The sequence below is a fragment of the Abrus precatorius genome, unplaced genomic scaffold (assembly GCF_003935025.1).
Source record: "Abrus precatorius isolate BTA unplaced genomic scaffold, Abrus_2018 Scaffold8, whole genome shotgun sequence".
In the NCBI taxonomy this organism is placed as follows: Eukaryota; Viridiplantae; Streptophyta; class Magnoliopsida; order Fabales; family Fabaceae; genus Abrus; species Abrus precatorius.
In genome coordinates, this window is record NW_020874428.1 from 22,999,840 (window position 1) to 23,071,928 (window position 72,089).

Sequence of the window (72,089 nt, forward strand, 5' to 3'; positions counted from 1 at the left end):
AAATTTTAAAATTTTAATTATTAAAAAATATAAATTAAATTTAAACTATTCAATAATTAAATTAATAAATTATTTTAGAGTATATATATATTGATTTAAATTAAATCAAATCAAATTTTAATTTTAGAGTTAAACTAATTCAATAATAAAATATGAAAATTAATATAATACAATTAGAAATTAATTAATGTTTTTACTCAAAATCAATACAATTTACAATTATCTATAAAATATTTATAAAAAAAGAAAGAAATTAGAATGGAACCATCAACGATACATTTAAGCAAAATTATCACTTGGTGTGCATGAATTCAATATACAATAAATCCTCTCTTTTTTGCATTTATAAATATTTGTATCTTTTGTTATTTGGAAATGAATAATAATACCCTGGTCATGTTCCATTTCACTGCTGCTCAGAGGTGGGGAGTCTGAGAAACCAAGCGCAATGGCAATTATAATCGCAATTGCTTATAACACACACTCTACACTTCACACCACGAAACCCTAGCTACTGAGGTTTTTTCACAAATCTGATCTCTTCTTCAATTTCGCTCTTGCTGACCTTTATCTCACCACACAGAAGTGCCAATGTACTGAAGGTGAACAACAACAACCTCTCTTGGTTGATCTCATTTTTTCAAATAGTTATTTGTTTAATCCTGCATTTCGCATTGAGAATTCACAAATCATCGTATGCGGTTGAGCTTTTTTTTTTTCTTTTTACTTCAATTGTAATGCATGTCTTTTCTTTGGAACTTCATATCCATGCATTGAATTTCGTTATCATGATCTCTTGTTTTGCTTTTAGGAGGTTGGCCGCGGTATTAAGAGTCGAAGTCTCTCTCTCTCTCTCTCTCTCTCTCTCTCTCTCTCTCTCTCTCTCTCTCTCTCTTCTAAAGTATTCTATTCTATTGTTCAAGGCAAATTATAATTTATAGAATCTCATGTAATGAAGGATATTTGAAGATACAAGCTACTTCACTATGATATTTAATGGAAGTAATCTGTAAAACAGCACAACAATAGCTAGTACTAACAGTGTAACATTAATTTTTATCTTTCAGGTGCCATAATATTAAGCCTTGAAGAAACTGTAATGGCTCAATGCTCTAACAAGGATAACGGTACAAGTGCATCTCAATTAAGTTGGTGGTATGTAGATATATCTTATCAAGAACTCAAAAAGGGAAGTTACAAAGTGAAAAGCTCGGATGAGACATTCATTTGTCCATATTGCCCTGAGAGAAAACAGGATTATAAGTACAGGGAACTCCTTAATCATGCTTCTGGGGTTGGTCGCAGTAGTTCAGAAAAGAGAAGTGCTAAAGAGAAGGCTAATCATCTGGCTTTATTGAAATATCTGGAAAAGGATCTTATGTGTATGGATGGCCCATCAAAAACTGAAGATAAAGGTCCTCCTGTTATTGAAGTTACTGTAACAAAATTTCTGTTCAAAATTTTTTCCTTGTTACTTAATATGCAGAAACTTGCCAGTCCACAAAGATATTGAATGGAATAATGAAGATATCTGATAAAGTAACATGACAACAGTCACTGCTAACACTATTTTTTGTCATTCAGGTGCCAAATTATTAAGCCCAAGAGAAACTGTAATGCCTCACTGCTCTAACACTGATACTGGTATAAGTGCATCTCAAATAAGTTGGTGGTATATAGATACATCTTATGAAGAGCTCAAAAAGGGAAGTCACAATGTGAAAGCCTCAGATGTGACTTTCATCTGTCCTTACTGCCCAAGGAGAAAACAGGACTATGTATACAGGGAACTCCTAGAACATGCTTATATGGTGGGTCAGAGTAGTTCAGAAAAGAGAAGTGCTAGAGAGAGGGCCAATCATCTGGCTTTAGTGAAATATTTGGAAAAGGATCTTATTATTATGAATAGTCCATCCAAACCTGTAGATAAAGGTGATCCTCCAGTTAATGAAGTTGTGATATATCAGAATTTGAGTTCAAGTTTTTATTTTATTCCCAAATTACTAAACATGCAGAAACTTGCCAATTCACAAAGATATTTAATGGAACAATGAAGATATCTATAAAGCAACACAATAGTAGTCTGTTCTAACGCTGATTTTTTATCTTTCAGGCCCCAATATGTTAAGCCTAGGACAACCTGTAATGGCTCAATGCTCTAACAAGGATACTGGTATAAGTGCATCTCAAGTAAATTGGTGGTATGTAGATAAATTTTACAACGAACTCAGAAAAGGAAGTCTCATTGTGCAAATCTCAGATGAGACTTTCTCGTGTCCATACTGCCCTAAAAAGAGAAAGCAGGATTATTTCTACAGGGAACTCCTTGAACATGCTTCTGGGGTGGGTCAGAGTAGTTCCCAAAAGAGAAGTGTCCGAGAGAAGGCTACTCATCTGGCTTTAGCAAAATATTTGAAAAATGATCTTATGATTATGAATGCTCCATCAAAACCTGTAAGTGAAGGTGATCCCCCTGTTAATAGGGTGGGTCAGAGTAGTTCACAAGAGAGAAGTGTCAGAGAGGAGGCTACTCATTTGACTTCAGCAAAATACTTGAAAAGGGATCTAACAAATGTGAGTGGTCTATCAAAACCTGTAAATGAAGGTGATCCCTCTGTTAGTGAAGCAATCATTACAGCATTTTTTGTTCAAGTTTTCCTAGTTATTAATTAAGCTAAGACTAGCTAATTCAATTCACAATGTGTTGAGAATATCTCCTAATTATTAAGATGTAATTATTGTCATTATCTCTATGGTTATTAGAAAATCCTAGGATCTGTGCTTCCACACACCCAAACCCTTTGGCACACTTCTGCACATTAAACCCTAGCCACCTTTATCTCGGCCACCCAAACCCTAGTAATTGTCTTCATTTCATTACTACTTACATTTGTTCCTTCATTGTGCATTAGGTGCTCAAACTCTAGCTTCCTTTATAGCAGCACCTAAACCCTATTAGCCATCTTCATACCTTCATTGTGCATTAGGTGTTTCAACCCTTTTGTTGGCTACCCAAACCCTAACTGCCTTTATTGCAGCAGTCTTCATTATGGCACACGTCTACACCTTCATTGCGCTTAAGTGTTTAATAAGATAACATCCTAGATTATCTTTTAATAATCATAGAGATAATGATAAATAATTATAAAGATAATGACAGTAACTAAATCCTAATTATTAAAAGATATTCTCAATACAATGATATTTAATGGAAGTAATACGTGAGGTTACACTTTTTATCAAAATTAAAAACCTGCAAAGTAATATGTATACAGTCAGTACTAACACTGATTTTTGTCTTTCAGGAACCACAATATTAAGCCCAGGAGAAATTGTGATGGGTCACTGCTCTAACCAAGATACCGATGTATGTTCATATCAAATTGGGTGGTATGTAGATAAATCTTATGAAGAACTCAAAAAGGGAAGTAACAATGTGAAAACCTCTGATGAGACTTTCACATGCCCTTACTGCCCTAATAAAAAGATAAAACGGGATTATGTGTACAGGGAAATCCTTGAACATGCTTCTGGGGTGGGTCGGAGTAGATCACAAAAAAGAAGTGTCATTGAAAAAGCTAATCATCTGGCTTTAGTGAAATATTTGAAAAAGGATCTTATGAATGTGGGTGGTCCATCAAACCCTATCGATCAAGGTGATCCCCCTATTAATGAAACAATTATAACAAAATTTCTCTTTCTTTTATCCATTTACTGAACATGCAGAAATCTGCCAATTCACATTGATATCCGATGGAGCTAATCTATAAAGCAGCATTGCAGTTGTGGCTAACACTAATTTTTATCTTTCAGGCACCATAACAAAAAGTCCAACAGAAACTGTAATGGGTCACTGCTCCCACACGGATACTAATACAAGGACATCTCAAATAAGTGGGTGGTATCTATATAAATCCTATGAAGAACTCAAAAAGGGATTTCATAATGTGAAAACCTCAGAAGAGACTTTTGCATGTCCATACTGTCCTAATAAAAAGAGAAAACGGGATTATGCATACAGGGAAATCCTTGAACATGCTTCTGGGGTAGGTCGGAGTAGATCACAAAAGAGAAGTACCATTGAAAAGGCTAATCATCTGGCTTTAATGAAATATTTGGAGAAGGATCTTATGAATGTGGATGATCCACCAAAAGCTGCACTTGAAGGTACTCCTCCTTTCAATTCTGAGAAACAGTTTGTGTGGCCATGGACTGGGATTGTGGTTAATATTCCCACTAGCCAGACAGAAGATGGACGATATGTTGGAGAGAGTGGTTCCAAGCTGAGGGATGAATACCTAAGCAGGGGATTTAATCTGTGTAAAGTTCGCACTCTTTCAAATATCTGGGGTCACTCTGGAACTGCAGTAGTGGAATTCAATAAAAATTGGTCAGGCTTAGATAATGCTCTGGCATTTGAAAGAGCATATGAATTAGATCATCATGGGAAAAAAGACTGGTTTGCTAATACTGACCAGAAGTATGGTGTTTTTGCATGGGTTGCCCGAGCTGATGACTACAAGATGAACAATATCATTGGAGAACAACTGCAGAAGATGGGAGATATCAAAACGATACCTGAACTTATGGAAGAAGAAGCTCGAAAGCAAGATAAACTTGTGTGCAGTTTAAATAATATTCTTCAGGTCAAGAAGAAGCAATTAAAGGAGATTGAAGCAAAATACAACAATACTTCACTTCGCATGGACAATGTAATGGGGGAAATAAATAAGCTCACTCAAAATCACAATCAGGGTACCTATTATTATTGAACCTAAGTTGCTTTTTTTCCTCTAATTTGAATTATGAATCTTTGGTTGTTGTTGTAAATGTTTTATGTTTCTGAATTTTTTTTTCAGTTGTAGAAGGCCCTAGTCTATGGTGAAATACTAATTTGTTTATATTGGCACAACTGCCAGTGTGGTAGACCACTGGATTCAATTGAATTTTAACATTTTTTATTGGCAGAATCAACTTCCAGAAACTGCAACCTGCTGGTTGCATCATCATAGTGGTTACGTTATAGAATTTATCTACGTAAAAATAATGGTTTGCAAATGTTCTGCTACGTCTTCTACAATAGATTTGTGACATTTCATTGTTTTTAAAATATCCTGAACCATTTTAACACTGTTGTATTATGCCATGATTGCTTGTATTCAGAGATGAAGAAAACACAGTCAAGTGCAATTCAACACTTTCAGAGTATTTTTAATGGTCATGAAAGGCTTAAGTTGCAACTGGAATCTCAGAAGAGAGAGCTTGAGTTGCGGAGAATTGAATTGGAAAAACGTGAGGCGCATAATGAAAGTGAAAGAAAAAAGTTGGAAAAAGAGATTAAGGAGGTGTAGTGTTTTTCATATTTTTGTTGCATGTCTTCTATCATGCTGATTGAGATTCCTGTGAAATGAAGATCGAAGGAAAACTATATTTTGTTTATGGATGGTTAATTAACAAGATCAATACTTAGATGTTTCTGTGATTTTCAAAGGAGTTGGCAAACATGGTTAATAAAATTTTCCACTTTTACTCATCAGGGTTGATGATAACCTAATGGTTGGAACACTTTTCAGTTGATTGTGCAGAGAATTGAGTCCAAGCATATCAGGAATATAATCAAATTGGTTTCTATTTTAGTAGTATGTAATTGGAGGCTATGCATTTTCTTTGTTCTTTGAAAATTCTTCTTTTTTTTGCCAGTCATAAATGCACTGCATGAGACTATTTCTGTCCATGAATATTTTTTCTTGAGTCAAATGTGTGCCTCTATACTTATTTTTTGGGAGGGGAGCAGGGGGAGGAGTGGGATTTACTCTAGCCTTGGTGTTGTGTTCTAAAATGGATTTTAATAATGATAAAAATATGAACTCCATTGAGTTGTCATATGCTAAGGACTTTATTAGATGAAATTTAGGGAAAAGAGGGTGAAATAAAAGGCATCAGTTTAGGGTGCGAAAGAAGTTCTCCAGAGTTTTCTATTTCTGCTTTATTTTTTCCCTCCTTGTAAGGATCTTGTTATGGAACCTATAAACAAAAAGTTTGGCATTATTTCTGTCTTTGAAATCTTTTAATAATGATGATGTGGCTAATTTTGTAGAATGTTATGTTTAGCAATGCCGATCTCTATTGTCTTTTCAGAATGCAATGAAAAATAGCTCTCTTGAAATGGCTGTTCAGGAGCAACAGAAAGCTGGTGAATATGTCTTGAAAATGGCTGCAGATCAAAAGGTTTGTGTAGCCTATTTTTATGTTTTTTAATGACGAAGTGTGCCAATGTCCACATCAGAATAGCAGGTTGTTCATACTATTTTACTATATTTTTTCCAGTGGCAAAAAGAACAACTCCATGCTAAAATCATCCAGCTTGAAAAACAACTGGATGTGAAACAAAAAGTAGAATTAGAGATTCAACAACTAAAAGGAAAATTAAATGTCATGAAGCGCATGAAAGAGGATGGAGACTCAGAAGTTCTGAATAAGGTGGATGTTCTACATAAGGATTTAAGAGAAAAAGAACTGTCACTACGAGACTTGGATGCGCTGAATCAAACACTGATTATTAAAGAGCGTAAGAGCAATGATGAGCTACAAGAAGCTCGAAAAGAATTGATTAATGTAAGTGTTTTTTTTTTTTTTTGTCATCAAATTTATCTTCCATTCCCGTAGTACTGATTTTATAATGTTAGTGCATTATTTGAATTCTCATATTTCATTTATTGGCTATCTGTAGTATATGGCCCTGGTCATGTTTTAATTGATGAATTTTCTTGTCCATTTAAATTGTATGAACTAAATATGATATTCACTTATTGAGGAAGCTGCCCTGCATAATCCTTAATGCCAGAAAAAGAAAATTGCTCTGATGTACACAGGCAGTGTTATAAATTTTAATTTTTTGCATACTATTTTCCTTCTTTTGGCCTTCTTTTTATGTTGTAATCTTTATTTACTTTTTGTTTAGAGCAAGGTAGCATAGTGATTCAAGTAATATATAAACCTCATCATGGTTTCTTTGCCGTCTAAGTGACATATATTACCCAAAAAATCTTTGATGTGAGTCAATCTGATTGTGCTTATGCAGAAGAGACCTATAAATGTGAGAAATGGAGTCTTTTAAACTGTAATATAGCGTGGGGATATTCAATGCTTATTTGTCACATGACTTATAGCTCTTGGATTTTTTAATTTTTGGAAACTTTCTTACATTTTGTGAACTTTATTGGATTTTCATCTGCTGCAGGGCATTAAAGAGATATCTTGTCATGCTAATATTGGTGTGAAGAGAATGGGGGAACTTGATATTAGACCATTCCTCGAAGCTATGAAAAAAATTTATAATGAGGAGGATGCAGAAGATAGAGCTTCAGAACTGTGTTCATTGTGGGAAGAGTATATCAAAGACCCAGACTGGCATCCATTTAAAATTACCATAATTGAAGGGCAACATCAGGTATTCCTTATTTAAGCTCATAGATATCACTAATAAGTCTTAATTAAATTTGGCTTGTTATAGAAGAAGAGATGTTTTGGACTGATTGATATTACCTGCCTTCATCCATTTACGAACATTTGATGGCCACAAAATTAGAAGAAAAATAATACTGAATGTCATTGGTATTTTAACTATTCTGATCAGCATGTAGATCTTTTAATGATGTTAGATGATTAAGTTTAGGACTAAGATAAACGGTGCCTATATTTAGGAAAGTTATTAGGATATCTACTAAATGTGGTTGGATCACAGGGTTTGGTTAAAACACGAGCAACAGGGCTTCTCCAACTTTTATTCATTTCTGCATGACCAACTTGTTTGGCTCATTCTACTACTTCAGGACAATATTTTTTCAACATAGCAATATCATATAAATAATGGTTTTCAGATTCATTTTATTCTACAATTCGTTGCATTATTTCTCTAATATGTATGTTTTCCTGGTGAAACTTATCTAGCTTCTTGCTTTTTTCATCTCAGGAAATCATAGACAACGAAGATGAAAAACTCAAAGGACTGAAAAACGAGATGGGTGAAGAAGTCTACAAAGCTGTAGTGACAGCTTTGACGGAGATCAATACATATAATCCAAGTGGGCGGTACATAACCTCAGAATTATGGAATTATGAAGAGGGAAAGAGAGCTACTTTGCAAGGAGGAGTAAATTTTTTATTGATGCAATGGAAACTACATAAACAAAAAAGGGGATTGATGTGAAGACTGATATATAAGTAATTAAAATAAGATACCGCATTTTTCTCTTGAACTATATATGTTGAAAGAAAAGATCTTACTAATATGCAATTTAATCGCTGATAAAGACTAAGCACCCAGGATGAAGGCTGCATCTTTTCTCGAGAGTATTGCTAGCTGATTTATGGTATTTGATTACTGTTTCAACTTAACCACCGAATATAACGCTTCAGCGTTGATTTGGTTACAGGACTACACGTTGCTTTCCAAGAGCTCAATTTGCTTTGAAGCCCGTATTCAAGGACTTGAATATTTTTAAGGAATGCAGAATGTATTTAAACTAATTTAGTTTCAAATGACGTTCCATGTATCCAATTCCATGGAGGTTCTTCTGATAACCAAGCTGTATTCCTAACAATTATGCTTACTATTTAGGTCAACTTCCACCTTAGACCTAAACCAAATTCAGGTCCCTAAATTTGTGAAGCGATTCAATGTAATTACATTATTGATAGCATTTTTTCTCCTTTCAGTATATTTGATAAACAGCGTTTTTAATAAATTTTTCTTTCATTAAGTTGCACTTATTCTTGATGATGAGGTGAGTTATCTTCAATCTGGCGTCGTGTATTTAAGTCCTTACTTCACATGTCTTTGATTATAGAAAGATTTTAAAATTTTTAGGCACGGTAGAGTAGTATTATCTATTGACTATGCTCCTCTTTTTTACCTGTTTTAAACGATTGTTGTCATTTTATATATGATTCTGTTGCCTTGAGAAAAACAATCAGTAATACCGCTATGTCCTTAGAATGTACCTGTTTTAAAAAATATTCAGTAATAGTACTAATATATAATAAAATTTAAATCAATTTTTGACATTATTTTTATTTTGTTAATTAGTTAAAAAAAAGGTTTCGTAAACTTAATAGTATTCAATACAATTATCCTGAGGAGCAATTAATAATCTAAATAAATGAGGCATAAAAAGTATTATTATTAAACACGCAAGGCATGGGTGGTATTAACAAATAATATGAAATTAATTTTGAACATCCTTTTTGTTTATATTTGAAGAATTATTATTAGAACAAAGTTTAGTAAACTTTTTGTACAATTGTTAAAAATAACCGACCTATTAATGGAGGCATCGATATGAGCAGTCTTCTCACACGAAAGGTATAGTCCACTTTGGCACCAATTTATGAAGAGACAAATACAATTAGTCAATTAACATTCATTTGCCTAATTATCTTTTTCTCCTTTTCGCTTTTCGGCGCGAGCAAGCGTGCTTAAGAAAATGCATGCATCAAACACTTGTCCAATTTCAATTAGCTTATCACTTTAACGAATTATAGTCGAGGATAGAAGAACAAATCATGACTCAATCAACCCGTAATAACAACTTAATTAATTGAACAAAATCCACATCAAACCTCGGCTTAACAAAAGTGAACAAGAAAAATTATAAAGAAGAGGAAGATAAACTTACTTAATCTTCTTGTACTATAAATTATATAGATATATATAAGAAGCACAGCTGCGGGCTCATGAATTTGAAGCCACTTCAGCCCCTTACAAGTTTCACATTGGCGTAATGTTCCCTCCATTTTCTAGAATTCTATAAAACTTAAAACCCATATAACAAGAAAGTGACAATGTCGTACCCCCCCCACTTTCACAATCAAAGACGAAAAAAAAGTCAAAAAGTTTCCCTAATCACTACCACAAACGTACTTTACTTACTTTTCTCTCCATTTTCTTTTTCTTCTCGCCGTTTCCCTTCTATCCACACCCCAAGGTAAATTCAAAACTACATAGAGATGAAAATTTCCATTTTGTTTCAAAAAGAAACAAAATTAGACCCTAAAGTTTTTGCCAGAGAAGGTTTGGCCAAATTGCCAATTGGAGGGAACAATGTTCCATGAGGTGGAGGTGCGTCGGTCACTGGCTGTGACCCTGAAAGACAATGACTGACCAACCAAAACAGCGTTTGACTGCCAATTTTGACCCCAGTTGCGGCTCATGCTCATCCACCCAGTCCTCGACCCTTTAACGCTCGTCCTCACGATATCCCCTGCGCCCGCGACGTTGGTGATCAAAACCAAGTTGAAGTAACGGAAACCGTTGATTGTGAACCTCATCCCTCCCTGCTTCCGACAAGGCACCCTGCACATTACCACACCCAATCACGTTCACCATTGGCATCCATCGTAATAAAACACAGCCACAGGGGCACATACAAATACAACACACAGGAAGTAGAAAAGATGATTCTACTAAATTTTTGGTCGGTTTCGGGAATCGTGCAAATACGCGGCAAAAGGTGCGGGCTTGTCAAAATCCTGAACCGGTTTCAGATAAACGGTTCAGGTTTGTTCTCTCTCTCGCCGATGGGCCCCCCCAAAATGCTTCATTTCTCGCGCTCATGACCCATCGACGGTTCTCATCAGATTTCACTTTTTCCAATTACGAATCAACCACTGACTACTGTCTAGTCTCCGCCACAGAGAATCTAAGTACATTTTGTCGCTCAAAACGACGTCGTATTTCTTATTATGTACTTCGAGAAGGCCAAAAAACCAAGCGCGCTTGGTTGGTTTGCCTTTTATTTTTAATTCATTTATTTCATAAAAAAATGTAATTTTCTATAGTAAAATAAAACCCTCTAAGTATCCAATATGCGAGTGCTCTTTAATCATAATTTTTTTAGTGATTACACGAATCAGTCCTAAAGTGACATTTTATTTATTAAATGTGTATAATTTATTTCTGAATATGCAAGTTTTGCTCATGATTTATTCACATTTTATTTATATTTTTAAAAAAATATTATCACCTTCACATGTTTTTATTGTCTCTTATGTAAAATACTTCTGTTATCTTATTCATATAATTAAAGTAAAAAAAAATTAGTTAAAAGTGACAACAAGCACTAAAATATTAAATATATTCATTTTTATATAAAAATAATAATTTAAATATAAAAAATTAACAGAATGTCAACACGGGGAGTGTACAAAAACAATTCATCTAAGAGAGAGAGAAAAAAAAACCAGAATGTCAACTTTCAGGGTAAATTATAAATCTACTTTCTTTCGTTCGCACAAAATTTTTCAACAAATAACAATTCATTTTTAAAATATTTTATTAAAAAAAGACTTAAAAAGTAAAGACAGAGAAGAGAGAAAAGTTACCGGCGGAAAGAGACGGGAACGATGCCGGCACGGTACTCAGCGATTTTGAGGAACATGGGCATGGCGAGGTCGAAGTGTGGGCGTGGAGGGTTACACCAACCCCCATTGTCGCTGGGAAGAGCGTAGTTTGGGGGACAGAAGTTGGTGGCGGTTATGAAGATTGATGGGCTGCCGGCGTGGCACCAGTTGGGGTCATCGGCACACTTAATCTCGAAGCAAGCTCCACAACTTAACCCTTTGTTGAAAAGCGCGGTGCTCAGTGCCGCTGTGTTTACGCCGTAGCCTTGGCTGTATAAGTTGCCATAGCCACACGCGCCGCCCATTGTGCCGGAGGCGTCGCTCCCACCGTAGAATGTGGCATGGGCACTTTGCCACGCGCCGCCCGTGTACGCGCCTGGGATTCTGGCTTGGGTGGAAGTGAAGAGGGTTATGATGGAGACAATGGCGATGATTTTGTTGACCAAAGGCATGGTTGTTGCTGTGAGGAGAGGAAGTGAAAGGGTTTTGTGTTGTGAGTGAGGTGTGAGGTGTGAGGTGTGAGGAAGGAAGAAAGCATGGAGTGTTGGTATTTATGGAGAGAGAGGGGCATCAATGTGGGCCTCAAGAAGGGGCTCAAAAGTGAAGATTAGTTAAATGACTCTTGCTTTTCCATGTTAATCAATTTTATTACGGTGGAGTGAACTCAGATTTTCATTTTTAAATTTGTAAATATTAACAAATATATTTTTTTATTTTTAAGTTTATTTGTTATCATTATTTCATATAATAAATACACCTCTAAGGGTTTAACATAAATTCCAACAATGACACCGATTAACAAGAAGTGTTCTTGGAAGAAATACTATACGAAGAAAGGATAGTGGTTACATTGTACGTTAAGTAGTGTATTTAATATGGTGGACGTATTATAATCTTTGAAGCATTACTTAACGTCACTGCCCTTCCAAGTGACAATAATTAGCAATTAGCAGTAAATGAGGAATGCAAAACAGTAGTAATGGGGATGAGTGTAGGGGACAAAAGAGGCCTCAGGTTGATATCAAATCTCTTTGCTTCATTTGCAAGTTGTGCCATCAAATGGAACTATTGAAACTATTTTTATCTTTGGAATTTTGGGTTCTTCTTTGTGTTACTCTTCACTGTTTCAACTTTCATGTTTATTGCTTGGACTAGTTAGTCTTCTCTGCTGGGGTGCGTCGTACGGTACGGATATCATTTGCTTTTCCCTCCCCTATCTATGACTAATGCTTGCTGGGTGAAAATTGCTCTCTCCATGCCATAATATTTATTTTTTTATTTTAAAAATAAAAATATAAAAGAAAATGTGATAATGTTATAAAATAATGCAAAATTGTAACTAATAATATTAAAACAAATGTAAATTCGCCGATATTTTGTTAGTAAAAAAATAATTGTCCGAATATCATTTTTTTTCTTGTATGGGGTTTGAGGAGTCAGTGACGAAAGAGAATGAATCATCAAGAGAGTGTTGCGGCCCCAATATAAAACTTACCACCAAATATCTCAACCGAGTTAAGTTATCTAAAAATATGTATTAAAGAGTGTAATGTTATCATCATTGTTAATGTATACAAATAAATGAAGGTCAAATGTTAATAATTTTATTCTTTTTATCTTTTTTTAATATATCTTTTTAATTATTAAATAAAAAATTAGGAAATAATTGTTTATAATTTTAAAATAATAAATACATATAGTTTATCCTCAATACTTGTACTGTCAAAAAAAACATTATGAGGACATATTCTGAAACTTGTAGGACATGAGTAGATGTTTGTGTAAATTTTTAGACTATATGTAATGTTCGTGTCAGTTACAATACTTTTACGTAGTTCCAAATACACATATCCAAGCAATAAAGGAATGTAAAATGAATAGAAAAAGACATAAAAAAAATCATAAGAAAAGAAACTACAAAAAAATCAAAATATTTATCTTATACGTGTGGGTCATTTCTTTATATAGAAAAATGATAAAATTACCATGTTTTGAAAAAAATTATAAAAATATGAGAACTTTTCAAAATTTGTCAGTAACGTTTTTTGGACACTTTAAATTATTATTTTTTTTTTAAAAAATTGTTATCGGTAGTTTTCTAATTTTAAAAAATTTTATTATTTGTTAAAAAATTATCATTTATAAGTTTAGAATTTTTAATTTTTTAATATTTTATTTGATTATTGATTATTGATTTTTGAATTTTAATAAATTTGTGCTGTTCTATTAATATCTACACTAAAAATTGTTAATGACAAATTTTGAACTCATTTTTTCATAAATTTTTTAAAATATATTATATTTTAATATAATATATATATATATATAATCTATTTATTTTATTATGTTCATATGCATATGAACAAGATAATAGATAAAAATATAACTTATTAAATTAATGTGGAAGTAGTTACTATACTAAAATTTCAGAAGCATTATTATTTTTTTATTTTAACAATTAAGACGAGAAACAAATACCTTAGAGACACATGTTAACACAATATTATTTTAATAATGTATTTACATAAATATGTGTCACATTTAATCAAAATTATGTTAAATAAGAAAATAAGAAACTTTAGTCAGAGTCACCCATCACGGCTACTGCGCCTGGATATGCCGTTACTTTTCTTTTTCTCTATTGCTAAAATGGAAAAGACCCATTAAACTTGATCGTTGATTTTTTAGTACCATAAACAGAAAAAGTCGGAGACACTAATAAAAGAAGATCTTCATCATAAAGATCCAGTGGAAATTTTGAGTCACCCAGAAAATTAATTTTTTTACATTTAAAAATCTGTTAACCACTTTATAATTTGAAAATTAAGAAAAAGAGATAGAGACAGTAGCCAATTTTGCAAGCCTTCACATTGAATCTTAATGTCAGGTATGTGTCTGAGTTCACACATGAAAGTAGTAACTCATTTGGAGTGTTTTGAAATAATATGAAGCTTTTTTATTTGTGTGGTGAGAAGTGCTAATCTGGTTTTCAATTGTGAATGACTGAAAAAGATTATACATCAATTACACTTTTTGAAACAAATGTGCTGACTATCGTTTTAACGACAATTATTAATTTAGTCAAACAAATTGATGTTCTTTTTTTAAATAAATGTCATCTCCAAATCTGTTCCCATTAAAACACACAATTCAAGAGGTTATATAACATAATATTTTTTTTTATCTGTATATATTTTTTTAAAATAATGCTGTACTAATTCAAACTTGAATGCTAAAAAAAAATTCCGCTTACTAAGTTATGAAACCAACCAATTTGAAATATAATTTAAAAAAAATCATGTTTTTAGACAGAGTCATCATTTTGATTTTGATTTTTTTGCTTTTTTTTAATTTGATTCTTACTTAACATTATTGTAAAATATTTGAATATTTACAATTAAAATTACACATTCTTTATTTTGAAACTTCATGTTGGTCTTTAGTCATTTGTTACCATAGTTTGTAAGCATATACTTAATTAAACTGTAATGGGGTTTTCGTTATTTAGAATAGTTAGCTTATTACAAGTATTGGCCATGGTAAAAAAATTATGGTTTAAATGTATTTTTAGTCTTTAATATATTATGTCAAAATTTTCTTCTTACATTTTGAAAATGTAGTCGTCGATCATGATGGTTTCATTTTGTTTAGGTTTAAATTTTAATATTTATAATTTATTGGACGTTGACATTGATTATCATCTCCAAAAAATATGTATTAATATATGACCGATAACAAAGATTAAAATCAAAACAAAATAAAAACTATAAAAATGAAAAAGTTAAAATTTCAAATTAGTATAATAATAAAAATTAAAAGTAAAACAAATTCTAAGAACTAAAGATATAATTAAGTCATTTTTTTATCATATAAATATAGTTGCATATAATTAATTTTGGCTAGCCCATTTTCATGCAATTAATTTTAACTGCGGTTGGATAAACTTTTGTAGTATATATATCAAAGTGATAGAATGAGCTGTTAAGCGAATTATTAAGAACGGGTGCGAATTGAATTTGGTTATAGTCATGATCTTAGAGTTAGAGCTTCTCTTTAGTTTGATTTAACTCGAGAAATTAGAGTCTTTTACTTAACCTTTAAGTTATCTTTCTATAATTGAATATTTAATTTTGGACATAACTCATCCTTATTATGAAAATAAATATATATATTTATATAGAAAAAAGCATCTTCGATATGTGAAGATGACATAAGAAGGAGAATATTACACAGTGATAAACACATAATTTGCCTAATTGTTTTTATTATTTGATTATTCGATTTAACAAGAGTTGAAACTTTAGAAAAGTGATGTCTCAACGAAGATGCAAAGTGACTAGTAAGTGAAAGAAATTCAACGGACGTAGATGTAGCTAAGTGGGTCCCACCCCATGCGTTCAAAGCCTCCACCGCATTTAACGCTCCACGTATCACGCCGTGCATTTGCCGTACATTTTGGGACGGCGTTGAGTCTTTCCGCATTCTAACGTCACAGCCACGTACTCGTAAACGGAACGGAGACCGTCCTTTTTCAACTTGCATAAAAAAGCGATAGAAGGTTTGACCCTACCGTATAATCCCGTACTTTAACTTTTATTATTATTATTAAAAAAATTTACATTAAATTTATACTTAAAATCAAAATAAAATTTTTTAATACGTGTCTGAAGATACACATTAAAGCTTTTAAAATGTTTATCATTCTAAAATTATATAAAATATTTAATGTTTTTATAATAATTTAAAGTGTTTAATATGACATAAAAATGTAATGACAAAGACTCAAACTAGACTAAAATTAATAACAATTAAATAACCGTTTTCATTGTTGCATACAATATCATACTACACTGTCTAAATTAATAACAAGATTAATTCAAAGTTAGAAAAACCATAAAAATGTAATGACAAAGACGAGTACATTATTAATTAGTTTGACACGTACTAAAATAAAGCATTAATTAACATAAGAATGATCTTTAAATCTGTTTGCTCTTGTGACTCGTGTGTTACCTTCCTTTAAAGAGTTTGAGGCGTGACTTGGTTAATTATCCGATCGTATTATCTACCAAATCAACCAGATCTGCCACGTAGAGGATATAATCAAATCGTAGTTCAACAACTACGTAGGTATACACATTACAAATTGACTTAACCAGCCAAATGCTAATGTACATTGCGATTCATAATGGTATTATCTAGTATTTGACTTAAGCATCTCAAATTCTCAATTGCTTTTAAAACCACTAATTAGTTAATAGCTCTTGCATTAGACTAATGTTTTAGGATTAGAGACTTGTTTGTTGCCACAAGTAATGGACGTGGAAAACGAAGAAAAAGGAAGGGGCAAGTGAAATGCGTGTTAGTGTTCTTCCTACTACTACCTACCAAATTAACAAAGCATCTTAGTCACATTCTTTTTCTTCTCAGGTAGGGATGTTAACATTGTGCACCTGTGAAGCTGTTTATTATTTCACCTAATATCAGTAATGGCTTTTCAATGCCCAATGCAATTTTCACCACTTTTTTTAAAGAGATTTTATTCAATTATGATTCGGGTACCAGCAAACAAAAATAATAATAAATTTGGCTTTTCATAAAATAACATGGTTTGAACTTAGAATACACGGCTCTGCCTTACAGCTATAACATGCATGCTGGACATAGATTTTGGGGACCAAGTCCACACTCTCACATACCTTTTTCACTTCTTTCTTTTTTGGCAGTGATTAAGCGAACTATGAACAAAATGATAGTCTCGATTATTAAACATCTCTATACAAATCTACATCAAGCATCGAAGGCTTTAGGAACTGAGACGCTTCATTACTCTTAAGCCCACACAGAATTAATTAAACTAGTTTAAATTAGCTGGAATGTAGCATAATAAATGGTTTAGTAATCTATAACCAGTTTTTTTAATGTATGATTAAGAATATATTATATTTTTTAATTGAAAATTATATAATATCATATAAATTTTATTTATTAATTTTTTATTATATATCATTTAACACATTGAAAAAATAGATACATAATCTCAAAGACATCATTATACTAAAATCTTTCCTTTCGTGAAAAGTCACGATCATATGGTGGTAGGTAATTCAGTTGGCACTGACGATTAACTGATGCCAAAGTAAATGAATTATTAAAAGACATTTTTTGCCCATTTTGTGAGAGAGACCAAAACCGATCCTTAAAATTTAGATGTTGCCAATTGCATTAATTTCCGAATTTTTTTTATATTGATCCCCTGAATTGATTACAAGTACCCTCTTCACTCGATCCATGAGACATCCTGCAATGCACTAGGTAATAAAGCTATGAGTTGAAGTTTGGTTTCCAAGTTACCAAATCCAAATCTTCTAGTAAATGAAACAACCAAAGAAGTTAACTTCGATATGATTCAAATTAAGTCAATTATTAGTACCCGTTTTTTTTAATCAATCATTAGTACCAGATTTGATTTCCTCTGCTAATACATATGGACATGAAGAACGATTAAAAATCTATATGGGTACTATTGTCGTTAACTCTTTGAAATGACAATAGAATCAAAATGCTCAAGATTGAAGATGACTAGATGAGAAGGAAATTTCTGTAAAATGAAGACTGTGCTATAATAAGATAATTACTTGTGAGAGTATTGTGTAGCTTATCCTTGGATGGGCTAGGAAGTGGTATTTATATAGGATATTGGAAGAGGAATAAGTTATTAGAGAATATTAGAACACATTTTTTAAAACTCATTTCATTCCATTAATTGAGTATTATGAGGATGAAATTTTAGTTTTCTACCGAACTCTATAAGATTTCATAATTCCTGAATTTGATCTTTAGTGAGATAAGAGTTGGTTAATGTAGTATTAAAGAGTATATTGAACAATGTATTTAACATAATTTTATATATTTCAATAACACAAACAACCATTCAAAACTTCAAACAAATTAAATGTATAATTAGAGAAATAACTTAAAGTAAACTTCTATTATTACATCATTAATCTAAAAAGGTATCATAGCAAACAAGATGGTGGGCACAGTAGAGAAGGGGTAGTGGAGAGGAGAGGTGGAAGTAAAATTAGGAATTAGTTGATGTCCAATGACGACAAAGGGAACAATTCGGAATTAAAAAAAGAATGAGTGGCATATACACTTGAGAATATTTATTGTGGTATTTAGTATGATTTAATGCATTCCATTTGTCTATGCAAGCTCTTAATGAAAACTTTGCCTAATCTTTATAGGACAAAGCTGGACCATTTGGACCATTTACCATGTCATGTCTCCTCTTTAAATGAATCACTAGCTCAATTTCAGCATGCTCTATTAAGCTTTACGCAATCCCTATAAAAATCCCAAGTTTCCCCTGTAAGCAAGCAAGTAGAGTGCGAATCATATCTTTAACTTTTGTACTTCTCCCATGCATTGCCACAACCACCAACTTTTCTTTGTGCTCTTTTTGAACTCAAGCTTTGTTTTAATCATTCATGGGGTCCCAAGCCACACTACTCTCAGTAAGCATAGCTTGATGAAGACAAACTACCCGTTTAACTACCTAGCCAAATGGGCCATGGAATTTTCAGAACACCAACTACCTATTTTGTTCTTCTTATTCTTTTATGGTCTTTTTCACGTGTTTTTAAAATATTAAGAACGTCCTTTAGGACTTCCTGCCCTTGGGATCTTCTATTATTTTAAGGATTTGTGTTTCTAGATTATAATTTGCTGAGGATTTAAGAAAGTGTTATATATATGTTGTAACTTTTTATTAAATTTTAAAATATATAATGCATTAATAATATTAAATATTATATTTTTTTAATAAAATTTTTATTGGGTGTCTTTAGAGACACGTTGAAATTTTTATTATATAAAATAGTAAAAAATTATAAAAAGGATAAGTAAGAGAATATAAACAAGCTCTGAGTAATTCTCAGTGGTGTTGAAGAAATCAACAAATGATTAAACATTTTTTGCTGTGAGAAAATAAAACTGTTAGTGTAGGGTAGGTACCATATGCATGAAATGATGATTGCGATTAAGAGTCACAAAAATTATGGTTTATTAAACTGCTGACAATTTACGAAGACCACAATTTCTGGCACTAGAAATCATTATCATTAACTACTGATTAGTTAGAGTCGGGGAAGATTATTAAAATTGATATTTTAGTCTAATGTATTTGTTACTGTATAATTAAGTTAATTAATGATGGCCTGTGGCTGCTTGTATCACACACCTTTCCCCGTCTGTAAAATGCAGAATTCTTATTCTCATCGAACTCTTTCAATTTTACTGAATTCATGTGCAAATAAGAAATCTTTACCATTATAAAAACATATATAATTTCTCCATTTACTTATATAGTTACGTCAAATTATCTCTGACGATAGAATTCTATCATCATTTATAATCATTTTAGTGTACAAGTGAAAATTTTATGAATCACACACACACACACTATTAGTTTGAAACTAATGAAAAAAATGTTAGTTGTTAAGATTGTTTTGTTTAATGAAAACTAAATCATTAATATAAATACTATGGAATTATACTAACAATCTGATGAATTTTATTAATATGTGATATATTAATATTATGATGAATTATATTAAATGCTCAGTCACTTTAATGCACATTGAATAATCACACATCAAGTTGAAGACATTCATTATTTTATGACGAGATTGTTGGCATAGAACCATGTATCTGTTTTTAATTATAAGAGGCAATTATATTTGAACAAGAAACATTTATAGTACATAAGATTTTTATTTTTTTTTCACTGGGAGAGCTTTATGACAATTTTAAATATTTTTAAGGATTATTAAATGAATTAAATTTGGGTAAGTATTAATTTAGCATGATGAGTACATTTAACATCTAATTAGGTGTGGATAAATAAAAAGACACAAGAGTCAGGTTAAAAAAATTCAAATATCTTATTTTTTGAGAAACAAACTTATGTTTATAGAAATTCGCTTACTAAACGAAATTAAATTAAGGAAATAATGTTGACGGTTCAAAATATTCAATTAGAAGAATTAACTAAAAAAAGCTGGTAAGAAAATTAATATTAAAATATATTTGAAAAAGGGGATAGGGATATAGTTTTTGTATACGACAGGACAATTTTATTTTTTTTTGTCATCATATACGATATGGATTGAATCATGTTTCTTACAATTTTTTTTTTTGTCAACAGTGTTCCTTACAGTCTATGTGACTATTTTTTTTCTAAAAGGGAGAATTGTAAGAGACTATGTGCAGCCCCATAAGAGATGAGGGCCAGGCCCATAGTGTTCTGAAATCTAGAACGGAACGGATCCAAACAAAGCCGACAAAAGGGTCGGGGCTAGGAGGATTGAAAAAAATATTATAAATTTTTGTTAACCTTTCTACTTTTAAAAATATAAATTTTTTTCATATTTATAAAAACATGAGACTATTACATCTAATATTGATGTTATATAATTGCTAATCAATAATTAATCGTTATTTTTTAAATTAGTAAAATAATATTTTCTAAGTGAAAATTTTTGATACATTAAGCAACTCTTATATTTTATAATTGTATGATAGTTAATTATCTTTTATTTTAATTTTTTTTAAGTTAAACAAATGTTAAAATGACATTAAATTAATATGAGAACAAATAAAAAAATTATTTATAATTTTATATTTTTATCTTTTCAAAATTAAGATAAATATTATTTATAATTATTGCACTAAAAACTTAATCATATAAATTATGGATATAGATTTTTTACAATTTTCGCACTAACTGCAGGACTTGGAGTGTATTTTTGTTTAAGAAAAGATACAATATAACATTTTATTCTTCTCTCTCCCATTTCTTCGGCTCCTTTCTTTCTTTCTATTCAGTCTCTTATTTTCTCTTCCACTCAGCTTTTACTCATTTCCTTCTCTCTTTCCTTCCCTCTCACCCAATCTTTCATCCTCTTCTTATCACTTAGCTGCTCTTTCCTTTTCTTTTAGTCCCTTTCTCTTTCTCACCTATCATTCTCCTTCTGGTTTTTTGAACTCCTTCACTTCTTCCTGTCCTTTCAATCCAGTCACTTTCTCACTTAATCCCTTTTTTTCTTTTTCTCACCCCACCCAACTCTCTTCACTCAGTTCCTCCCTTTCTCCCTCTCCTTTCAATCTAGTCATCCTCTTCCTTTTCATACTTAGTTTCTTTTATCCTTCTCTCCTATCCTACCCAACCAACCAGCTAACCTTAGCTCTCTTTTCCTCTACACTCTATTTTACTCATCTTTCACTCAAGCAAAATTTTTTATTTTTACTTAAGCAAATTTTAAGGCTTAAAATAAAAATTACTTTTTATTTATTTTACTTAAATAAATCTATTTTTATTTAAGCAAAAATATACTGCAAATTGCAGTTAGCGCTAAAACGGTAAAAAATCTGAACCCATAAATTAATATTATTATATACCAATAAAAGAGATTAAACTAAATATTATGTTTAAAGTGACGAGTGATGACAATAATTATAAAAGATTCATTTGTTATATTATTAATTTATTATTTAATTTTTTAAATTAAATTCATAAACCCAAAATTCATTCTCACATTAAAAAAAATAAATATAAAGAAAATATTAATTAACATTATATATATATAAATAAATAAAATAAAAAAAGTTATTATATTTAAATATAATAAATATTTTGTATTTTTTAAATAAAAATTTATTACAATATGGAGGGAGGTTTCTCAGCTCTGGCCAATGGGGGAGGTTGAAGGGGACGTGGCAATTCCAGTGAAACGCGAGAAGAATAAGAGGGCTCCACGTGAACCTGCTCCATCAAGGATATAAATGTCTTTTTAGGGTGGTGTTCGTTTGCGGTCAAAACTAAAAAGATAATAAAAAAAAGGGGTTTAAGATTAAGGTTTGAGGACACTGTTGCGTGGTTTTTGGTTGGTAGTTTATTGGTGTTGGTGGGTTTTTGTCCTTTCAAACTCTAACTCTATCTTCTTCTATCCAATCTTCTTCTTTCTCACAAAAATTAAAATTAAAATAAAAACGAAAACTTGAAAGTGCAAGAGAGAGAATGACAACACAATTTTTTTCTTGGGGGATCTACGATTTGAAGTTCCATTGATTTCTTTTCCATTCCTGTTCCTGCATTCTCCCGCGGAAATGTTTTTCCCTTCAAATTTCGTTATTTGATTGCAATTCAGGTGAGTTTCATATTAAGGATTCTGAATTTCGCTTCTGTTTCTCTTGTTGTCCCTGCGATCTCGTGGTTTTTGTGATAATTCTGCATAGTACTCGTTGAAGATGCAGGATTGTGATATTTCTGATTATTTTTTTTTAAATTTGGGTTTTTGAGTCATGAAAGTTTTGAGATTATGAGGTTGAGATCCGATCATGGAAGTTATGCCATGTTTCATGTTCAACTGGGTTTTCATTCATTTCAATTCTAAAGTTTTGATTTTTTTTTTGGGGGGACATTTTTTGGAGGGGTGGTTGAATTTTGGAGAGTCTTCTTCATGTTGTTGATTTGGCCTGAATCTCTGCTAAAGGGTGCATAAGATTAAATTTGAGAATCATAGTTGGAATGTTTAGTATTGATCTGGCAAAGTTAATGTTCACCCACTTTATGCAGCTTTATAACTCTTTCTGGTTTTGCATGTGTTGACTTTTATGTCATGGCCCCTCAACTATTTAAAGTTTGTGTGATTTTTCTTTTCTTTTAAATTTGTGGTTTTATCCATGAATAATTTAAATGCGATTCATTATGTACGTATCTTGGGCAACGGCCATGAAATCTAACTAGTTTTCGTGCAATTCATTAGCATTGTATTTCTGCGCGATGGTTTTTCCAAGTTATCTATTTGCTAAGATGTGGATTCATCTGCATTCGTGAATCTATAGGATGTTTACTCGAGTTGTTTTACTTCGTCTTAATTGCTGTTTGTGTTTTCATTAGAGGCAGATATGGTAATCAAACGATTGGATATGTTTCTTCTTTAGTTATTTTTTCACCGAGTTTGCTCATCTTTTATGCTAAATAATATTGTGGTTTGTGATTCTTCTTTTTGCCTTCCTGCTGCATCAAGAGAAAATCTTAATTGTCTCCTCGAAATATATATAGAGATAAAATTTTCCCCTAATAACGAAGCTTATGTTGTTCAAGTAGCATATCTTTAGTTTTTATTTTTATATATAAAATACCAATAAATGTTTGGTAAATAATTATTTTCGTTTTTTAAAAAGTGACTTTCCTTTGTAATTATTGCAAACATCTTAATACAACGGTAGTATGATACTTGAACATTTAGATTTCTGAAAATTTAGTTTTCGATTGAGCTTAGTGGCATCTATGTAGCTTACAGCTTACCTCACCTAGTGGGATAGACTTGGTGGTTGTTGTTGTACCCAATGTTTGGAAAAATTATGAAAATGAAGTTGATACATAGGTCTTGCTTTTATGACAGTGATGAGTATCTGGCATCCTGATGTTTCTGGTTAATTGATGAGTTACATATGTTCATGCTATGGTGTTGAAGAGAAGGCTTGATTATGGGTTCAGGGGCTTTCAAGTCCCCACTATACCTAGACATCCTAGATCTGCAAGAGTAAGTGAATGCTGCAATTAATGCAATTGTTTATTTGGTTTATGATACTGTGTTTTGAACTCTATTTTACTCAAGTTCAAAATTGTTCAGAGGAGGGTTGCTTTCAAAAAACCATTTGAGGATGGCCAAGCTTGTGCTTTTGATCTACTGGCATCTTTAGCTGGCAAGTTGTTGCAGGAGGGTGAAAGTTCTGCTTCCAGCAATGCATCTGAAGGAAATCATCAACCTGCCTTTAGCCAATGTATGGAGCATGAAAAGCACAATGAAGTAAAACTATCAACAGAAGAGGGTAACCATAATGGATGTTGTGCAGAGAGTATTTTTATGACAGAAGTGGGCTCACAAAATTGTAGTGAGAAACCTCTTGAGTGTGTTGAGGCTGATAGTGTGTCAGAATGTGTTTCAGCTAAAAATAGTTCAGACTGTTGGGAAGAAGTTGAAGCTGAAGCTGGTATGAAGTCTGAAATTTTAAAGTGGAAGAATAAGTTTGGACATTATTCTAATGGATTAGTAGAAGTACCTGAAGATCAGGAAGCTGGCAGTTCAGACTTCAAGCAATTATATATGAACAATAAAGTTATTTTGAAGGATCCATTGGAGTTGTGTATTAACTCTCCTGCACTAGTTGACTCAAACAGTGACATTAAATCTCCATTTTGTACAGAACTGTTTCCCAATGCTTCCTTTTCTGGGCATGGGACTGATATAAAGTTAGGTTTTACAGATGATGACGAAAACTTTACAAGGTGCAACAAAGTTTGCACCAAGTCAAAAGCTTTTAGACCTCCACAATGCATTGCTCATCGCATAATTAGGAAACGGTTGACTACCAAACCCTGGAAGGTTGCACCAAAGTTGAAGGACTGCGAACATTCTAGTTTTGGTAGGGTGGTTAACTAGTTGTCTGCTATCAAATTCTTCATTATCTGATGCATATTATGTCTATTGGTTTGGTTGATTTGTTTTTCACTGAATAGTATACAATTTGCAGATGAGCGAGTAAAAACTCTGAATCGTAAGAGGAAGACTTGTTACAGTTTTGAAAGATCTCAGCATTACACGCATTTCAGGAGAAGGAAATTTTTTGACAGGGGTTCAGTGATAACTTCTGATGGAGGACTCAGCAGTGAGAGTGTATCTGATTTACCTGAGAAAGGAACTGATGGAAATAACCCTAGCTCATCTGGAAAACCTCAAGTACCTAAGGATTCTCATGGTAATTAATCACTTGGCGTTCATTAGTTTTGGTTAGCTCAATTGTTCTTCACAGTTGCACCCTATAGGACTTGATGTTCTGTCCTTATGTACAGTGAAGTTTAGCATCAAGTCATTCAGGATACCAGCACTTTATGTTGAGGTTCCTGAAACTGCAACTGTTAGCTCATTAAAGGTATCAAATATATCTCTAATTTTATTTTATAAAGAATTGTTAATGTTGTCATTGAGCCTAATCCACTGATTGAAGTGGCTGCGAAACATCCTTTCTTGTTAATGTAATTTCATTTTTTACAAATTTTTTGTAGAGGGCAGTCATGGATGCAGTGAAGACTATACTTGGAGGTGGAGTGCATGTTGGTGTTCTTGTTAAGGGGAAAAAAATTAGAGATGACAACAGAACTCTTCTGCAGACTGGCGTATCTTGTAAAGAAAATCTGGATAAACTCGGTTTCATGTTGGAGCCTAGTTCCTTTCAAGCTCCTGCTGTTTGTGTTGGTGATGCTTCTAAATGTGAAACATCTCAGCCTTCAAGGTGAGCCAAAGTTAATAACCCAGTTTCTTTTCTTCACCATAGTTGATTTATGGTGTGACAATTGTGATTAATAGACACCCTTCGATTATTGGTAAGAAATAAACTTGTTTCTTTCTTTGTTCATATGATGAAATTTGATTATGGTTCTGCTCTAGTCAATTGAATGTGCCCTCTCATATAAAATTACTATTAACATAATTTAATTTTTTCTAGGTCCCCAGAAACTCCTGTCTTTGATTCAGGGGTTGCCAATGCCTTACAGGATTCCTCCTTGCTGACAAATACTGCCAACCTCATTGAAATTAACCATGAGTCCACTTTTCCCACCACTGACGCCATAGGTGATAAATTAACACCAGATTCCAGAGCGCTAGTTGTTGTTTCAGATAGGAGTCCAGAAGCATTAGCTGTGGTTCCTGTGAATCAGAAAACCAGGCGTTCTGAGCTTGTACAGCGTCGAATTAGGAGACCATTCTCTGTGGCTGAAGTAGAAGCACTTGTTCAGGCAGTTGAGGAACTCGGAACTGGAAGGTTTGTTCTTTATCAGGCTCACCTGCATATAGACAATTGACAATTAGACAGGGAAACTGGGTTGCTGACAGTGGATTCACCATGCAGGTGGCGTGATGTAAAGTTACAAGCTTTTGAAAGTGCAGACCATAGGACTTATGTTGACTTGAAGGTACTCCCTTTCATATATCAAAGTTTTCTTAAACTTAAAATTGATTACTTAAAATTACTAGGAAGACAACACAAACTAGGAATTGGAGTTGCTTGTGATTAATTTGCGAGTTGTTTCATTGCTTTACAGAATTAAATATTACCACTTATCACTATATTGGTTGGATTCATGTTTCCAGTTTGATTCTACAGCTCTCTTCCATTGGAACATAGGATACTGTGATTAATTTATTTAGTTCACCTCAATTTCTGTGTTAGAGGTTATAAATAAAAAAGATTCTCATTTGTATGGGTGATGGCTAATATCTTGTCCACAGCATTATACTTAGTTGCGTTATTACAAGATTGGTACATTTGCATTGAATATCTTTAAGAACATGACACTAAGGCATGTGTTATAATGCTAGCATTATTTAATAGCTAAAGATTTGACCTGTTGATGTGCGCAGGATAAATGGAAAACATTGGTGCACACTGCAAAAATCTCTCCTCAACAAAGGAGAGGAGAGCCAGTTCCCCAAGGGCTATTGAACAGAGTTTTAGCTGCACATGCTTACTGGTCTCACCACCAAGCCAACCAGCATGGCAAGCATCAAGCTGAAAGACAGTGTTGATGGTATCCAACAACCACTTGTGAATTGTGATGACATGGTGTAGAAAAAAGTTAACATTGTTGACTTGCAATTGTTGAAAACAAACTTGTACATATTGAATCAATTCCGTGTAATATATCCTCACCAAATTCATTGCTGGCCTTTAATTAATTGCAATCAGGTTGGCTTTTGTAAATGATCTGAAGGAATAAGATTTTTCTGACTGGAATTTAGCTGCTTTCTTTGTTTCTTTTAATTTAATTTCATGAATGTAAGTAGGAATGTCAAAAGAACATGACAGCACAACAATGGAAAATGTTTTCCTTGTAATTATATCTTATTCTGTTTCTGTTAATGCAGCGACTGCCTGGGTTCCACTTTGATGTTTACTTTCCATTTCCTGTTCTTTATTTTTTCCGCTTCTCTTTTGGATTTATATATTCATTTATGCCTGCTTGATAATGACTACCTTTAACTGAAGATTGATGATTTTTTTTCAAAATTTGATAACAAGGATGAACTTGAATCTGTATTTCGTTGGTGGTTGACTGCTACCAACCTAGCTATTTGCTTCTTTTTTTTTAAAATAATTATTTATTGATTTTTTAAAACTTTAAAGATTCATGAAAATTTAATAATAAATTTAATTAAAAGTTATAACATTTAATGTTTTTAATATATTAAATTAAGTGATATTATATAATTTTTAATAATAAAATTATCATGCATGTGTGATGTGCGTTGAAATAACTTCTGTTTAATTAAAACAATATAATAATCACTTGTCATGTGGCATAGTGATTATCTAGTATTATCTACTCATTTCTATTCACTCTTCAAGTTTTATTAAAAACTATATAATGTAATTCAATATATTAATAATATTAAATTATATAATTTTAACAATAAATTATTATAAATTATTTTTTATAATATTATACGGATATATAATTTCTAAAAATCTTGTTAATAAGTGTTTTAAAAATATAAGTTAAAAAATAATTTTGATTAAGATTTATGTCAAAGTGCGTTAAAAACTACGAGGTTAGTGTATTTATTATTATTTTTTTGACAAAAAAGCATTTTTAGTATTTGTGAATTTGTATAGTATAATTTTTTTAAAAAAGTAAAAAAGGCACGAGTGGTATTCTTAAACCTTAGGCTTGAACCCTTGGTCAGAGGCGTTAGGGAACGGAGAGATGGGTGTGAGTGGAGCACCAGATTTCTTCTACAAGGAGGCTCAACGGCTCGGCTACGTGGCTCGCTCAGCCTTCAAGCTGCTTCAGATACAGAAACAGCACAAGCTCATCAACCCCGGCTCTTCCGTTCTCGACCTGGGTTGCGCTCCCGGCGCGTGGCTTCAAGTGGCCTGTCAGAGCCTGGGCCCCATCCACAGCGGCGGCTCCGTCCTCGGCATCGATGTGAAGAAGCTGAAGCCTCCCCCTCTTCACTGCGATTCTAGGGTTCGAACCATCTCTGCAGACGTCATGAACCTCTCTCACAATCAACTCAGAGATCTCTCTCCTCACAAAAATGGCTTTTCTGTCATTCTCTCAGACATGTGTCCCTTGGTTTCTGGAATCACTACAAAAGACGCCGCTTTGTCTTTTGAGTTAGGGATGCGAGCGGTGGATTTGGCTCTTGGTAGCAGAGTTTGTCCAAGTGAAGAAGAGAATGGAGAAGGAGAAGAAGGAGTGTTGCAAGTTGGAGGGAACCTTATTATAAAGCTTTTGGAGAGTGAAGATGCCAAAGGTTCTTCCTTTTTCCTTAACTAATTGAATAATAATATTATTAATATGATTTGACTGATAATGTAATTGTTTTCTGCAGAAATCAGCCACATTTCTAAACCGTTCTTTAGGAAGTCTTCATGGCTCAGACCTAAAGCCACAAGACCTTCGTCCAGAGAGATCTATTTGATTTGTCAAGGTTTAAAGCCACACAACGCCAACATTTAGATTCTTCTAATTACTCTACTTGTCAAGTTCATGATTTTTCTAAGTCAGGGTGTAAGTAAATGTTTAACATTGTAATTGCTATTAATACATTTCAAAATTGCTCACATTTAATAAAATTTCAAAGCATTTCTTTGAGTCAGTTTTTATGATTCCATAACAAATCCTTACAACTTTGTTTTGGTGTAAGGATTTCAAACGGAAAAACGAACACATATTTAATCGGTTGATATTCAAGAAGTAGATGTTATTCACAAGACTGAATATTAGCAGTAGCATCGTGCTTTTGTTGACGTTCTGGTTCCAGCTTCAGCAAAGGCAAGGCAATTGGCTATACTACAGAAGAATGGTCGAAAATTCTATACTACACAATACTGTACAGTGGGATCAATTATAACGTATATTGCAGTTGATAACCGCGAAGCCAGTCTTCACCTTTTTCATAGTAGTCCAGTCTACTGAAAGTTTGCTTAAGGAACTGTGAGGCTGACGCGTAGGAAGCAGCCCCACGCCATGCATCCATGACTGGATCCAATGCTCTAACAATGTTTATAGGTGCACCACATGGTCTAATCATCCGAATTCGAGCTTCAAGGCGTTCAATTATACCAGGGAAAAGAGAACTTCCACCAGTAACAAGTATGGAACTAGTCAGTCTGTCTTCCAAGCCTTCATCCTTGCATGGTAGTCTCTTTAGTGAGACCCCAGCCATCTCGTCTAATCCTCCCTGATCAATCCCAATCCAATTTGGATTAAACAACAATTCAGGGCATCTGAATCTTTCAACCCCAAGAACAATCTGAAAATCTTCTTTGGTCAGAGGACGAAAACGTGGCACCTCAGCAGGTTGAAAGGTACCGACTTCCAAATTGGGTATAAATGTTGGATCCAAGTCCTAACAAAACAATTCAGAAAGGTTTTTCCGTGAATTGTCCGTTGAGACCCATATACAATTTGATCTTGTACAAGAATGCAAACATAGATAATCATAAAATTAATGTGAAATAACCTGGAGCCTGGAGGAGATGCGGGCCAGCTCTGCCTCATCCTCGTCGGGTCCATCATCATCATCATCAATATAATCTTTGTTCATCAATTTGTACAGTTGCCAATCTTCATCCGTGGCACCAAATGTATCCTCACCCATGTCACTATCAAAAGCTGCAGTCGACAAGAGGCGCATTCGTTCCCTCTGAGCAGCATTCGCTCTTTCTCCCCGCCCAACACCATCCCACCAATTACTTTCACTCGTATGTCCCCCATCTGTCTTAAGTCGTTTATGTTGGTCAACTTTTTCAGAAAGGTCTTTGTATCTTGCATGCAACTGTTCCAAGTAAAGCTCTGGGTTCTCTCTACAGTAAAGAGACCAAACAAAAAGTTTACATAATAATAATAATAATCATTCGCAGCCAAGTGAAGATTGCATTTGTCCTTTGGACAACAATCATATCCTGGACATAAGTTATTGCAGATAGTACAGCACAACTTTTCCGGTTATCCTTGCCTGCAAAATCCGTATTGGATTCAACATAGTGACCTTCGAACAGAATGTGAGGGAAAACACTTTTACTCACATAAGCAAGCCATAAACAACGTAGAATTTGAAACTTAATAAAGAAATTAAAGCATCAAACACACAGGCGTTTCTCCTCCTCTAATTGTTGTTTTCTCTCTCGTTCCAATTCCTCTTCATAGTGCTTCTTTTTTAATCGCTGTCTCCCGTCAGCCACAGATTTGAGTGACAACTGTTTCCTTTTTCCATTGAGCTGCCAGATACCAATATAGAAAATGCAATGAATATTGTCAACTTCAGAGCACAAAGAAAATCAATGCAAAGAAAATATTTGAAATTTTTAAATCATATTAAGATTGTACGCAAACATGGCTTCCAGGAGAATTTGCATAGGTACACTCATCACGTTTAAGAAAGCTTTATTTCCTCTAAAATCTCTTTTTTGTAAATTTATTTTTAAAAAAAAAAACTACTTTCAGAAAGCCGACAAAAGAAAAAAAATTGATTATTTTCCAAAATAAGTTGAAAGTGAGGCTGTGAGGGAATACAGAGCTCAATTTAGTGATGCATGTAATCGGCTATTTTAACACAATAACAGACCTGTTCTGGAGTCAACATGTCATCGGGAATGTTTATAAGAGAATACTTTTCATTTGCGTCAAGATCAGCCTTTTCAGTTTCATCTTGTTCATTGTTTGGTTCACCTTTTGCTTTCCGTAAAGATTGCGTAACTTGACTACATGCAGATTCTATATCCTGCCTAGAGACATAGCCAGTTTCTGCCAGGAAAGATGGAACATCAGTCTCATCCACTTGTTCAAGCTGATGCGAAAGAAACTCCAAACCATGCAATTCATTTTCCAGTTCATTTATCTTAGAAGACTTCTTTGCCTCGGCCATTTCTCGAAGCCTTTGACCTTGTTTCTCTTTTATTGCTGCCTTTCTTGCAACCTCTTCCTCAGAAGGAGGCTCCTCAGTTGGAGGTGGAACCCAGGGGAGCTGCCAATATTTGGTTATTTCTTCAGCCTCCTTGGCTCCTTCCTATTACATCATTTATGAAGTTTTAGAAACAGTAAAGGAACATGGTGTAAAAAGAAGAACAATTTATACCTGAAACAACCGAGCTTCAGAAACATAATCTGGTGCAATGTAACAATGCTCCATCTTCAGGTCTTCAACCTTTTCCAATGTAAATCTTGCCCTGCATTGAGCATTCAATAAAATTTAAAAATTCTTCCTATTTAGCATTCAGTTTTGGTATTAGCAGAACCCAGATGATTTGATACTTACGAATGATAAGGATATTTGAGTGAAAGAAGTTGCTTCAAATAATCAGTCACATGGAATCCACCAATATTAGTACGGCAGCATCCTTTGTAAACAGGCTCCCCATCTACAAACTGGAAATTACAAAAAAATAACATTTATTATCAATAATTATAAACACCAACACATTTGGCAAATTTTATCTCAATCGGGTTTAGCAACTCTAATGTTATACAGAAGAAAAGATAGCTAGAGAAGATATTGCATATCCATTTTAATATACTAGTCAGAAGTGATTACAACTTGCCACTGTTACATACAGGTCTCCCCCAACATGCACAATTACTTGTCTAGAAGATTTATTTTTACTTAGCAAAGGCATATGCATGGTGCATAACAAAAGAATTTCCCTCATCACATGATTCACATCAATAAACCTTTGCTCATAAAGACAACAGTCTGTCAAAGACTCAAAAGTTATCCGCAAGAAGATTAATAATATTAACTACTCTAATCAAAATTAGATAATAAATTGATAATATACAACGAGATCATATCTACAAATTTAACCATGTTCAGGTGGATGCTATTACAATAATCTGCAACAGAAATAACAAAATCATTTTCTTGACATATAAATCCTTTAATTCAGTAAATAACAAAAAGCATACCGGAATCACATGGGTTGCGGTGAATCCAGGACACAAAGCAAGACCATCTTTAGCACAAACTCCTTGTTGTTGATTATACTTGTAGCTGAATGCGATATCAACACCAAAGGCTGCCAAAACAGAGAAGCACAAGGCACAACCAACTTTCATAAACAAAGTTACACATATGGCATCTAGCACAAAATTCAGATGTTATGCATCTCCTAAGGGGGAAAACCACTGACAATCAAATGACAAAAACAGGGTACTTTAAGGGCTGTTTGGTTTCAAAAAATGCGTTTTGTTTTCATTTTGTTTCCTATTTTCAAAGATTTGTACAGGAAACACTTAAAACAACTTTTTCTATTTTCACTATTTCTTGTATAAATCTCAATTATTAGAAAACAAAATGAAAACAAGGTAACATTTTTATAATTAAAAATGAAAACAGAAAACGTTTCCATAAATCATATAGGTTCTAAGTTTCACATTGAAATCAGTTTTCTATTGAAGGTCACGAAGTTTTTTTTTTTTTTTTTTAGATTGCAAAGTATTAGTACCAATTGATGGAACTCCATAAGTCTCAAAAAGAAGTTCTGCCATTTTACAACGAGATTCAACTGGGTTGCATACACATTCTGTGATCAGGACAGGATGATCAATCTGCTCTGGCATTAAACATTAAAATTAAAAAGAGTGAGTCAACTACTCAAATCCCAAAAGCGTCAAAAAGGGAAGAATCTGTATTTACTAAACCAAAGAACTGTTCGGTGCCAAAACAAGGCCATTAAGTTCTACTTCTAGCACACCAAATTTATAGTATCAACAACACTAACTAAACCATAGAGGAAAGACCTTAAGCTGAACGCTAGGGGAGGAAGAGAAAAATGAAGCACTTTTCCACCTATTACCATACCTCAGATCCATTTGCACCCATCCGGTCAAATGCAAAATCAAGAATCTATACGTCATTAAATAAAATGTCAATAATGCTATCCTTAAGTTCATCTAAAATAATGAAATATACAAGTTAAATTCATGATGAGAGGTAGTTTACATATTCCATAGTTTCAAACTGGTAAACCACATTGTTGTCAAATGCTGAGCATGGCCCAGAGCGAGTGCAGTCAAAGTATTTCAGTAATGCCGGATCAGGGTCACCCACAACAGTGACAGTTTCCCCTGTGTTGCACAATGTGAAAGAACAAATATTCAATAGGCCACACAATTGTTAGCAAGCAAAAAGTACCAATGTCAGGACAGAAATTGTCCTAAATAATACAGATATTAATACAGAAATATCAAACATATATTAGACCTATTTTTTAGCAAATGAAAGAATATCCAAAACAAAAGATGCACATGAACAAAAGCAACAGAGAACTAATATAAATATTAACGCCAAGACACAAGTGCTAGCCTATGCCCTAGGAAAAACAAGGGTAAAAAGTATTTCTTGACAAAAATATATTTATTATACTGAAAGCACAATTTATTAGGAAAATATTAAATCAATCCTAAGTTTTTATTAGAAAAAATAATGTTACATTAAAAATACAAAAAAATATATATTTTTTTCTAATAAAAAGTAACTATTTTGTATCCTTAAATTTAGTACTCACTTTGACAAAACCGATTTATATTTTAGGATCTTGTAAAAGGACTCTGGTTAAAGAATTAAAAATATTAACTTTAAAAAAATGTTAGAATACTCTGAAAATTAGAAGAGAGATTTCTCAATTACATTTGTTTAACAAAATCTTGTTATTTTTAATTTTTTAACTATTGCCGGACACTAGTTAGCACTTGCCTATATTTTACTCAATTCTTGCTATTTTAAGTAATTAGAATTTAGAAGCCATATCATTAACCAGTGCTACGAGAGTCGATGGCAGGAATCGGTATTAAATAGGTGCATGTTTGCTTTACATCAAAACCAAGTAGATAGTGAATGATTGACAAATAGTATCTGACAGAGTGAAAAAGGAGGGAAAAGCACTCACCAGTTACTTTATGGCGTGGCCTGAGCACAATGTTGCGAAAAATAACGCGAGGTTCAGACTCACCCGCCCATCTAATAATTCACGAGAAACAGAACCAACCTTAACTAACTAGTAACTACCCTTGATTTCCGAAAACTGAATGGAAAAATAATAGTGAAAATTAGGGTTGGTGAGAAGAGAGTACCCAATGCGTAAATAGGAGGCGCCATTGTCGATAACGATAGGAGTTTGGGAACTAAAGTCGTTGAAATCCGATTGGCGATCGATTTTGGAAACGAACGGCATCGTTTCATGAACTGAGAGCGTACCTTCTTCTCTGTGCGTCGGCGATTGAAGAGTGTCAAACCGGTTGGTCTAAACCGAAGCGGTTTGGTTTGGTCGACGGAGAAAGGGTGATTGAGGTAAATCAGCGTCAAGGGACAGCATCAGCAGTTCACACTAGCAGCGTTTTTCTTCGACGTGCTTTCGCTCTCATCATTTTGTGTTTCTTGAATATCTCCGGGGTGGTAGAAGTAGAAAATAACGAGATTTTACTACGCGAGAAATGGTAAAAACGAAAATAAAATAACATTTACTAAAGTTTTCGATATTCTTTTTTATTTTCTGACTTTTCTTTTTATAATTTTAGGTAATTTTTTTGGACCTTTCTTTTTCTTAAAACGAAATGTTGGGTTAGTATATACGTTTAAAAGATTCTTAAAAATATAAAAAATAGTGAACATGGCTTACATAAAAGTTAAGTCAAATGTTAACTTTAAATATATATATATATATATATATATATATATATATAAACTCTTTTTTTTTCGCTACTTTGAACAATTTTAAAAAATAGTGCGATGAAAAACTAGTAAAAAATGAGTAATTCCTCAAAATCAATAGCTAAAGTATAGTTCTTAAATGTATTTTCATTTAGGTTGTTTTAAAATTTTATTCAGTTTGTTAGATAAACAAATGTCTATGTCCTAAGTTAGAAATTATCTTTTCTAAAACAAAAAAAAAAAAGATTATTAAAAAGTGAAAAATAGAAGCCTATTAATTATTAACTTAATGTTTATAAAATACTTAAATGCATATTAATGATAAATAGATATTTATTTTTCATCTTATACATCTTTTTATTTAAAAAGGAAATTCAATCATGTAATTTATATCAAATTATTATTATTAACTTGTAACTATTTCCTAATTGTTTTATGTTAATGTATCCTTAATATATAATTTTGTATAAAATATATATTTTTTACGCAATATTAAAAAATAATTATACTGATTTAACTATTGTTCTGTTACAATTGTGTCAGTAAGCTGAAAATCAATCACTTACTAATTCATGATGGATCCGAATTCATCACTAATCGTGATTCAACGGTATCCTTAATTCCGTAGATAATGAAAATTGTTTCATAATTTTAAGCGTGACATTAGCATGCAGTCTTTGACCATCACCAAAGAATGAACCACAGAAGAGGGAAAGTGCGAGGGTTCTCAAGGAAATAACGCCCATGTATTTTCATAACGACACGTGTATGTACACTTCACAGCATCAGCGTGTATTTTACTCTAACACACCAATACACTATCTTGTATTCATTATTATAGACTAACTGAAAACTAACCACACAACTAACCCAAATATTCAGTTACAACTGAATCTAACTGTACAGTTTCTGTTATGGAAGTTCTTAACAATCCCTTAGTCACGTTTCTTGCGACTTTCCATTTAATTTTATCGATCTCATTTAGATGGCAATCGTATTTAAGAAGACGGGACAGGGATCACGTATTATATGAAGAATAAGTACTTCTGAAAACAAAGTTTTGTTAATCTCAAATTTAATTTAAAAATTTAAAAAAAATATATTTTATATTAGAAATATAAAAATATCATATATTTTTAATATAAATTATTACTTTTAAATGTTTAAATCCCACTTTTTAAAGCTTTGGACAAATTCTAATGGTATTCAAGTGATAAGAAGCAGAGGAATTTGGAATATCACAATAGAATCAGATTCGAAGATTGCCATGCACTTTCTAGATGTTTGCATGCCATCTCATCGATGCTTTTGGCTGAGAAAATTTATGAAGAAAGTTTTTCAAAGTAGATGGACGCATACATTTAGATTGTAAGATCAAGCCTGTATGGTTTTTCAAAGGGGCAGAGGATTGTAATTTGTCATTCACTCCCTGGCCTTTTATCCCCTCTAATACATTAAAAAAAAAAAAAACTTCAATTCTAACATGGTTTGAATGTTATGTGAAATAGGGAGAAAAAAAAAATAAGAAAGTAAAAAATATATTATTTAGGTAGATTAAAATAGAAAAAAAGAAAATAAAATGAAAATTATATATCTTCATTCTTTTAAATAAGTAAAGTAAAAAGGTGAAAAAATAATTAAATTATATTAAAAACAAACACACAAAAATTACAAAATAACTCCAAAAATTATTATTATTATTTATTATCATATATATTCGTAATAAGAAAATATTTTAAAATTTTAATATTCTGTAAATATTTTTCAATGATATAGTTAATTAAAAACCCCAAAAATTCACGCGGATCCTACCCGTGGCATATTCCTCCCCCAGTCTCAACGTTCTCTCCCTCGTACTTCCTTCCAAAATGGAATTATTTTTGTGGGATTTAAAAAATATACTTTTTTCCTCTTTTTTTTTCTTTCTTATTTTCTCCTCTCTTTGTTATTTTTTCTACTTACAAACAAAGCGTAAAAGTTGAGATTGAAAATTCAATAAAAAAAATCGAGTAAATTACTCCATGCCTTCTTAAGATTTATGTATTGGGTTGACGTTGATGTAAGTCAAACAAATTTTATGATAAGTTTACCAGTAAAAATAATTTATTAAAACTACTATGCTTCTTAAAATGTATGAAAATATAACAGAAATTAAAATTTGGCTTATTTGTTTTAATAATAAAATTTATCTTAAAGTTAAAATTATAAACAAGAGAATTATATCTAAAACTAAAATTAATAAATAATTTTTTAAGAAGTTATACAAATTATACTTTCTTTTTTTCTTTGATCTTCTAAATTTTAAATATTTTAATTTGGTATTTACTTTTAAAAATGTTAACAACATTAATTTCGTTAAATTTTTTGTATTTTATACTACATATATTATTTATTTTATTTCTCATCACATTTATGTCTTTTTCTTTTTCTTCTACTTTTTTTCCTATTCTCTTTTGTCCTTTTGTTGCTATTATTGTGTTGGTCATTTTCTCTATTTCTTTAGCTATCACTGCAAAACTCCCATCTTTAATCGTCACTTCTCACTTGAACTATTGAGATATTTAAAAATATGTTCCAATTCCTTTTACCTACAAAGTAAATATTGTTATATTGTGTAACTTCATTTCACCTTTATCAACACTATGACTAAATTTTCTTCTAATATCATCACTACCTTCTTTTTTTTCTTCCATCACTATGACTAAAATTATGTGTACCTATAAATAAAAGAGTTAAAAGAACTAAGAAAGGAGAGAAAGACAAAATAATTATAAGATTATAAGTAAGTAATGGCTATTAACAAATTCTTACTGGCTTACCGGGCATATGGCTCCGTTCAGTGAGACGAGAAGCCTTTAACTTTAACTGCTCCTACACCGACAGGTCCAAGCTATTTTTCAAATTCCCAAGCTTGACAAACAAAAACAGTAGTTGAAAACATACCCCAAAATAAGGTAAACTTGAAAAACGATTCATACTTTATATATAAACAACACATTATAACTATTTAATACATCAAGTGATGTTGTACAAAAATTTTGCCCATTTATCATAACGTCTTCGTTTCTTATTAAAAAAGTAAGAAGCATTACCAGAAACATTAATAAACAATGAAAACATCCACGGCCTAGGTTGTGTTGGCGGTGGTGTGGAGCACAAAAGAAAAGGAGAGCAAGGTCATTTTACACGTGCACCGTCCTTCAACCACACCTTAACTCAACCGGGTCCATGACCCACCGACCCAAAATTCCCGCCAAAACCCAACATGTGGTACAAATTGAAACCTCCCAAACATTCTCGTACATTCCCCTTCACTAAGGAAACCACCACCCAGAATCCTATGCCACTTCCTCCGCGGGCCCCACAACCCACCCACATAAGCCCAAAAAGCCCCTCCTTTTTGCCACGTGGACTCGCTCTAGATTCCACCACACGCTTCCGCAACTCTATAAACAGAACCTTTTCTGTCTCCTTGCGGAGCAAGTTACTCAAGTTCCCCCAAACCTCTTCTTGGTGGTTGCAACTATAAATAACAACACGCGCGCTTCAAACACAAACATTCTTCGAAACATGCCCAAGGACATCGAAGAAGGTTGCCGGACCCCCAAACACAGCGCTTGTCGGATACCCCCTGCGAAGTTATGCCCGCCGGCACCCAAGAAGAAGCCGCCGATTTACCGGCCGAAGCAGAGGGTCCCACCCAAGAACGGTTACTTTATGCCTCCTGACCTTGAGCTCATTTTCAGAGTTGTTCCCACAAGGGAAACTCTTGCTTAGTTCCTCTAACTCTATACTCATGCAAAAACCTTAACCTTTCAGAATTTCACCAATTTAACATTTTAACCTAGTTAGCTTTTTCATTTTCTAGCTTGTAGAAGAAAATTTCAAGTAGCCACCTACATCGTGAGTTTTTCTTTTTTCTATTTATTTAATTTTAACTGGAAAAGTGCGGTACATATATGTTCGTTATTTCTTGTACATCTGGTTAAATCAGTGAACTTATGAGTTATATTTGAAATATCACCCCGAGCAATTATGAATCTCCGTCGTTTGTTTTGTAATATGATTTCTTATTCGTTGCACTTGCTTGAACTGTGGTGTTTGCAATCGCATATCAAATCTCGTACAAAAATTTGGAAGATGGCCAAATAATTTGTTAATTAGCTTTTGACGATGTTTCTATGATATCTGTAAAATAAGCACTAGAATAAACATATTTTAAAATCCGTACGCGCTTTTATGGATGACCCTTTGGTAAAACCCAGAAAGTAATTAACATAAAAAATTGGATAAAAAAAATGGACCTTGTTCTATGCTTTTGACCTTAAACTGTGGGACATACTTGGATTAATTGGCATTCAATGTAGGCACTCTTTCTTCAATTTTCTTTCTCCAGTCATCTCTATACACTGATACGAAAGTTGGTTGAAAGTTGTTGGGGATAAAAAGTTAGTATAAATTTCTGATCAGCGTTATTCATCTTGCTAAATGCTCATCAAAATTTATTTTTATATACACACACGGTACTGTATACATTTGAATAAACTATATGATTAAATAGTTATACTATCTTAATATCAAATTTTATAAATATTTAGTTTTATATTTGATGTTTATTTATATTTTAAAAATAAATTATACATTATAATGAGTTGGACGAATATTATATTATCCGTCAGGTATCTGTACATACATAAAATATACTTTTCTTATTTTAAAATATTATATTTTTATCATTGTGATAAGTTAAATTTTACTTTATAATAATATTGATGTTATAATATTATATGATACTTTTATTAATTATTTTAAAATTCTTAAAATATATAAATATTTATGAATATCCACTACGAATATGATACTAATTTTAATGTGTATGAATGTGGATAATATTATCCGCTCCTACTTCATCCTATTGACATTTTCTTAGTCCTGAGGCGATAATTTGACTTTCAGTTTTATAATTCATTTGAACTAAAAAAAAATTGGGTTTAGACTTTCTATTAAGTGCACTTTAGAGAGAATGTGAATTTAATGTAATGGTTCAACAATTAAATGTAAAGATCAAACAGAGAAGCCACTTTGTTGGGCCTTATGAGTATGAACCCAGTTACCTAGACCAAGAGGAGGGGAAAAGGATTTTGAACCAAGTATGGTGCTCGACATTAACTACCAAAGAATAGGTATAATATATTGGTCTAGAGTCATGACACATGAGAGTTAACTAGCAAAATGAAAAGTGGAGGGTGATTAGTGGGAGTTCAAACCTTAATTAAGATATTTCCATATGCCAATGTCAAGTCTTATTCAAAGTATTTTCTTGAATAAAAAAGACAATTTAAGAGCAATTTGTCCAACAAATTTGTGTTAAGCCAAATTGTCTTAAACGCTTTGTCAATTAATTTCCTTTTGATCTCCAATTGCACATGGGATACCTAGGGTTAAGAGACCAAATCCATTGACAACATTTAAAAGGCTAGTCTTGAGAAATAAGACTCATTTTGTCAATACATTCAGTCTCTACCACTTGAAGGAAAAATATTTTCTTCTCCTTTTCTCAGAAAATAAAAATAAAAAGACCACCTCTCCCTCTCAAGTTAGCAAGGCCTCACTCCATTTTTCTGCTTCATCAAAACATGACCTCAAAAAGGTAGGAAAAACATTCTCTTGTTAATGGGACTGGGGTAGTAGTAGAGTTCATGATTTTCCAGAGAAGCTCCCTCCTCCTATTTTGTCTTTGACTTTCATTATACTTACATGATAAATTGACCTAAAGCTATTACTATTGGTGTCTAGTAATGGATATGTTGCCCTTTTTGTTTTGATAAGTTGAGAAAGCTTGCTTGTAACACGGTTAGATAATGAATACGATTTTGCAGTATTTTGAGTTCAGAGCAAGTGAGATTTTAAGTTGGTAATAATAAAGTAATTTTGTTTCCCTTTTAGAAGGAGTGACTATTGGTTAACAGATGAGAAGGAAAGGAAGAGAACAATTTTACAAACTTTAATTAATAAATTACTTAAATAGAGATAGAGTTTTAATATGACAAAATTAAGCTCCTAAATATGGAGATAAACAAATGATTATGATAAGGTACTGTTAATTATACTTTTTTTTAAAATTTGAATCCGCATATTTGTTCTTGAGATAGTAATTATTGACCATTTTAATCTCTTAAATCTTAAAAATAAGCTCAGACCACATACAAATTAAAACAAAGTACAAAAATTCAACACACTAACCAATTCAATTAAGTCATGAAAAATACAACAATCACAAAGTTGTTACATAGGAAAATCACAAGGAAATGAAATTGAGAATGTTTCGACCTTAATGGACATTGGTTGGACATTGGTAGGGAAGTGAAATTTAATTAAAGTGAGAAAGAACTAAAACTTGAAAGGAAAAAGACCTACAAGAAATGAAATAGAGTTGTCAATTTTTATATAAGTTCAGTTATTGAGAAAATAAATAGTGCTGGTGAGGATAGATTTTAGTGATAAAGAATGAAGAAGAAAAATAACGATTTAAAAAAAATTAAGGAAGAAGGACTAAAATGTTTGTTATAACAATTTTAAGAATTAAGATGTTTGTTGATGGTAACTTGACCAAAATGTATGTCAATAACAATCTTAATGATTAAAATAAAATAAAAACATGTATTATATCACATAATTTATCATACATGTCACTTAATGTAACATATCACAATTTTGTTATTATGTATTAATAATGTATAAGTTAAGGAAATTAAAATGTTTGACGGAAATGAAAATAAAGAATTAATTAAAATTGGAATTGAGATGACATTCTCAAAATTAAGATTTTTTTTTTCTAGAAACTTGCTCATAATAAATTGTTTACTAATGTTGAAAGATGTCATCAAGGTATGTTTTCTTCTCCCTTTTGTGCCAAATGCATTGAGGATGAGGAATATGTTATACATGTGGTAAGAGACTGTAATTATGCTAAAGATGTTTAGGATTATTTTATTTTTTCTAAACAATGGGTTGCCTTCTTTAGCCAAGAAATTTCTGATTGGTTACTGCTCAATCTTTCCAACCAAAAGTTTAGTAAATTTCCTAATTAGATTAGCTTATTTATAATTATTGTTTAGAATCTATGAAAGGAGAGCAATAACTTTTTTTTTTGTCCAACTGTAGGTTCTTATTTAGCAAATTCTCTTTGATTTCCAAGCTTATTTTGGCTGCCTTGGTAACCTATATGTCTCCTTCATGAAGTAGGTCAAAGATTATGCCAGAATTAGATGGGTTCCTCCCCCTGCTCACCAATGGAAACTAAATGTTAATGGACTTGTATCTCGGATTAATAGGGTTGCTGCATGTAGGGGCCTAATCAGAGATGTTAAGGGCTATTTTATCCCAAGGTTTTGTAAAAATCTGGATCCTTGCTCCCTCGTAGAAGTTGAATTATGGAGCATTTTGCTAGGGCTTGAGCTTATCATTCAGCAAGGAATTCACATTGTTTGGATAGAAAGTGATGTCAAAAAGGCTTTGTCCCTCTTCTTGAATACTATAGGGAAAGTAACCAATGTACTGATCATTTAGCAAAACTAGGTCTAGACGGTTATCTGTCTTCTTATGTTGGGTCTCTGATTTTTTGTTTTTCTAAGCTTTTTACCTTTTTGTTTAACAGAAAAAAAAAGTGAAAATTTTAAAATTTTATGGACTAAAATTATCAACCATTACTAAGAACCGAAAAGAAGATTTTTAATTTAAAATGACCAACTAAGTCTAACTAGGTGAATTTGATAATAAGAAAAACCTAATATCAAGGTAACCAAAGATAAAAATTTTAAAACACTGAAAAAAAAATGTAGATAGATTTAGTTTGAGGAAAATGTAGTGATATTTTATTTTAGAATATATATATATATATATATATATATATAATTTAATAATTAAAAAATAAAATTTTATTTTTTGTAAATAATTATACATATAATAATAGAAAATATAAAAATTTATTATAGTTTTAAATTAATTCTTTTATGTGTAATGTTAAATTTTTATTAAATATTAATAATCAATATATATTAATAAGTATAAATTTAACCAACGGATATTGATACGAGTGGCAAGTGATTCGACATTCTTTAAATAAGGTTTCGAGTTCGAGTCTTTGTACGCGACCTGAGTCAGATTCAGATTAAATCGGATGGAAAACAAAAAGAAGAAGATAAATTTAAATTTAAAGGATAAGAATTTTAAAAGTAAACTTCAAATTAAAAAAATTAAGATAATTTTCATAAATATAAAATTTAATATAAGATAATAAAATAAAGTTATATAATAACTTTAATATCTAAATTTAAATTATAATTAATAAATACATAGATAAAAAAATAAAATTATTATAATAAAAATTATAATTCACATATTATTATAAAATAGTTTTATTCTTAAATTGTACATGTGATGAAGTGTAAAGGAAAATAACTGTACTGATGTTTCACTTTTTAAACATTAAACTTTTAAATAATATAAAGGTTAAATAAGGAAGCCAAGTTAAAAAAAAAATTATTGATAAAAAATAATATAAATTTAGGAGAAAATTAATTATATATCAAAGATACAAATAGTTTTTTTATATTGAGATTTTAGAAAACGATAACAATGTCAAATAAATATATATATTAAAAAGCATGACACAAGGCAGCCGTTCCCTCCCTTCTTTCCCTGTCTCCTTACCCTTAATGCTACTTTTGTTTACCCTCTCCCTCATTAGTGGGAAGCATGAAATTTATTTGTGCAAAGCAAAGAGAGATATACTGCAAAAGGTGATATTTATTTAAGTAAGTATCGTACCTTGCAATTCTAATAATGATAGTAGTTTAAAAATATATTTATTTAGTAAATGAGGCCACGTAAAATTTGTGGTCATGGCTACGCATCCTTGCGTCAGCACAGAGGGAGAGGGGATGAAAATGGGTACATTAAACAGCGATGAAATTGGGCCAACATGATGAGGCTTTCCATCAAAGCATTAAATGCATTGATATTGGTATCTGCGCCATGCAATTGCAAAATCAATCGACAGATTCATAGGCCCACTTCACTGCCTCACTGTCGTCATTTCTTTTCCTTTGCCCCGTTACTAAAACAACCAGCATTTCGTACCATGACAGAGCAGCTGGAGCACATTACGTAATCATTCCCTAACTTTATATCATTTTTCATTTCTTTTATATTGCCTAAATTAATGATTTTCAAATTTTACTTATTCCTTAACCTCAGTATTTTTCTAATGAGATGAAAACAAAGTGACTTGGTGTAATTTTGACATGAAAAATTTACGTACAAAGTGGCAGTGGTGGTTGGTTTAGCATATGTATGAATTTATTTCAGTGGACGAGTCCGAACCTAGCTGAAACGAAATGACAATTCCGGTTCGCTGAGGTGTACGAACCCATTCTCGACGAGTTAATGACTCAACTCCAGCTGCAATCTGACCAGCTGAGCCCACCCCTCACCAATGTCGTAAGTGATTTCTGATCAATTTTGAACCACTATCTATCTATGCCTTGTTTCTGATTTCTGATCAATTTCTCCATCTAAGTGATGCCTACAACTCCTCCATAATACAATTTAATTCTCTACGTTATTGTCATTTACTAACTTGTATTCATATTGCGACTTGTTTTCATTTCTAATGAAGTTGATCTGTTGAATATTATTTATGATGATTATTAAATTTGCTTCGAGTAACTTGTGCTTTAAATGTGATATATTATATATGTTTCTCTTATATAAGATTCCATTTTGTCTGCTATCGGTATAAAAACTTTTATACTTATAATTATTATTTTTCTTAATATAATAATTTATGATTGGCTAACAATATAATATTTTTTTACTATATCAACGTATTTAAATTAAATTATTTTATATTGTTAGATAATTAAAATAACAATAGATCTTTTATTTTGATAACACTTGTATACTTTTAATAGAGTAGCAGAAGAATTTACACTTCTAACAATAAAAAGGGCAGAATTGAAAAATATTTAAAAAGAGTATTTATAGATTATTCATATAGATTTTTAAAATAAAAAATTTATAAGTCTAAAATTATACATTATTCACAAGTAAAAAGGAAACTTAAAAATATTAACCTTTCAAATGTATATATATAACAGGATTAAGCTATTCTATTTAATAATTATTTATAAACATTAAATTTAATTAATTTAATAATCAAATTAAAAAATTTAAGCAAATATTTTTTAAAATATAAATAAATAGTAACTTTAATATTACATATTTATAAATATTTAGTTTGTTTAAAATTTAAAATATATAATTAACGTAAATATATAATTTCATTCAACAATTAAATTGATAAATTTTATTGTTTATAAAAAAATTATGAAGTAAAATAGTAATATATATATATATATATATTGGTTTAAGCGATTCAAAAAAAAAAACTTGGTTTCTCTTATAAGTAAGGTTAAGAATTCAAATTGTGCGCGTAAAAAATAATATAAAACTTACATTTTCTAAATGGATCTACTTAATTTGTTTGAATTAACCAGGGTTTAGAGTGATTTTTAGATACTGAAAATTGAAATGGAAAAAGAATCTAAAAATAGTTAATATTAATAACTAACTACTAAGAAAGGCTTTGAGACCTGTGTAACATTGATAATGGACCCTCTTTATCTTATCAATAAAACAAGGAAAACATTAATTAGTGTTATTAAATTACTAATTAAAACTTTTTTTAAAAAATATTATTAAAAGTTTAAAAATTATTATGATAAATTTAATAAATTTTATTATTTATTAATTTTTAACAAGTGTTTAAGATGTTGCTTAGCGAGACCTGTAAAATAATTATAAAACACTTACTTTAGTAAGAGAGATATTTTTACTCTCTAATTATTTTATTCAGAATTTTAATAGTTATTTTTTATTATCGTTTTATAAAATTGGTGAACAGTTATAATTTCTATAGTTTTATATTTAATACAAAATAATGAATAGAAAAATATTAATTAATAATATATTAAAAAATTCTTATCATTTTCAAAAACAGTGTCTAAACTTTTAGCTCACAGTATGAAATTTATTGTGTGGTTTTTCCTGATCTGTGGCTACAAGCACTAATAAAAATTTGATAAATTATATTTTCTATTTAAAATTGTAATGTTAATATTATTTATGTATTAAATATTTAAATAAAAATATTATATATTAATTATGATTATTTATAATAAAGCTTAACAGTTAAAATTTATTATATATTTAAATACATCACTTATTTAAGTGTTTACATATAATATTTTTAAATAATAATTTATATCTTAAATTTAATCATAAAATCTATTATAAAATTTCTATTTGATCTTTCAAATCAAGCAATATAGTTAATGTTTCTAAAATACACCTAAAAATAAAATAAAAAAGAATATTTTTTATTATCTATAATGTTAATGTTGACCAAAGATTTTCTGCTAACGAATCATTCTATTATTCACAAGTGGCAAGTACTGTGAAGTGGCTGACAACTGCAAGTTCTCAGTCTGAAGAACTGACTTTGTGCAGCATTCATGTTCAAGTCTTACATTTTAATTCGTTTTACAAACACTATATTTCAAATTATTTTTCATATCCCTGAAATGAGAATTATTTTAGCATTTCTTTTAATTGTGGTGATTATTTAAAAATATCAAAAATATTTTTTATAATATCATGCATAATATTATTGTATAGATATTTAAATAATAAAACTTAACTTTTTAAAGTTGATGAGGGAAATAACTTAAATTAAATGTGTTAAATGCTGTTCATTGTAATTTTATGACTATTTTTACACTATTTAAATGCGTTAACACCTGCTGGTGAAAAGAACAATAAATTGTGACGTTTTTCTTGAGTGACATCTAACTTTTTAAGTTACGGGTTTGCCTGAATAGATGCCTGTACATATGCTCTTCTTTTTTTTTAATTAAAATGGACTGATGCATGAAAAAATATTAAAAGCTAATTTTTAAAAATAATGCAATAGTGATGAAAAGATAATTTTTTCTTTAAATATATTTATACAATTTTTTAATTATTTAGTCTATCTCAAATAAAAAAATAATATATTAATCTCTTAGGTTCAAGTTTTATGTATGAAAAAATTTAAAAAATTAGTTTCATTTTATTTATAAATATTTTTCACTTTATATTATTTTAAATTCTACTAAGTGCATAAAATATTGATGGAATGCAAAACATATCAAAATGTTATCTAACGATTAATTTTTAATCTCATTTAACTTTGTCACATCTTATTTATTAAACAAGTCTTTAAAAAATGGTATAATTTATCTTCTTTTTTTTCTTCTCACATCACTTATCTTATTAGGGACAATGATATTTTCCTAAATTTAAGGATATTTGCGATAATTGCATTTGGCCCCAAGGTTGAGGTTTTTCTTCTTGTTGGTATAAGCCTAAAAACCTGAAGAGACAGACTCGAAGGTAGGAGCAAGAATCATACTCCCCATCAGTCGAAATTCTAATCCTTTTACAAAAATATTAATTATAATTTTTTTATTACTCTTATTGATTAGTTTTGTTTTTAGTTTTAAAATTAATTATGTTTATTTTTATTGATCTCAATAAAACAAAAACCATAAAATATTAGCCAAGCCATAAAATTTTTATAAGAGAAAAAATCAAACTATAAACTTCGAGATCGAGCTGAAGAATACTCTTTGATCTCTCTTTCAAGAAATTTTTGCATATTCAGAGATTATGATGTTATCGACCATTAATAACTTTACACATAAATATTATTAACATGTATAAATAAGAACGTGAGTAGCTGAGATTACATGATTCTTCTACACTAATTTTTCCAACCTTGCACATACCATTCTTATATCTCATCTCATATTTTTCTTTTGTCTTTCGATTTTTTTAAAAAAACATATAAAAAGTGTCGTGTAAATAGAATCTCTCACGGACAAAAAAGGGAGATACTTGATGTTAACATTTCGAGACGTGCATGTCTCCTTTTTTCTTTCTTTCTCATATTTATTTATGTGCAGTAACCAAAAAATAATGATACTTTGAAATGGAAAAAAAGAAAAAAGAAAAAAGGCAACTCAATGAACGGAACTCTACATACCATAATGGAGCAGTTCAAAATATTTTAATTGAGTTTGAGTAAAAATTTTTTTTTTTTTATTTCTTTGGCTTTTACAATTTTTAATTTATTTTTTCATCCGGCCAAACTTGGCCTCAATTTTCTGACCTATGAATTGTACCTTCCAAGGAAATTCCAAGACAATCTATTCTCGTGAAACCAAAATTATTGAAGAGTGCTCCTAGGAAAAACTATACGATGGATAAATAATGTACATGCTAAAATAGTGTTGAAACCTTTAGCTTTCCTATTATTTTAGTCAAACATACTTTGATAAATTTTATACATCTCCCTTACACTATTTTTGAATATAGGAGAGATGTCACGTTACATCTCAATGCATCTTCTCATTCTTATTAGCATTATATATGTGTGTAACAGGAAGGGTCGAACTTACCTGTCCTGACATAAGTTTAAATTGATGAAAGGAATGGAATCAAATAACACTTTTTTTTTAATTGACACACATTATGTTATTTAAATAAGATGAATGAAATGGAAAAATATTTTATTATATTTAGCCTCCATGTTTTTCTTTTTGTTTCAATTTGGTTGGAAGGCATGAACAACATTAGCTTATTATTTATTGCTTTTCTATTATGTTGTTAACTTATTAAACAATAAATGAAAAATATTAATTCATTCAATCATATGATATTTAAATAATGATATGATAATTGTATTCAATTCCATCTTATTCTTTCATTTTGGCCATAATTAGTTTTCAATCATTTTCAAGTTGATGGTGATAAAAATTACATTTACATCAAAATTAAAATATAAATATAGAAATCGATTGCACCTTTACTTACTACTATTCTTTAAAATATTCTCTTTTAAATGAAATATTATTAATTTAATAATTTTATGAATCTTCTTTAGAATCATGAAAATAGTTTATAATTTAATTCTAATAAAATTTATAATAATTTTGTTAACATCAACTTCTAAGATTGAGTTTAAGCACTTAAAAATAGTAAATTATTTTTAATGGGAAGGAATAAATTTATAAAATAATAAAAATGTGATAAATATTTATTTTCAAAAAATTTTATTATTTTACCTGCTTAAACCCAAAAAGTTAACATTAATATTTTTGTTTTACAATAAAATGTATAATATAAATAGTTACATGACAATTTTTCTTTGAAAATAAACATTTAATTAAGCATTTTACTCAAATCATTCAAAGTGAAGGCCATGTCCAGCCAATGATTTAACTCCCTGGAATACTTGTGTTAAGTTCTAAAGAACATGTTTTCACGTACTATTCTGTTCTTTAAACGAAAGACAGAATCTAAACCATTTCCCCAACATGACAAAAGGCCAAATGTAAAGTATCAAGTGTAACTGATGTACATGCTACTATATATGGATAGAAACCACCGAACCAGCACATGCACCATCTGGTTACCATATAAAATTTCATGTATTTGAAGGAGCAGCTATAATCTAGATTTTTCCTGCACAGAAGTATCAAAGTGACTGACAAAGCAATTTTATACATCATACAAAAGTTCAGAAGTGGCCCAATCTGATATGATAGCCAGTAAGAGATTTTCTTCACTAGAACAAAATGAAGATTGAAATCTAGATAACGAGGGAACAAGAAAGGAGAAAAGAAAAATAATGTTACCCCAAATATCCATGAAGTAAAAGCACTCAATGATTCATGATAGTACACAAAGTTCCATCACAGTACAGACATACCTGCTGAGCTTTACAGGGGTTGTTTTTCGGTACAAATGCCAGAAGGGTAGTGAAAGGACCCCAACTCCATCATTGCTGAATATTAAACCTCAAAATGGAACAAGATCAGGGATTACAGGACATTACCAGATAGGCTGGTAGGCCATTGGCATTGGAATAAAGTTAAATACAAATGTTAAGTGCAATGACATAAGTATTGTTGATATTGTTTTGTAATTAAGATTCGAGTTTCACTTCATCAATATATGTCAATTTTAATGTTAATTTTTATTACATAAATTGTAGAGGTAAATTTTTTTTAATTAAATAACAACATTTGTCCTAAAGTTAATCATATACTCCATATTTGAGATGCATGAAGTGTAAAGGGGTGAGAGAAATAAAATATATGATAGATTGACATTCTTGTCTAACTCAAAAACATGATTGAGCTGCAATATTTAACTATTCCGCAAGGGACTGAAATAGAATTACAATGTTCAATAATTAATTTAGCATCACCCGATGATAATCCAATTCATTTTGAGAACAAATTAAAGTAACTGGTAGCTTCACCTCTTTTGCTCCAAGTTGGTAGTGTGAATGTGAAGGGAAAAATCCTCCAAGAAGAACCTGGTATAGTATTAGTCATTTATTGCCGCTGCAGCATCATCAAGATTCCCATATCAAAGGGGCTAATAATTGATGTGGGAGCAATTAGGGAATACACCAAACAAAACAACCCCTTGAATCTTGTGAATCTTGATGATGCTGCATCAGCAATCAGCGACTGGTTTTATCTCTCTTGTTGATTATCATCATTAGTACTCAATCCCATGCAAAATGGAAGGAAAAGGCACAAAGAAAAGAAAAAGGATATGGGTAGAACAGCCCTAACCCTAGTCCTATATCTCTAAATCCAAATCCGATGAAGAAAACGTAAGCACACAGGGGGTAAATGAAAGAAGGGTCAAGTGAAAATATAAGAGCTCAAATATCTCACCAGTATATCTAGAATCTAGATTCTAGGCCAGCAAAAAAAAAAGACCAACTTGAGAGTGTTTTAGCTTAGCTATGGTAAAGTCTTCTCTATTCAAGAAAGTACTATATCTCTTCAGTAATTAATGTATAGAGAGCAAAGAAATGTTGAAAGGGTAAGCATAAAAAAGAGCTATGAGGGAAAAGGAAGAAAATCAGAGAAGTGAGGAGGGTTAGAGAAGTGAAGAACTGATATAGATATTTGAGACTGAGAGGGAAGAAGGTTCAATGGTGTATATATAGAGAGAGTGCTTGGGTAGAGAAACAAGATTGTGTGTTTGTGACTGTGTGTGGGCTCTTATAAGTAATAAATGAGGAAAGAGATTGGTTGGTGTTTATGATATGTCAGAGAGAGAGAGAAGTTATCCATCGTAATCCTAGGTACCAAATCAACCGAAATCTTAAAACCTCTCTGACCGGGTCCTCATTCCGCAGAAGGAAACAGAATAATAGCTGAGATTTGGAAAACGAAACATACCCTTTTGAGGATTGGAGGATGTATTGCGTCCTCAACAAGCGTTTTCAAACTTGGCAGATCCAAAGAATGTCCCTCTCTTCCCCTAGGGTTTCAAAATTTCATCTTCAACTTTCAATCTCGCTCCCTTATCGTCATCCCCTTACAACTCAACAATATATTATATATATTATTCACTTTGGTCTCTTAATCCATTTAATAATATATTCAATTGGGTTACCCTCTCTATGCTACCTCCTTAATTACTATTCTTGTCCTTAGTCCATACTTTGGAGCGTTTAATTAAAATTAAATTAAAGTGGGTCCATGAATTATTTGTTATGGGCTAAGTGATTAAAGCAAAACAAGGTTTGTTAGTCAGTTCTTCAAACGCTCAGCTGGTTATGGGCTACCAGAATATTCAAGTGGTGCAGGTGCTTACACGCAATCTAATATGTACGCTCTTCTCTTATTTTCAGATTCGATTATTTTCTTGTAAAAAACTATATACCTTTAGATATATTGACTGCCACTGTGTTTCATTTTTCTAAATTCATTTCTTGTTTGACTTTAAATATGGTTATGAGATAATATAAAGACAAAGTATATTAAAAAGTTGAAATGTTAGTTATTAATAAATTAAGGGATGACTTAAGATACTAATTAAAGAAAAAATTATATAAAATTACTTAATAATTTTCTAAGGCAATTATTAACAAGATCAAATCAAAGATACCCATCAGTGCCAAGTAAAAAACAACTAGCAAGTCTAAATCAGGTTCATCCTCAACTCAAGTGCTCAACCCCTTATTCCACCTTTAAAATTTATTGTGCATCAACTACAAAATAACACACAATATAAATGTTATACTGTGACGACTCGGCTACTTATACTACATTATAATTTCTTTTGTATGTCATGTTTCTCAGTATACATCATCGTGTTGTAAGGGATTCTATATTTGGGTAAGTGTTTATATATATATATATATATTATTAATACTCATGTAAAGAAAAATACTACAACTACAAACTCGTATTAGTAATGATTTAAAGATTTAAATATAAATTAAAAAAAAAGATTTATTTACATATTTCTTACTTTTGAATTATAATTACGTTTAAGATTTGCTTAGTAAAATTTTTATCAAACATTTATCATCGTCATTTTTATTATTATTATTTTTAACAAAAGAAGAAAAAAATTAACAGGTATGCAACATTCATCGATGCATTGATAAGTTATAATGCGAAACCTCAATCGTATCATTCTATGGTTCTCCCTATCTTTTTCGAACATGGACCCCCTACAGTCAACTTTTCATACAGTCTTAAATCTCCACCTTTCATTTTATTTTTAAAATTTAATAAAACTAATAATATATATAAACAAGAATTCTGACGGCAAATGATCCAGCTCCATGTTCTTCTCATATTTGATTAGATCAAAATTTAAAAGATACTAAGTATAATAATATTATTATTTTTAACATAAAAAATATATAAATAAATTAGTCAATTAATTACTTTAAAATGTCGCTTTTAGTTTTTCGGGGGTGTACAATACAAGCCAGAGAGGGCCACCATTTTTTTAATTTGTATATTGAAAATCATATGAAGGAAATTTAAACGCATTTCCTAGCCTGCTTCAAATCCAGTATTAATATATAGAAAATATCTTGAAGTCAATTTTAATATTCAAAATAGTATAACAACTAATTATTAGGTCAATAATCAAGAAAATTTCTGAGCGTGATATGGAAAATTTATTCAATATCATGCATCTAATAATGCTGTCACAATCAATCATAATCGAAAGTGTTTGCCCAAATAAATAGCGATTACAATCACTTCATTCATTTTCACAATAATATTGACTCACATACTTATTTTTACAGACATATACTTCTATAGTAGACAAATAATTTAATTTACTTCACAAAAATATCCTCTGCACTTTGGACCTCGTTATCTAGGCCAATAGTCTTAACCCTATATTGGCTGTCGCCTTAAAATGCTTGATCTTATAATTGGTCTCTTGAAAAATTGATCAGATTTACAAATTTAATATGCGAATTTCAGGAGTACCTAGATAACGGCAGATATCAATAATTTTCATAAATAGCCCATAATAGAATTCTTTAATTACCGCTCACTTAATACTACAAGTAATATCATATAAAAATCAAATTAGGGTATATATATATATATATATAACAGGATAAAGATAAAAAAAACAAAAAAAAAACCAGACATAGTCAGTTTTAAACTTCAACTTAGTGGAAAGGCCCATCAAGTAATATTATTATCCCAGTGTGAGAACCTAAATTATGAAAAAAAGATCTCTATTAAAGAGTTTCGAACGAATTATATTTGAGGACTAAATATTATATCAAAATTAACTTTTAAAACATGAAATATATAAATCTTTCTCACTCACATATTAGGTAACGTGCATTGTAATCCAATATTACAGGACTTCTTTCTCAATACTTGATTCCCTGTGACTTTTATTCATATGTGAGATTTCCATTTCATGTGCCCTCTCTTTTTTAGAAGTTGTTTAGAAAGAAATGTTTTAGAGAATTTTTTTTATTTTAAATATATCTTTTAAAATTAATAATTTTTAAAATAAAAATTTAAATTAATATATTAATATAAGCTTAATATATCAATTATATATTTATCATTATAAATAATATATAATTTTTAATTTAAAATAAAAAATATATCTTCTTCCTTTTCTTTTCTTTTTTTTTTTAAAAAAAAACCTTCCTTAAGAACGTTGCTTGCGACCCTTTCCATTTTGTACGTTCTTCCTCAAGCATTAATTACATGTTGGGTTTGCAAGAGCCACCTTTAACATCAAAAGGAAGGATCGATTTCGATCAAACAACTATAAGCAAGCCACGCTGACAGATTAGACACCAGATCAACATGGTTATACAGCGATTTTGCAGGACTTCTTTCCCTCACTTGTGCACTTTGCAACAATGTGTGAGAAATTGTAGGTGTCGATTAGTATAATCTTTAATTTTACAAAAAAGAAAAATAATTTTAGTCCTAATTCTTTTTAAATTTAAGATTTTATTAAGTTAAAGATTAAAGTAAAACATATATAAAGTAAGAAATCTAAAAGTGACTAACATTTATAATATAAGGATTGAATCGGATTTATACTCCTTAGTTTTCTCATGCTCTCTTTAAGACTGTAAAATACATTTCCTAATGCTTGGTGGGTTTAGTTGGGTAAGAAAACAATGATATATTGGTTTTGAAAAGCTTGTTAAATTGATCAATTCATTATTGGACATGGGATAGAGTGAGATTAGATGGAGTGTTCTCCTTCCGTGGATTGAGTGTCTAATCCTACAATGCATGGTACATATAACAAGGTCTGATTTGATGTGAGAACAATTGAGCTTTCTTCTCCTTTATGGATTGGATATTTAGTGTCTTGGGTGAATTAGACAACACATCAAATTCACAATCTTAAGACATTAATTAATGAGTCATTGTTATGTATATATATTAACTTACTCATTTTCAGTTGATGTCAAATTTTTTCCTTGAACTTAACTCTTCATTATTGGTTGTTTTATTAGCATAGGATGGTCGTATTTATTTTAATAATGAACATTGTAATCTTTGTGATCATATGATTGCAATAAATACAAATTCTTTAGTTGACTCATATAATTGCAATAAATTATCTTGTATATTGCATAAGTAATGATAAATTTATTATTTATAAAAGAATATACTTTTATAAAAAAGTATCATTTATTATTAATTTAATTTAATATTGAATTATTCTCTATTAGTATATATATTTTCTAACAAAAGTTTAATTTTCAGTATAAATATTCTGTGTTCATATTAATAATATCATATGATATGGCAATAAATAATTTTAATAGCACAAAATATTATTATATTATTTTATTTATTAGTATAGACTTTTAAAGTCTTCACTAACTATTTATTTTTATTAAAAAGACAAAATTATACTTGATAATTTTTAATAAATGATAATGCTTTTTTTGAATAAAATAAAATATATTTTAATATTAATAATAAATAGTTTATCATGTTAAATAATATATTATACGATAAAAGTAACACTTAACTTTCATTAATATAATATTTTTCTAAAAAAAGATATTCTTAATAACTTTCATGGTCTATACTAATAAATATTAATAGAGTATACTCATATTTTATACTGATAATTTATTTTTTATTAAAAATATTAAGAGAGACTAGTCTAATATTAAATCATTATTTTTTCACTATTATTAGAATAGATACTAAAACAATTTATTATCGAACATATAAATTAATTAATATAAATTTATTATAATTTAACAGATAAGTTTAAGTATATAGATTTATTAATTTTTTTACAATTTATCGTAGAGTAATAATTTATCAACATCTAAACTGTTATAATTTTAATTTACTAGCTCATTATAGTGTAATTAAATAAATATTTTTCATATGATACAAAAAATAGATATTAACAATAAAAAATACTTTGAATAATAAAAATTAAAACAATAGAAATTATATATTATCTTTTGGGTTATTTAGTAAAGTTATTTAACTTCACTAAATAGTACTTGTTATTGTTATTTTTTTACTGGAAAATTAATAGAATTTTCATTGCTAATGTTGAAAGAACCAACTTGGGGGATTCTGGGATTGAAGAGAGGGAGATATTATGACAAGTTGTGCTAGCTAATGTACTTGTGTCACCAAGTTGAATTTATGAACATGGATGCTGTGTGGCCCGATAAAGTGTACCACACACAATAATCATGCAGTCCTTGCTAGCTAAGTCGACACAATTTCACTGCTATATAGTTTCTATCATTTTGCGGTGGACCCTTTTGAGTTGTGTGGTTATGAGATATATATATATATATATATATATATATATATATATATATATAATTTGACATTTTTCATCAAGACTTGACCTACCTTAAAACATTCGTTTTTGGCCAACATTTTAAACACTAATTAAAGTCTAGTAAATAATGCATGTAAATTAAATTCTATGATTTGATTAAAGTATATGTAGCAAAAAGTTGATTTAATAATAACGAATATTACATGTGCGTATCATGTAAACAAACCATATCCTGATTAGATACAAGTTTTCTAATAATTTATGAACTTCCACGTTGTAATGAATAATCATAGTTAGAGCAAAGCAAACCCAGTTGAAATTATCCTCACGAGAAAAAAACTAAATGAAAAAAAAAGTGTAAGAAAAAGAGTGCATTATTTATTAATAATAATCAGTAAAATAATAATTTGCCTCGTTGGAAACCTAGGACAAGACAGTGGGACAACACTATGGACAAAGGAAAAAAAACAAATGCAGTCACATTGATTACTTCAAATTGGAAACATCATTTAAGATGTCGAATTAACACATTTCAATCTTGTGAACAGTACTAATACATTGATAGGTGTTAAAATTTTCACTTCAACAGACTTCTTCCTAAACTGAATGTCTGCTGCATTCTTCTTCTGTAAGTGACGAGGCAGAAAAAAACTTAGTTGAGATATGTTTTATTTTGTTTTTCCTTTGATGTATCCCCTTTAGCTGCTATGCTATGCAAGTGGGATGTATAATAATTTATATAAACTTTTTGTAATTTTTATTAAATATAGATTTCATCTATTATTAACTTATTTTACTGAAAGTTTAGAAAGCAGAATTTATTTTGGTGTGAATTAAATAAATAAAAAGGGATGTAATGAGAATGTTATTGCGGCACAAAAATGCTCTTAACGAATAAAAAATGGCAACAGTAACATTGATTTGGATGGAGAGAGATGAATAAAGATAAGCGCAGAACACGGATGGATCCTATTTTGTCCATAAAAATATTATAAAATAATCTTCCTCGGACATACTTTTCCTTCTCATATTTTATTATTATTTTTGGGCCTAAAGTGCTATCCTGCTGTCTAAATCACCTGACTCATCTACCCGTGTTGGGATTAGTTTTTGTATATATATTTATAAGTTTTTTAATTAAATAAAAAATTATTAATTTTTTTACCTTTTAAATTTATAAATGTATATTTTTATTTAAAATTTATTTTATTAAAATTCTATAAATATATAAGAGTATAATTTTTATTTTTTAAAATATATATGAAATGAAAAATAAAAATTTATCTATTATTAATTTAACTTAACAAAACATAACTTCAAATTAACTGTTGCTGAATTTTCATAATATTTAATAAATTAAGTTTATATAAATAATAATGTGATGTTTATATTTTTATATTATAATAATAAAGTCTTAACATGTATATAAAAGTTAATTTAGATGTAATAATTATAAATAATAAATAAAATTTTAAAAATTACTAACAATTAAATAAATTTGTTTTTTACAAAATTGAAATGAAAAATAAAAAATTATAAATCAAATAAAAAAATTATAGGTAGAAGAGAAGGGCAATCTGTACATATCCACTTTGATCTGATTAATTTCTTTATAATAATACTGTGACATTTAGTGTTTTTACTCGTGCTAATCGAAATTTATATTATTTTCTCTGTTAACCTTCTAATATTTTATGAAGACAATAAATAAAATTTGTACCTTCTACTATTTTACAAATACAATAAATAAAATTTGCATCACAATCTTGAAAGACTAAGGTTTTTTTTTTTTTTTTTTAATTTGAAACTACGATTTATGTGATAGAATGAAATTAAGTTTCTCTCGGTAACTTTTATCAGTATAGTGTTATATATCTATTTACAGTAAATTTTTAAATAAATAAATAAAATTTAAAATTATTTTAAATTAAATTTTAAATTCTTTTTTATAAAATTTTTATAACTTATTTTTAATGTAGGTTAATAACAGCATAAAATAATAATAAAATAAAACAAAAAGATAGAAGAAATATTGTAAAAGAATTTTGATATAGAACAATAATAAATTGAAATGAACAACTAAAATTAAATTGTAAGTAAATTAATGTCAATTTAATAATTAATAACACACTATTGGTCATTTTAATAAGATTTGTGAATACCTTACACTTTATATATATATAAGATTTTATTTAGGATCTTATTGTTTAAGTGGTATAAAAAAAATTATTATTTCTATTATTTCTTTCAAAATTATATTTTAATATCTTTTCATTATTTATATTTATCATGAGGTATCTTAATATAGAAAATATTTTGTTCTGATGGAATCTTCTTTTCTATCTATGATTGGACATTCATACATTATTAAACTATTTTTTTGTTATTATTATTTCTTTTTTATTTTCGGTTAACTCTAACTTAAGTAAAACTTTAAGATATATAAGTTTTAAATACAAATGTCTTAACGTAAAAGTAGATTTTCTAACTTATGAAATAAAATATTATTTATAAATAATTTTTAGTAATTACTAAAAATAAATTATTTAATGTGACGGCTTCAAATAATATTTTGTATATGTGATTCTTATCACTTATAATTACTATTAACATTTTAAATTTTTAAGTTAAATCTTCACTTCAACTAATTCATGACTTTATCTACTAGTGCCTTTTAAAAATTTCTTAAAAATATTTCTCTGTTAGTTAAATTTTAAATTTTTTTAACTTTATAACTTTGTCTATTAACCTTTTATGAATTATTTAAATTTATAAAAATATTTTATAAATTTGACTCAAAATCATATTTAGTTATATTTATTTTAAAATTTGATGAAAAGCCACTCATCTTTTGACTGCAAATTAATGTTTTCTTTAACCACTATTTTTTTTATAAAATTATAAAAAAAACAAAAAAGCTTATGAATAAATTTATACAAAATTTTAGTCAAAATAAACATTTAAACTATATATATATATAATGTTTTTAGTCACAACACGTTAGTTAAGTTTTTTTAGAAGAGACCATAAATATTCATATTGCATTTTTTTACCATAATAACTAAACAAACTTTAACCAACGTGAAAATTTTACTTTGATCAAAACTATATAATGTCATGAATATTTGTATTTTTTAACCACAATAACTTAAACAAATTATAATCAACTTAAGAATTTTATTTCAAACAAATAAGCATTATAACTTAAACAATATCTCATTTAGTCATACTTTTTTTAAGGTATTATGCAGTGATTTAATTCTTCCACTAATTAGAGTTATTTCAAGATATGGATTGTCATCCTATAATTATTTTCAAAATACTTGAAAACGATGAGATTAACTAATGAGATTCAAATTACAATTTTCTCTTTTAAATTTTATTTGCCAACTTATTGATTTTACCTCATTATTTTCAATAGAGGTAGAAAGAGAGCTAAAGTATTTATTAAGAAAAAAAAAACAGAAATGATGAAACCAGTATACATAATCACTCGCCAAAAACAAATTATGAAGGGCTTTTGAATCACTTGTACTCATGATTTATACAAAGGAACACGAGGAACGACTGTAATACTCTTTTTAATATATATTTTTAATATATCTTTTATTATTAATTAAAATTTATTAAAAATTATGTAAAACTCATTTTCTTTTATTTATAAATCAATATTTTTATCATACTTTTATTAACACTTTGCATCATGTAACGGAGGCTTGTTTTTTTTACTTGTATATACTATTATTTGATTGAAATTTGTCAACTCAGTTCTTTAAATTGCATAAAAATCATAAAAAAAAAATTAATATCTTCGGGTGTCATGTTATAGCAAAAATTAAGGTATATAATATTAAATTTGACTATCCATAATAATAAATTTGATACACTTTATATGTAAATTAATCTGGCCCTGTTTTATCTAAATATTTTTAATTTTTAATCAAATTAAAAAAAAATGACCCAATCGAAATTTTAAATCGAATAAAAAATCCGGTATTAAAATTTGCTATGATGCCACATAAGAAGTTTGACGATTATTTTCCCAAAATTAAGCCGTGATAAAGGGAATTAAAGATTATACAATGAATGATGTTTCAATTTTCAGATATATGCACTTGGTAGCTATTAATAAGGCATTTGAAATTAATGATGCACCCACGTTACCTTGCCTGGAAGGTAGGTTTATAATTAGTTTGATAACAGTTAAATTAATAGATCAATAACTTGATATTTATTGTTTTTTATATTTAAGATTTTGTATAAATTTTTTTTGTATATTGTCATTTATTATTTTAAAAAAATCACATTAATTAATAAAATTAAAATTTTAAAATTATTTGTTTATTACTTTTATAAAATGAAAAAACAAATATGACAGAGTTGATAAAGTTAAAAAATGAAAGAAAACATTTGTATGGATAAATTTTAACAATATTTTTTGTTAAACATTAATGTTTCATTAAAAAAAATTTATAGTAAAAGGTACTTTAATCAATTACAACTCTAAAGGAAATAATATATATTAAGAAATCATTAATGTAATTTATATATATAATCAATATTTTATAAGCTACTTTCTTCCATTTTTTTAATTGAATTTTATACATATTTAGTAGAGCAAAGTTTTATGTAAATAAATTGATACTAAATCATTCAAACATCATGTAATACAGTTTCATGAAAAATATTAATAAATATTAATATAATATATCAAAATTTTAAAAACACAAAAACTAAAAAAAACCAATTTCCTAAAATAATTTAGGTATTTCAGAGTTATTATTTTTGTGGATTTTTAAGAAAAAAATTAGTATGTTTAATGAAATTATTAAAGTGATACAAATACAAATATTTATATAATAATTAAAATTTTAGAAATTATAATTAAAAATTTTTACATTAATTTTTAATTATTATTTTAAAACCATTTTATCTAATTAATGATATAATTTAAATATAAATATAAATTTTCTAAAATAAAACTGATTTTATAAAATTTATTTTAAATGTAATTAATTATCGAAAGAATACTTTTTCTTATAGCTAACTGAAATGCATACTTAATGATATATAACGTGATCATTTCTTGCAATGACTAATGCTATTTTACAAAAATAGCTGATGAAAAAGTTAAAAAAAATAAATTATTTTTTATCTAAAAGTTAAAAGATGTTGAATCAATTTCTTAAATAAAAATATTTTATAAATTTATTTATTGTACTAGTTGATACGTATTAAAGAACATAAAATGATATGTTTATATTAAATTTAAATATGCATATTACTAAACAAGGCTATATTTAGCAAAAAGAACTGATAATATAGTTAAAAATTAAATTATTTTATAGCTAAAAGCAGTTAAAGTAATTTCTTAAATCAATGGTATTTTATAAATATATTTATTGAATTAACTGATAAATATAAAATAACATAAAAATATATATATATATATATATATATATTTATATGATTGTTATATGTAAATTTTTTGAAGACCAAAAATAATAAGTTTTGTTGATTATATTTTCTTAAAAGATTAAATCTTTGACTATAATAAATAAATATATATTATAATAAATAAAATTACAATAAACAATGTAATTTTAATGAAGGTGATTAAGGTAAAAAGTTATTAAAGTAATAATAATAAAATTTTTGTTAATCTCAGTTTTTAGGATTGACTTTAAGTATCTGAGATAAAAAAAACTTATAAAAAAATATATAATTATTGTATTAAAATTATAAAAATACAATAAATATTTATTTTTTAATAATATTTTACTATTATTAACTGTTTATCTTTAACCCTAAGAGTTGAGTTTAACAAAATTCTAATAATAATACTAAAACATAACTTCAAATGCTAATTTAATTAAAAAAACTTTAGAAGTTAATGAAAAGCCTATTTATCAAATTTTTGGTCAAATAAACTTGTTGACGAAATATATTGTAAACTAATTGAATGTATTTGACAAAGAATATTATAAATAATTTATAATGAGAGTTATCAAATAAAATGTTATAACTTATAAAATATATCACACTGTTTTCTAATACGTAAACTCAAAATCACAAAAAAAATTAGAATAATTTTTTTAAGTTAATCAAGGTATTTAGTAGCTCCCTTTAAGATAATTTTAATATTTTTTATATAATTTTATCTAAAAAATTATCTATATATAACTTTATTGTCACATAAAGTATTTTCTTTCGTAGTTTTTCAAATAATGAAAGTTTAACACATAAAAAATAATATATATACAAAACAGAATTTTTATTTAAAATTTTTTATATTTAACTTATATTTAATGAGTTATAATTTATTATTTTACTGATGGATACAATAGTAGACAAAAACTAAGTTATTATGTACATCTAGTTAATTATGAGTTAATATCAACTTTGTTGAATATTAGGAAAACGATCGTTTGTTGTATATGAATGACATTATAGTTCATAATCAACATAATCATCACCGATGGGTGAAATAAATTGGCCATAGTCGATTCTTTGAAGGGTGAATTGAATCAATCGTGTCAAGTTTGTTTTCAAGTGTCTCTCTTTTCCAAGTAATTAATTAATTGCGTCTAAGGGATACGCATTAAACTGTGTCTTGACAAGAATCTCTCTTTTATAATTAGACCTAAGAAATGACAATATTATTTTTCCTTTTTTGGTGGGGAAATGGGGATGGGATGTTGGGTTGCAAGAATATCCATTCTATGCACTTCCCTCACTCATCACTACACCTCTATCTGCAAGGACAATTATTAATTATTTTTTCCGTCACCTTTATCTTTTTTTAATTAATGATAATCATTTAGTAAAATTTTCAATTAACAACACTTAAAAAAATTTATAATATTGAAATAAAGATGGATTTATAGTTATTCTCTGCCATGCTCTAAATCCACAGTGACGATGCAACATTTCACTGTTGCTGACAAATGATAATTTATCCACTGGTGAAAAGAAAACATGACCCCTAAAGCCTTAAAATGGACGAAAATATATCCTTATTCTAATGAAATTTCAATAAATTTGTTTTCTCCTATATATTCTTTCTCAAATCACAAAGTTTTTTGTGAGATGCGTAAATGCAACAAAATATTTCTGTGGTGTAAAATAAGCAATAAGTGTGTTTGCCATGAAATCATGAAGTTAATCCTCTGCAAATATGGTGATCTGTGTTCTCAATTCTTCGAGAGCTAGAAATGAAATTTACCGGGCCTGTCTAGTGTCTTGTCAAAGTGCTTTTTTATAACTTTTGAAAAATGAAAATTATTGCTATAAGCAGAAACAAACAAGCTTGGGGGAGTGGTGACTAGGATATTGGATCTTCCCCTTCTGAAACGTCATCACACACGCCACACCATTCTCATTTCTCTGCCACAGTACATTACAAAGCCCAAATCCAATCTCCCAAAACGCTCGTCCCAGCATTCTTACACAATGACACCTTCATTCACTTATTAGCTAATAATTGCTATAAACTGAATATACATCAGAATCATATCTGAAGTTCCAAGTAATTGTAGCTAACTCCAACTGGAAAACACAGGCATTGTCCAGCCCTAACTCATCGTAGGCCCTTCTTGGAGCAGTTCAGTACTATAACGTGTATAACTAGTTGTTAATCCCATTTAACTTACGTGAGAAATTATCCCTTTTGCATTTTTTTAAAAGATTTTTGTTATGATTAACTTTTAAAATTTAATTTTTTTAAAGATAAACAAAAAAACATATAAAAGAAACAAAAATTACTATCATCTCAAATATAGAACTCTTTTAGTATCAAGTAATTTTAAGTTTGTAAAAAGAGAAATTCAATCTTTTAAGTCACACTATGAAAAAATTATCTCCTTAATTAGCTAGCTATATGTGTATTGTCTTTTTTTTACGTTGTTTTATCATTTCTTCTCAGTCACTTATTTATTAGATTGAAAGTAAAAAAGATTAATAAATATATATTTATTATATTAAATTTATAAAAATGTAATATACATACTTTTTAATAAAATTTTATTATTATTAATTACATAATATAATATTAAGTACATCACTTGCACATGAATTAAATAAGGTACATTTGTTTTAACTTAATTTTTGGTGAGAATCTTAAAGGCGAAAATTAATAATTTTTTTAAAAAAGAATCACATCTATATATTTAAAAATCAATGTTACTTCTTAAATAATACATTATGAATCCTGACATCATGCCTGGGATGAATTGATTAATGTGTTAAGTGAATATAAAATGATATAATTAAGCAACTAACTGCAGATATACAAGTGCTAAACTTTGCTATATAATTATGTAAACAGAAAGATTTAAGGAGTGCAAACAATGTTCCTTTCGTCCTTTGTTAAATAACAACTATATACCAACTATCAGATATTTTTAAAACATACAAAAATTGTCTTTCTTTATTTGAAATGATAAAGTATTCAAATATCTGTCCTGTTTCATTTATTGAATAGTCCTTTTATTTTATTTAAAATTATTAATAAAGATTTATTTTGGTTTAATTTAATGGCTTTATATATTGCTTTATAAATATTAGCTACAAATGTTTTAATAAAATAATATATTTTCACTCGAATAATGTTAAGTGAAATAATATAATCATTTCTATGTGAATAAATATTTTAATTAAAATGATATACTCATTCGAGGAACATATAAATCATAATAAAGTGATTTTTTTCAAAGAGATTTTTAGGAGTATCGTCCATTAAAGTCACACTCATGATAAACATTTAATTTCTACTCTATTCTCTTAATATATTAATAAATCCATTTGCCTTTATTTTCAGTTTAGAAGAGATAAAAACAAATTTATTATTATATGAATATCATTATTGTTATAGCTTGGATTTTGGGAATGCACACTATATACTTAAGAGTCTTCACTCTATTTTAAAAGAAATTCATTATTAACCTAAATTACACTCAAATTTTGAAAAATGATTGAGACAAATTAAGTCTAAAAAAATATTTATTCACACCTTAAAATCCTTATGCATATACATATATATACATATACACACATAATATTATATATATATATATATATATATATATATATATAAAATTTTTTACAATTTAAAGATATATTCCACATCATATTCTTTCAGACTCGCTAGGCATGTGATATGAGCAACACTTTCAAGTTTTCAACATCATATGATCAAATGCTTTATTGAGATGTATATATAATGTGTTTTTAGTTCCTAATTACATAGCAAAATAAAGTTCCAGAACCATAGTAGCAGGTTAGCATGCTGTGGTTGGACAATTATGTTTTGCCCGTTTACATATTTGAGATACATATGGTCCTCGTTCCCGGGGTACCGCACATTTATCGATATCTAAATTTGTAAACGTTGCAAGTGAAGTGATTTATCGCATGTTGAGTATCTGGTTTGAAATAACATAAATTTACATTTATTTTAATACATGTTAATTATAATTTTTACTTTAGTTTCGCGTGTGCATTTGTCTTAACATATTTTTAAATACATCATTAGACATTGGTGTGTGTAGAAATGCGCAAAAGGGAGAGCAAAAGTAACCTCAGCGCTAGCTAGCTGCATATGAGTGTGAATTATATGTCGAAGAATTTTTAGGTAATCGTGTTCTTGCTAAGAAAAATCACATCGACCCTATATTGGCTGGGGAAAATCTTTGCAATTAAGTATTTGTGGGGAACACCATGTAGCAGTGAGGTGCTACAAAGTTGAATTTGACAAGTGACAATAGCGTACAACTCTCGCACTTGTGTGGGGCTCTTGTTCTTCTGGTTTGAAAAAATAAAATAAAATAACTTTCATATATACTTTTCCGATTTAGATCATTTCCATCTCTCTTTTTATTTGTGTTTGTGTGTGCATAAGCATTAGAGTCCAGAAAATCTTTCTTTCTCTCTATTAAAGTTTGAAAATTTAGCGTCAGTCAGAGATCAGACGGGCAGAAAGAGAGAACCATATATGCAGGTAATAATGCGGCAGCATATCACATGCATGAAGTATGTATATGTAATAATGTGATGCCATGCAAATATATATCAGGAGAAATAAGGTGTTCATATAACCCTCATAAGGGAAAAAAAAAGGAGTAGAATTCTCATCCATTACTTTACGTCTCTAATACAACATTTTTCACTCATTCATTTATATTTCATGCGAGCTACGTGAAATAATTAAAATTTTGTTCATCTATATATCATTATTTTTAATATCTGGTAATTAAGTGGGGTTCTTAATTCTGATATTTATCGGATTCATAATTGAGTCCTGACTACTTTGTTGTGCTGATGTGTGATCAGAGTTGACGCGACCAGCTCCCAGTATCAGTAAATTGTACAACGATTTTGATAATCATTCAAGAAAATGTCCTATTACTTTGTTTTTCAGCTCCGGTTCCCCAAATCTCTCACCTTGCGCCTAGGAAGAAAATCACAACTGATCACAGTTCGCCAAAGGGAACAATCAACAATGTAAAACGTGTGCCAAAGAAAAAAAGTGAGTTGGCTAAAAGACCAAGAGATATTCTCCGGGTTTTGAGGATTTTACAGCCAAAAAATGCAGAATAATAACCAGCACTTCTCTTTCCCCAAGCAGCCAAAAATGGAAGACATTCAACCAGAGGAATCATTTACTTTTTTTATTTTCAAAAAAGGGACCACCAAATAGGTCATAACTTGAGAGTGACTCAGACGTGTTATATGAAAATATTATGTTTTTATTTATCATATGATTTTAAAAAGAAGAAAAAAGTAATACTTTTTGTAGTTTTTTGTGAGAATAAAAAATTAATATTTAGCTTAGTTGTATTTTTGCTCCAATTAATTTAAAACATGTGTGATTTTGATCTAATTTTCTTCAACCTAATTATTTTTCTCTAACTTAATCCTACTGTCATTTGAATTTCTTTCGCATAAAATTCTCAAAATATTACTTTGTATTCAAAATCTTTGGAGTTTACAGGACTCAGATCCTCTTCAGCCGTCTAGCAGAAATATCTGTAGTTTAATTTGCATTCAACGGTTATAAAATTGGATATATTAAATTTACGTGCAGCACTTCATAAAATTTGTTGAATCCATTTTTTTGCTGGAGAGGTAACACGACTACAGGTGATTCAATTTGGGGTTCACGATGAATTTAACGTATGAAACAAATTTAATATGTAAACAAATCATGAATTCAATAAAAAAATTTGATAAAGTTTGAATATTTTATAAGATGTAAAATTAAGAATTTAGGAACGAAAACTTCAATTTTCCCCCTCCTTTTGACATTATATTGACTTTTTAAAATTTTATATAACATCATAAAAGGTTAAAGGAAATTTGTGTTAACAAGAATGACGGACAGTATTGTATTACTATATAAATTAAGGTATATATGTATAGAATTAAAAAAATTAAAAATTGTGTGTAGGATTATTAAATTTGAGAAAGCGTGATTGTAATTTATCCTGTATAAATAACTTTTATCTGAAAAATCGAGACTTTCTTAGTAAAAAGGCTGGTCTTTTTTTTTTTTTCTTTCCCTTTTTTTGGGTCCAATTCTTTCACTTTCTTGAGAATGAAATCCTGTATATACAATCATTTTCATTTTGTCAATTACTTGTTATATTGAAGCAATATTTTTGGTCGATTAATTGAAACAGCCTTTCTTTTTTGGTCAATATTGGTATAGCCTTTTTATCTCGTTCGAGGGTGCAATTGGTCAGACAATAGTTTGGGTTAGATAAGATAAAATTAAGGCCCAGATTGGTGGATACTATTTCAAGCTTGATCCTTGACTCTGACAAAAAGAACTTGATCCATGACAAAGGCCTCTGAGCCTCCAAAAACATATCAGGATTCTGGAGGAAAACAAAAGAATCTATCCTGCTGACCAAAAAAAAAAAAGTGGGAATGAGGTGGCAGAATTAGATGGAAATATAGAAAATTTTTAAGGAAAATAATTACGATTAAATAGTGACAATTGTATAAACGAGAAATAATGTGTGTAAGTGTAGGTGGGTACATGAAATTTAAAAGAATGAAACTATAGACCTTATATGTATATCAGTCTACGAGGAAATGGTTCATAACATTTTAACAGTTAAAAACTATATACATATAATTAATTATTGACACATGACTGCACGTGAACAAGTTGCCTTTATTGATTGAGTAATATGTGTGTGAGTTACGATTTGAAGTCTACTTTTTTCTCATATTCAAATCAATTATCTATGCCCCCTAAATCCAACGTATTTCCTGTCAAATTTTTGCACATTTTATTTTTGAGGAGAAAAATATTCTCTGAAGGGTGATCGGTCTGTGGTATAATTTCAACCATCTTCTCCACATGGAAGCATGTGGTATTTGACCCAACCAAGAAAAGAAATAGAACAAATCATGTATGTTTGATTGGGATAAAATCATAAGTGCATTTTGTATAGGATACCTTACAAAAACATTACTTTGTTTTTGGTTAAATAAAATAAACCAAAGCCCAAAGAGAATTTTTTAAAAATTTATCCATCATAAGACCCAATTTTCATCAATATGGCATCTAACTTTGCTTAGAAATCTGCACAATTATGTTCAAGGGAACACAACCTAATATTTACACGTTTCCTGTAGCTTGCAACTGAATGTGATGTGTAAAATCATTTATGAAAGTGGGGGACCTCAACAAAGTTACCATTTAACGTAAGATTGTTGTGCAATTACATAATTCATCATCAATTTGAAGATAAATGTCTCTGTACATTGTCAATAGATGGGTACTACCGTACTAGAAAAAACGGGTTGCCCCTAGAATCAAGTCTAAGTCCAATGTATGGAAGTACAAACTTGTTATTGTCAATGTGGAACTTGAACATGTTCCTATCAACTAGGATTTTGATGAAGGAAAGTTTATAAGTAACATGAATGTCGCCAAAACAAGCCAGCATGGGTTGTCAACTCCAAGGCCATTGCCGTTCGTAGTTACACAGCAATACTAGGTGATAATTGATGTCTCCTAGGCCATTGCAATTATTGTAACTTGACTTTGTTCTAGTTTTGTTCTTCTCCAGTCTTCATGATGTTTGTTTGATTAAGTAAAGGGATTTGGACCATAATCAAATTCATGATCTTTATAGAGAATCAATCAACAAGGGACACACATTCGTCTCATTTTCATATCAGTGATCAATCATCTTTTGTCATAAGTTTAGATTAGAATCAGATATATATCACTTCAGAACTCAAAATATCTCGAAGTTGTTGGCCGCACTTCTTGTCCCTTTTGAACATTGCTTCCCTTTGTACAGAACTAGATGCAAGGTTTAAATGGGTTTCTACATTATCAGCTCTTGACAATAATAAATACCATTGCCACCGAATTCTGATTATTCTTATAATTTCATTTCACACTTAATGGGACCAAAACAAAGAGCATTGCCAACCGAATATAGAAAGATCATATAAAAATCGTATGCAGTTTTTACTATAATGTTTTGTCTTTGCTATATGAATAGCTTTTTCCTTGGCCTTGTGGCAATAAGACAAACCGAAAAATATATTCATAAATTACAGAATATATTATATACGTAAGCTAAAGCTTAAATAAAGCAATCAAGTACCTACTACATGATCCCTGCTGCCTCTGGAATTATAAATTTCAAATGGAGCTTTCGTTTGCCCAAAGGAAAAAAGATTTATGGATAATTGCAGTTTTTCATGTGGTTACATGCATGGACCTAACGCGAAACATTTTGTTGCATCCAATTTAGAAGTTTTGACTGGTCAGATCAATTAATAGAAAAGCAAACCCCCAAACTAAGATTACTAGAATTCAGTGGAAAAGTCCCTGTTCCCCATTTCACGAACAAAGAATTTCCAAAAGTCGTGTAAAAAAAAATGTATTATAATGAATATTATAAGAGAAGCTCAGGCTTTTGTGATCGTTGTTGATTGAATTGGAAAACGAGAGTTACATCATCAACTGATATCTAAAATGCTGTTTGCAGTTTATACACTGCAAATGTTACAGATTATTCCTAAGTGATTGTTAACCACTTCTAACAGCCAGCTGATATGATATGGCTATGACTAACTAATACACCCTATTTACACTTTGTTTATTAGCAAAGTATTGTTTTTCAGTTCCGTTATTTAAATCACTAAAAATTGATATCATATACTATTAATCTTTTCTATATACACGCATCCAAAATACTTTTCACATATTAAGCGGACACCTAAACGTGCCACTTCTAGCGGTGCATAGAACATTTTTCATTGCTATTAGAATAACAACCATAGGTTCGTAAAAAATTATGATGAATTCAATCTCAGTACATTTCTTTTAATACAGAATTCTATAGATAGGTGCGAAAAGTAAATTGAAATATAGAGACAAAGAGTGGAACATTTAAAAGAAGGCATAAATAAATATGAAAAGAAAATCAATCTTCTTATATTGTATTCTTTCTTTCAGCATTGTAGAATATGATCAAATAATTTATCTTCAAATTAATGTGCAAGATATACCATAGTCATGATATAAATAAAACAAAAATGATGCCTGCCAAAGTCAACAATCCTAATTCCTAGCACTCCTAATAAATTTTGGGGGAAGATTTCGATTTGTGAACTAACATATTACATAGTAGTAAAACAAATAAAAATGTGTGAACCACTACTTAACTAAGCCGAAGAGCCCCCAACACGACAAAGCATATGGCATGCTTCTAGAGCGCCGCTTGTTTGTTTGTGATTGTATTTCACAAGTCACCATAACATGTGAAGTCATCTCCACTTACTACAAACCAGATGTGGACAATAAATGCACCTTCACATAGAAAGAGGTTAACGGATCCTTGTCCATTTTCCGTTTTTGTGTTCAGGGTAGGTAGACTTAACTTGATGTGTACAATCATTTGTATGTGAGACATGTTTCCGTATATTCACTTTTGGTGTTTGTATCGCTTAATAGGATATGCAGCCAACGAGAAATGTTGGAATCATAAGGTATTTTTTCATAAAAGAAATATATACATTTGAGTGAACGTAAAGTAACTAAGAGAATACTTACTGAGCAGATGAGAGTTTTACTGTTTGTTCAATGTTTTATGATAAGCAAAGGTTATCTATTTAGCAAGAAACGTGAACAGGGGCCTTTATTTGCTCAATTTCATTTACTGGGGTTGTAGCAAATTAATGACTAATAAGAACATTGAGAACAATATAAATTATTTCATCCCATCACTTTCTGACTTCTGAGCTTCAAAGTCTACCCCAAATTTTGAAACACATAATGAAAAGGTTCTTCTGATTAACAATTCAAGGTAAAGCATATGGCTGTTGCATTAGGAAGATTTTGCTTAATGCCTCCACGCCCATTATTGCAATACTGCAGAAGCCCACAAAATTTCCATTCTTGGAAAAAGTAATACATAATTTTTAATTGGTTCAATAGATTAATCTGCTTGTGGAATCCCGCGCCGCTCCCGAGTGTAACATTGTTCTAGTATTCATTGATCCATGTGACAATCTTACAATAATATATAAAGGCTTTTAGCAATTTCTCAATTGGAATTTGTCTTTGGTGAATTTGGTCCAATCATTTAGTTATAACGGAACAAAGATACC

At 29.8% G+C, this 72,089-nt stretch overlaps 5 protein-coding genes across 12 annotated transcripts; 3 read left to right on the forward strand and 2 right to left on the reverse strand.

Moving 5' to 3' along the window:
• Nucleotides 1–451: 451 nt before the first annotated feature.
• LOC113845867 (protein INVOLVED IN DE NOVO 2-like) lies at nucleotides 452–8,649 on the forward strand. Its single transcript, XM_027473527.1, has 12 exons — nucleotides 452–602; nucleotides 1,068–1,415; nucleotides 1,585–1,932; nucleotides 2,114–2,605; nucleotides 3,306–3,656; nucleotides 3,814–4,755; nucleotides 5,164–5,345; nucleotides 6,139–6,228; nucleotides 6,328–6,615; nucleotides 7,241–7,450; nucleotides 7,973–8,223; nucleotides 8,436–8,649. The coding sequence occupies exons 2-11, from the start codon at nucleotides 1,100–1,102 to the stop codon at nucleotides 8,207–8,209; spliced, it is 3,456 nt and encodes a 1,151-aa protein (XP_027329328.1). The 5' UTR covers nucleotides 452–602; nucleotides 1,068–1,099; the 3' UTR covers nucleotides 8,210–8,223; nucleotides 8,436–8,649.
• Nucleotides 8,650–9,795: 1,146 nt separating this feature from the next.
• LOC113848543 (expansin-A4) lies at nucleotides 9,796–11,878 on the reverse strand. Of its 2 annotated transcripts, XM_027478138.1 has the most exons (3): nucleotides 11,383–11,878; nucleotides 10,181–10,354; nucleotides 9,796–10,090 (listed from the first exon to the last, which is right to left on the reverse strand). In XM_027478138.1, exons 1-3 carry the CDS (start codon nucleotides 11,850–11,852, stop codon nucleotides 10,045–10,047), a joined length of 690 nt encoding a protein of 229 aa, XP_027333939.1. In that variant the 5' UTR covers nucleotides 11,853–11,878; the 3' UTR covers nucleotides 9,796–10,044. The 2 variants fall into 2 exon arrangements, with proteins under 2 accessions (XP_027333939.1, XP_027333938.1); XM_027478137.1 differs by having other exon boundaries at nucleotides 9,796–10,354.
• Nucleotides 11,879–22,326: 10,448 nt separating this feature from the next.
• LOC113846083 (telomere repeat-binding protein 4-like) lies at nucleotides 22,327–27,428 on the forward strand. 6 transcript variants are annotated; one of them, XM_027473951.1, is made up of 10 exons: nucleotides 22,350–22,613; nucleotides 23,874–24,014; nucleotides 24,105–24,672; nucleotides 24,739–24,897; nucleotides 24,997–25,230; nucleotides 25,298–25,404; nucleotides 25,538–25,764; nucleotides 25,978–26,295; nucleotides 26,383–26,446; nucleotides 26,895–27,424. In XM_027473951.1, the coding sequence occupies exons 2-10, from the start codon at nucleotides 23,934–23,936 to the stop codon at nucleotides 27,057–27,059; spliced, it is 1,923 nt and encodes a 640-aa protein (XP_027329752.1). In that variant the 5' UTR covers nucleotides 22,350–22,613; nucleotides 23,874–23,933; the 3' UTR covers nucleotides 27,060–27,424. The 6 variants fall into 6 exon arrangements, with proteins under 6 accessions (XP_027329750.1, XP_027329752.1, XP_027329751.1 ...); XM_027473949.1 differs by having other exon boundaries at nucleotides 22,327–22,613; nucleotides 24,105–24,897; nucleotides 25,006–25,230; nucleotides 25,325–25,404; nucleotides 26,895–27,428; XM_027473950.1 differs by having other exon boundaries at nucleotides 23,856–24,014; nucleotides 24,105–24,897; nucleotides 25,006–25,230; nucleotides 25,325–25,404.
• A 793-nt stretch (nucleotides 27,429–28,221) lies between these two features.
• LOC113846084 (ribosomal RNA large subunit methyltransferase E) lies at nucleotides 28,222–29,128 on the forward strand. Its single transcript, XM_027473952.1, has 2 exons — nucleotides 28,222–28,790; nucleotides 28,869–29,128. The coding sequence occupies exons 1-2, from the start codon at nucleotides 28,238–28,240 to the stop codon at nucleotides 28,994–28,996; spliced, it is 681 nt and encodes a 226-aa protein (XP_027329753.1). The 5' UTR covers nucleotides 28,222–28,237; the 3' UTR covers nucleotides 28,997–29,128.
• A 100-nt stretch (nucleotides 29,129–29,228) lies between these two features.
• LOC113846082 (actin-related protein 5-like) lies at nucleotides 29,229–34,915 on the reverse strand. Of its 2 annotated transcripts, XM_027473944.1 has the most exons (12): nucleotides 34,610–34,713; nucleotides 34,426–34,496; nucleotides 33,480–33,604; nucleotides 33,339–33,383; nucleotides 32,983–33,085; nucleotides 32,444–32,553; nucleotides 31,797–31,906; nucleotides 31,617–31,707; nucleotides 31,107–31,547; nucleotides 30,632–30,759; nucleotides 30,003–30,345; nucleotides 29,385–29,888 (listed from the first exon to the last, which is right to left on the reverse strand). In XM_027473944.1, the coding sequence occupies exons 1-12, from the start codon at nucleotides 34,708–34,710 to the stop codon at nucleotides 29,385–29,387; spliced, it is 2,172 nt and encodes a 723-aa protein (XP_027329745.1). In that variant the 5' UTR covers nucleotides 34,711–34,713. The 2 variants fall into 2 exon arrangements, with proteins under 2 accessions (XP_027329744.1, XP_027329745.1); XM_027473943.1 differs by lacking the exon at nucleotides 33,339–33,383 and having other exon boundaries at nucleotides 29,229–29,888; nucleotides 34,610–34,915.
• Nucleotides 34,916–72,089: the final 37,174 nt, after the last annotated feature.

Bases quoted from the DNA above. Each gene is read 5' to 3' on its own strand.
- LOC113845867 (XM_027473527.1), top strand. From the start codon at position 1,100: ATGGCTCAATGCTCTAACAAGGATAACGGTACAAGTGCATCTCAATTA. The intron at 1,933-2,113 runs GTGATCCTCCAG...TTTATCTTTCAG, and splicing joins ATCCAAACCTGTAGATAAAG to GCCCCAATATGTTAAGCCTA. The intron at 6,616-7,240 runs GTAAGTGTTTTT...CATCTGCTGCAG, and splicing joins CTCGAAAAGAATTGATTAAT to GGCATTAAAGAGATATCTTG.
- LOC113848543 (XM_027478137.1), bottom strand. From the start codon at position 11,852: ATGCCTTTGGTCAACAAAATCATCGCCATTGTCTCCATCATAACCCTC. The intron at 10,355-11,382 runs GTAACTTTTCTC...GGTAATGTGCAG, and splicing joins GTTCCCGTCTCTTTCCGCCG to GGTGCCTTGTCGGAAGCAGG.
- LOC113846083 (XM_027473945.1), top strand. From the start codon at position 23,934: ATGGTGTTGAAGAGAAGGCTTGATTATGGGTTCAGGGGCTTTCAAGTC. The intron at 24,898-24,996 runs GTAGGGTGGTTA...TGAATAGTATAC, and splicing joins CTGCGAACATTCTAGTTTTG to AATTTGCAGATGAGCGAGTA. The intron at 26,447-26,894 runs GTACTCCCTTTC...TGATGTGCGCAG, and splicing joins GGACTTATGTTGACTTGAAG to GATAAATGGAAAACATTGGT.
- LOC113846084 (XM_027473952.1), top strand. From the start codon at position 28,238: ATGGGTGTGAGTGGAGCACCAGATTTCTTCTACAAGGAGGCTCAACGG. The intron at 28,791-28,868 runs GTTCTTCCTTTT...TGTTTTCTGCAG, and splicing joins GGAGAGTGAAGATGCCAAAG to AAATCAGCCACATTTCTAAA.
- LOC113846082 (XM_027473944.1), bottom strand. From the start codon at position 34,710: ATGCCGTTCGTTTCCAAAATCGATCGCCAATCGGATTTCAACGACTTT. The intron at 33,605-34,425 runs GTGAGTGCTTTT...TGTGCAACACAG, and splicing joins GCCACGCCATAAAGTAACTG to GGGAAACTGTCACTGTTGTG. The intron at 31,548-31,616 runs GTATAAATTGTT...ATGATGTAATAG, and splicing joins CTGAAGCTCGGTTGTTTCAG to GAAGGAGCCAAGGAGGCTGA.